We start from the raw sequence: 67,665 nt of genomic DNA on the forward strand, positions 1-67,665 counted from the left end.
CAAACATTCTCTTGGTTCCTCCAATATACAGATGAATACATCTCTTGCAAAAGATCAAATAGTCCACTCCTGTAGTAATGCATGAGGAGGAAGAGGTGATAAAAATGGATCCTTTTGTTCTAGTTATTTTATTGTCTTTGTTAATAAGGTTTTATGAAGCACATCTAGAGCAGGCTACAGTACCAGTTATTATTATTATTATTATTATTCAACGGGTCATTTACCTCAGTCTTTAAGGGCATGCCTTTGATATTTATATCCGATTACTGTTTGTTAGTTTACTAATTGTAATGTGTGTGTGTGTATATATATATATATACACAGAAATTTCAGACAGCGACCCTTCAAAAGCTGTGCAAGCAAAGTGCTTAAGAAGTTGTATATTTTTCTATAGATATCCACTCGACATCTTTAATTACACTACCTTGCAGCTGCTTCCCAGGAATCGTCAGGTTACAAGTGCTTCAAGTTTCCAGAATAAATGTATATTAGAAGTATCTAAATAACACTTCACCTTTGGTCAAACACATGTCACTTATAAAAAGCAAGACAATGTAATTTGGTACAGCACCTTTCATACACAATGGCAATTCAAAGTGCTTTGCACAAATATATAGTAGCAAGAAAGAAAAAAACATTAAAATAATATGAAAGATGCTAATAAAAAGGACACAGTGTACACAAGGTACAGGACGGCAACACTGTCAGTGAAACGATAGATAGATAGATAGATAGATAGATAGATAGATAGATAGATAGATAGATAGATAGATAGATAGATAGATAGACAGACAGACAGACTTTGGCAATAGTATTTGGAAAGAGCTGATTACATGTGAGTGTGATGCATCACTTTAAGTAGTGTGTTAAGCCGTCCAAAATGAGCTAAACTTTAAAAATACATGATGCAATCTGGTTTATGAGAATACATTAGAATTATTTGGTGCAGTTAACCAACTGCTGTCACGGAACGCTCGCCTTCCCCGAGTCACATGATTGGGCCTGCAACTTACAGTGGGAGGGCTGTTCTATTTGTAACCACACATGCACACACTTGCACCTCGTCTGTCTAAATGTATATAAACCTGTGGCAAAGAATGCAAGGTGTTGGTTATTGCTGACGTAGCGTGTGGATGTAACGTGTTGATGTTTCGTGGTAATGTCACATGTTTTCGTTATTGTTAACTGTGTTCCTGTTTGTTTACTGTCAACTGTTTCATGTTCGTATTGACATTTGTAATGCTTGTGAGTGCTGTTATCGTTCCGTGTGTATCTGTAAATAAATGTACGTCCCAGTCGCTGGTGTGGAAATGATCTCCAGTCAGAGTGAACAGTACAGAAACAGAGTTCAGCTGGGTACTGTTCATGCTCCAGGAAATCTCTCTCTCCTCATATCACACCTGACTGAAGGGGATGGGGGAGTGTAAAGGTGTTATCTTAAATGGAGAGAATATAAAGACACCGTACTCACCATTAAATCTCTATCAAGCACAGTGATACTGTCATCATTAGACTGAACCCACAACTTTTGACTGTTCCAGACCTTCTGTGTTAAACTGTGTTTAGAGCAGTACTTTAAGCAGATATTACTCAAATGCACCATTTGTTGTAATGAATGCCATTAGGGTTGCAAGCAGTCAGCACTGAGGTAGTAGATGACAAGGGGCAGATGTGGTGGACTGAACCAATAGCACTTAGGGAGTCATTTTGGGTCCATCCCATTGGGCCGCCACATCTCTGTGACAACGGACCGAGCCAATTTAAGTAAGAATGAGGACATTCTCACTTATAATGTGAGACTGTTAAGGAAGAAAGAGGACACACCAAATGACTTTTAAAAACTTATAAAACGCTACTGCCTCCCTATGTTTGTTGTGTGTGTTGGGGATAGAAGTTTGTCAAGACTTCATTTGAATACACTTCATCTCCACTGTAACTGTAGTTGTCAGAACATTCAGTATACTGTATTTTTGAGTGTGTGTACAGTGTGTATCATCAGTCCTGCTGTAGCTGTGTGTAGTGTGTGTGTAACTCAGTAAGAATGCAGGTGTGTGTTTATCTGCTCCTTGTGCTCCACACTGCTGATGGTGAGTGTTACCTTCTCTCTACTTCTGTAGAACATCAAATATCTACTCAGTAGCTACTTTATAAGAAACACTGGAAACATCTAATAGGAGTCCAGTTAGAGACGACATGTCATATATTTCTGATAATGTATAAGAGGCACTCCATGTTATCTGAACATATAAGGTAGAATTTGAACAATTACGATTTGCTTTTTAGACTGCCATCGGTCGTAAATCTTGAAATCAATGTATTATTGTGGTGCAGTTAAATCTCATGCATATCAGCTGCAGCACTCAGGCTAGAGTATAATAGAGCAAAGTAAGCAATCGTTATACTGTGATGGAGTAAATCTTACTCTCAACAATCCCTCTACTAGTTAAAGGAAGTAGCAGTATAGTGTAACTTACAAGTATGTAAAAGATAATTAGGCTTTCTGCATATAATAATGTGCTTAAAGCAATTCACTGTGTGCTTGAGATAGTTAAGCCATGTCAAAAAGAAAATCAATGCTGAATTTTTAATTTGAAACACACATGTGCTGAAGACATTGATAGTGAAGGACTTCAACTGGTGTAGCTGAAGGCTGTACACTGGAACATCACATAATCACAGAGATCACTGTATACGCAGGAGACTCGGTACTGCTGCCCTGTTCCTGCACTGATATACACACCAGACCTGAGAGCTTCACCTGGTATAAATACAATACAGATAGAAAAACATGGGAAGTGATCTCCAGTGAGAGTGAACAGTACAGAAACAGAGTTCATACTTATAACTGACCACACTTTTCTATTCTTGCAGAGGCTCCATATAAACCTGTAAATCTTACTCCAGTGGACACTGACACATCAAGTCCAACAGCTTCAACTAAACCTACTACAACAATGACATCTCCAAATGGTTATTAATTTCATCAACTACTACTGATGGTAAGATTAATTTGTTTAATAGTATTCTCCAATCAACACCATAAAATGATTCCCCACTAAATACTACTACTACTACTACCAATAATAATAGTAAGTGACATCAACAATTAATTTCTTAATGCAGGTCACTTCATATAGGATACTGTAAGGGTTGGCACCAGGCCAAGACCCCCTCCGGCCACCAGAAGGAGGCCTCAAGTCAACCACGCAACTAATCAGGTTTAACACCCCACAGCTGGGTTAGACCTTATAAAAGCCCCGTGACCCCGTCATTCAGTGCTGGGTCTTTGCTAAAGTTTTGAGCCAAGCTCCTATTCTGTAACTTCAGATATAGACGTCTGTGAACCCTCGTGCTACACCTCACTTCTTGTCTGTGAGGCTGTTTGTGTTTTTATGTGTCCCCTCCCCTCTTCAGTTTTCCATCTGGAGTCTATCTCTTTCCCAAGGCTTCCCTGTTTTCTGGTTTTGTTTAGGAAGTTTTAGTTTGGTTTTCCTCAGTGCATCGGGGTTTCCATTTTTTCCTGTCATGTCCTTTGTTCTCCCTTTTTCCATGCTCGGCATGGTGTTTAGTTATTTACCTTTTGTTTTACCTGATCCAAGATCTAACTGTTCTGCACAGGGGCCCACCATTGTTAAAAGCATGGTTGCTCACCCAGTAGGCTAGTGGGATCATTACTTAGGTGATCTGGATTCAAGCCTGCCTCACATATATGTTCTTGAACTGCTTTACAGATGATCTTTCCTACAGAGGGCCATATTGATAGATACTTTAGGAATGTTTCCCAGCATTCATACCTGACTCTTCACTGCCTCCTACTTTTCAAAGCCCTATTAATATGATCATTTCATGTTCATTCATGTTGTGTTTATGGCCTGATTATATATAATCTTGCTTTCAGAATGTAAGATTGTTTGTGTTTATTTTTGATGGGGTGTGATGTTTGGTTTTTAGATTGTAGATTGTGTTGTGGTGGTTTTTCATGGTGCTTTTATTACCCAGTTTGATTTTTTTAAACTACCCTTCAGGAATTTCTGCTCAAGCTTACCGTGGCCTGCACAGTGTTGTATTCCCAAAGCTTGAGGAGCTGAAGACAGACCTGGTAGCTGTGAAAGAAACACACCACCTAATGGTGGCAGGTTATGGTGGGACTCATGAAGACATTGAAGACCCATATGAGGATGTCGCCACAGATGCCTCAACAGATGATGAATTCTAGACTCCATCCTGTCCATTGAACTTACCACATTTATTTGAAATCTGTATGCCTATATAATACATGTAATGTTTTTTTATCCTTGTCTCTTTGTAGCTAGGTTGTTTGGTTGGGTGTTCTTTATAGGCTATAAGAATTTTTAAAATGTATGCTAACCTTTTTTCTTTTCGGCAGTAATTAACCTTTGTGAAGATGCAATCGAAACATTGTGTTATAAAACACATATTGGAATAGCCCCTGTAAAACCACGTGCAGGTTATTTTGGGGCTACAATCCTGCACTTTTAAAAAAATATATTTAAAAAAATAATAATAAACCATTTGAAGCAATAATGAATGGAGCCTTGTTTTATAGAAAATTGTTGTAATCAAAGCCTAATTTTCAGTTCAAATTCAATTACTTCTTAGGAATAAATCTTTAATTTTTAATTTTTTTTTTTTAGTTGTCCAAAATCACATACAAACTGTTGACTTTTTAAAAGAAATAAAACGGCTTTATTATCGTTCAATACAATAGAGCTTTCTTCTGCCCTTTCTAGATGCCAAGGGACAACTTCATTACTAATATCATTACCAGAAGACACAAGACTCACAGAGACCCTGCTACCATTGCTGGGTTTAAGCAGCATTACTCGGCCAATCTGGGAGAAAGTGTAAGTGTCTACATCATTTTATACTATAATATTAATGATTTATATAGACTGTATCCACAGTTTTATTTATTTAGCCTTCACACTTTCCTGACTTGTACAGATGGTAGTCCAAAATATGCTGTCCATTAGTGGAGTTTCCACTGCCCAGGCGTGGTCAATGGATGATTCATTTCCTTTACAATTCATCACTGATTATTTCTCATTTCTCACCCAAGAAACAGGAGGACTGTAAGGAGGTTCTTACCATCCAGAGCAGAACTGCTGAACACTTTATGATCACAGAGTCAACGGAAGAGATTTGCTCTTTGGACCACAGCGCCCATGTAGAAGGTGCAGATGTGCTTTCTTGCATAAATCTATCTTTCCATTAAGAACACACAGTAGGACATGATGTTTGTTCACTTTAAATATGTGCCTGTACTTTATTATGTAATTGCACTTGTATTGATTTTTGGGAAAAATAAACATCTGTAGATGTAAGAGAGGATCTGGGTGGAGTAGGGGAATCTATTACAGACGCAGTCAAAGTGGAGAACACCAGCTGGTGAGTAGCATCAAAGCACCACATCAATAATCAGAGTTTACATACATCCACTCCATGGACACCAGTTTAAAAATTATACTTTTGTTTCAGATATAAAGGCTCAGAATGCAAGAAGTTGAAGAGAGTACGCATCTTCTTCAGACGAGCATGGCAGGCTATAAAAAGCATCTTGTCCTGTGCCAAGCGCTCCAACAAAATTAGCCCTACTCTTTAACTTTTCCCAGCTCTTTTTACCAATTTATTTTGTATTTCTTTTTTCCCTTCATTTTCCCCAACCTGTATTTTCATTTTCTGAAATAACATCTTTTGACTTTTTGATTTATTTTTGATCAATAAACTTTACTTCATGCAAAGATTTTATCTGTTTGCATTCTGGACCTTTTAATCATATAATGGAACAATAAAACAAATTGTTTTTGCAAATGTACAGAATAAAAATGATACTTGCTTGTAGGAGTCACAATTTTAATTGTAGATTTAGCAGTTAGCTTCCTTTCCCAAGTGGAAGATGAACCCAAAAGGAATAAAACACAAGTACTCTGGTTCTTGGAGAGGCTACACTGTAATGTTATCAGTCTTAGTCCTGCCCCTGTCACTGTTAGTCCTCCACCTACAATTCCTAACTTATGCCAGTCTGAAACCACACCTGGAGTAACTAATTAGCAGTTAATTAGTAATTACCAATAGATACAGCAAATTATACAAAGACAGCACTGAAACCAAGACAGAAGAACATAACTACACTTCGCTGGCTAGATACCATACAATAAAAGTCTGTCTGTGTGTGTGTGTGTGTGTGTGTGTGTGTGTGTGTGTGTGTGTGTGTGTGTGTGTGTGCGCATGCGTGCGTGTCCGCGTGCGTGTGTGTCTGTGTGTGTGTGTGTACCTCTGTATCCAGCAGATGACTCCTCCTAATCCCATCAACAGCAGTAAACCCCCCACACCAGCTAAGATGACATGACGTGTGTACAGTGAAGAATTGTCTGCATTTCCTGCATGTGGGAATGTAGGAAGCAGAATTAAAATTTGATGTATTATTTGTCACTTTTAATATTATATTGTATGAATTTCATAACAAGCATACAATACAAATGTTTTTTTGGCACAAAAACAAAGAGGATGGAGCATGAATGAGTCTCTGTATTGCTACAATCTGAAATTACATATTTTGGCATTATACTTGACTGAGAGTTGACAATATTGATATTGATTAATATTGGACCGGACTTTTATATATCTCTCTCTCTCTCTCTCTCTCTCTCTCTCTCTCTCTCTCTCTCTCTCTCTCTCTCTCTCGGCATAGCCGCCCACTTCACCTCCTGTAACATCTCTGTTGTACTGGAACTGACAACCTTTCATTGTTATCCTACCTATCCCACTGTCTGCCTTTGTCTGTCCCCATTCCTGTCTTTGTAACTGTCCCAATCCCAGCTGTGGTTCCGTTTATGTTGTGTGAGTGCCGTAGTCGTAAGCGTTATGTGTTAATAAATGTCTGTCAAAGTCGAGGGAGTCTGTGCGTCCTGCTCCGCGCCCTGCGGCACTCCAGCTGTTACAGCTATCAAGTGGCACATACAACAAATGCTACAGATTCTTGAAGTGCTGATGTTTGTTCAGTTTTCCACCTGATATCACTGAGTTTGTCTGTGTGTCTAGTGAGATGTCTGGTGTTGTCTGTACAGGCAAAGGTCTGAGTAACAGAAATGATCCAGTTAGATTCCCATCATGTATGAAGATTTAAGATTTTATTTTTTCACATGAGTTGAGCAAAATCAGGTGATTATGGCTGCTCTTGATGTTGTGTAATTTTGGGGAAGGTAATCATTCAGAAAACAGCTAACACTACTTGTGACATTGTTTAAAAGAGTATTTGACCATCACTGAACAAAGCATTACTGGTAATGTGCACAGATGACAGCAAAACAACAAATATGACAGCAGAAAGGCTACAAGTAACTCAGACAACCAAGACTTTGCTAGTGTGGATACATAAAAAAACCTTAAAGCTGGATTTATCATTTGCAGTTGGATTTGGATCAAATACAGCGTTTTACCTTTAATGGTGAGTCTGATGTATTTATATTTCTGGTTTGTAAGATAACACCTGTAGACTCCCTTATCCTCTTCAGTCAGGTGTGATATGAGTAGAGAGAGATTTCCTGGAGAGTGAGCAGTACCCAGCTGAACTCTGTTTCTGTACTGTTCACTCTCACTGATGATCACATCCCATGTGTTTCTGTTTGTGTTGTGTTTCCTCCAGGTGAAATGCTCAGGTTTGGCGTGTGGGTCAGTACAGGAGCAGGGCAGCAGTACTGAGTCTCCTGTGTATGCAGTGATGTCTGTCTTCTGATTTTCTGCCAAACTGCAGCCTGCAGAAACACACGAGATAAAGGCCTTCACTATTAAACATGGCTGCACATTTACATGTAAAATGGTTATTATTACATATGACATACTCCATTATTATTATTATATATGACATACTTAATTATTATTATATATCACATACTCCATTATTATTATATATGACATACTCCATTATTATTATTTATGACATACTCCATTATTATTATTATATATGACATACTCCATTATTATTATTATATATGACATACTCCGTTATTATTATTATATATGACATACTTAACTATTATATATGACATACTTAATTGCTGCAGGTCCAGTCACCTGATGGTACTGATGGTACCAGCCAACTGATGATGGTACTGGAAATCACTAAGAGATTTCCCAATAGATGTTGGTATGATGGATGTATGACCATCAAGTTATAAGATGTAAATGTCTGATTATATTGATTATAGATTGTCTCTCTCCCTCCCTCTCTCTCCCTCGCTCCGGCTCCCTCCATCCCTCTCTCTCTCCCTTCCCCCTCCCTTCATCTCTCTCTCTCCCTCCCTCCCTCCTTCCTTCTCTCCCTCTCCCCTCCCACTAAAGTTCCTATTACCACTAACATTACCACTAAAGTTACTAATAACATGTGACTAATCTTGTTTGAAGCTTCAAACATCACAGATACACAGGATGAGGTTGAGACTGCTTCATAAGTTTGGCACTCTCCTATAACTTAGAAGCTTTATCTTTTTACTAAAAAATTTGAAATGTGCAAATTATAGAAGCCAAAGGGGAGAGTAAATGTTTCATAACGTCACCCTGTTGTCTCCCAGTATTTTTGTACTATGTTTTCACATAAAAAGGGAAACAATGATTTTAAACAAATTATTGCAGAATTGAATTACTGATCAATTACATTACTGATCTTTTTTTTTTTTAATGAAATATGAAGGCGGTGCAGTGTTGTATTGCGCAGTTTTGAATCTATGGCTGCTATAATTTCTGAAAACCGCCAGGTTGGTGTTTTGTCACCAGCTTTCAATGCTCCAAAGCTTCGAATCCTTTAGCAGTACAATAATGAAGCACCTCAAATGCTTCACAGGACTTCGTCTGCACATCATTTCCAAAAAGGAAGTAAAAACACATCTGCAGATAAAAACACACCTGCATTCCACAACACACTACACACAGCTACAGCAGTAACGCTGCTACACATCTTATACACTCTACAAAACTACAGTGTACTGAACACTGAAAACTGTAGCCCAGACTACAGTCTGTCTAGTGGAACCACCATACAACTATAACCTGGAACTCTACAACTCTCTCAGTAGAACTCCACTGAAATTCTCCACACACTAATATCCACAGTAGAGGGGAAGTGTGTTCAAGTGCAAAATAAATTATTCCTCCACTTCTTTCTCTCTCACATGCACACTAAATATAACAGTGAAACAGTGTCTTTCTAGTGTGATCACTTCCTCCTGAGCTGCCAGTGTTCAGTCCCCATCCTCAGTAAAGTGATCCTGCATTAAGAAGTAGTGCTACACAGTGATCCCCCTCAGCACTGTTTGGTCACATCATTTCACTCCTGCACTTAGTGATCAGAGGACCAAACTGAATGTGTAGCTTAGCAAATATTAGACAGATCAGACAGGAAGAGCTCTAGACTACATGCTGATCAAAATAAACAAAATAAACATTTGATCAGAGTGCATCAGTGATGGAATAATATGTTCTAATCTAATGGCTAATGCTTTGCTAATTTTTTTTTCCATTTTTTATTTTAATGTTTCCAAGAGATGATATAGTTTTACTTAGAGATGGGGTTTGTACTTAGAGATGTGGATTTCATTAAAAGGACCAAATAAGAACGGACTTTAGTAAAATGTTTTCAGAGTTGTAGACCAGTACCACAGACCAAACAACTTTCATCTCCAAGGCAGCCTGACTGCTGTCCAAGGTGCTGAAACTGCACCCTTCAGCCAAGTTCAGAACCTGTGCTGTACACAGCTGCCCTGTATATGGCTGCCCAGTGGGACCCAGACAGGAGCCCCTGGTGCTTCTTCAGCTGTAGCTGTAGCCACTCACCTTCCCACCTCACCAAATACACCAAAAGGTCTTTAGAGGGGGCGCATATCCTACATTTATCCTTTATTCTATACTTTGCTTTGGTGTCCTCTTACAATGTTTTTGTGGCGTTATCTTCCAAAAAGAGTCATTATTCACTTTGACACAACAATTTTCCATCCTCTCTTTATCCCTTGGAATTAAACAGGCAGTTTCTGTTGCTGTGCCTTTAAGATGTAAGATAAATGAGCTCTGTTCTGATTGGCTGCCCTGTATTGTGCTTCATTTAAAAAGCACTAAGAGCTGAAATATGTCTGAAAACTGCAATGTAGGTGAACCTGTGCTGTACACAGCTGCCCTGCATATGGCTGCCCAGTGGGACCCAGACAGGAGCCCCTGGTGCTTCCTCAGCTGTAGCTGTAGCCACTCACCTTCCCATCTCACCAAATACACCAAAAGGTCTTTAGAGGGGGCGCATATCCTACATTTTTCCTTTATTTTATAGTTTTCTTAGGTGTCTTCTTACAATGTTTTTGTGGTGTTATCTTCCAAAAAGAGTCATAATTCAATTTTACACAACTATTTTCCATCCTTTCTTTATCCCTTGGAATTAAACAGGCAGTTTCTGTTGCTGTGCCTTTGAGATGCAAGATAAATGAGCTCTGTTCTGATTGGCTGCCCTGTATTGTACTTCATTTAAAAAGCACTAAGAGCTGAAATATGCCTGAGAACTGCAATGTAGGTGTTAGGGGTTAAACTGCTGTAGGCCAAAGAGGCAGAGATAAGTAAATGAGCTGGTTCTCATAACATCAGAGAAACAGTGATTTCAAAACAGGTTATTTTTACAAATTATATTCTATATATGGACTGTAAGGAATGGGAGAGTAAACAATGTGTTTTGAAAATGTAACAATATTTACATATTACTTAAAAATTATTTATCTCAATAAAGTGAGTGACATTCAGTTTTTCATGGTATGGGCCGAGATATGACTTTGGCAAAACCAATAAGCAGAGTCAGTCTGCACTGTTTGTATTTGGTATCTTTTGTGGTTCTGTGGTTGTTAAGGTGCAGTTCCATCTCTGAATCAGCGTCTCACCTACTTCACCTTCACTCTTGTTGCTACACTTGTATTCCACATTATGTTTGAGTTACTGTTTCTTTTCAAGAACACAGAAGGTAAACACATGTGCTACAGTTTACAAACTTGATGCAAATTCCTGAACGCTATACAAATTCAGAAAACACTTTATTCAAAATGACATGTGTGCTATATTTTGGAAATGCGAGGCAACTTCCGAAAACAGTTCCGTTGTGTTGTGACTGAGTTTGCAGCATTTCTGAAGTTGCTCTGCATTTTGGAACTGTAGCACACGCATTTCCATTCTAATGAATTTGCTTTTTTTAATTTTTGCATTTTCTGCACAGTGGGTCTTCACACCCACCGTAGAGCTGGACCTGGATACCTCACTTGTCTTGCCAAATGTATTTATTCAACACTAGTCCAACTCTTTATCCTGTAGGTAGTGAGTTCTGCCCCTTCTCAGGTCTCCATGGTAAGACAGAGTAGTATCGTCTTGGATATGATGAGTATGTCAGAATTCATGAGATCAGAACTCACTGTAGCCTCTGCCTGGAACCCACCCCCACGCCCCACTTAGTGAAACACACAAAGGCACCAAAGAAATACATCATACACCACATGTAAAGGACTGTACCACATATACAATCAACCACAATGAGGTGGTCTGTGTGCGCACGCAGCAGCATGGGCTGTCCAAGCCTCCTGACCAATTGATGAACAAATGAGGAATAAATAACACAACCAGAAATAAACAAGTGAGTACATTTCACACGTAGCACCCAGTGCACCCAGATTAGCAATACATATGTGAGGGGGAAGCGGTGCATGCTGGGAATTCTCACATCTGTAAACTGGTAGCTATGACTATGGTGACATCAGAATAACTTGGGACTAAATAAGAAAACAGTCTTTAAACTGGAGTCACTGGAATTTATGCTGGCAGAGACAGTTAATGATTGACTGATTAAACCATGAAGTTCAGAACTGAATCTCTGTCACTGATGAGGATTTGGATACTGTTTGACAATCTTCATGGGTGAGTGAAAGAAGTAAACATGTCGTTCACACACCACTCAGAGGAACAGCACAGCAGAATTTTAAGATCACGGACCCAAAAAGGAAGCATGCGCATATGCATGTCTGTGTGTGTGTGTGTGTGTGTTATGTATTGCTAAAGTGCACCAGGTTTAGCAATACATATGTGAGAAGGAAGAGGTGCATGCTGTACTGTACTTTATGGTTTTATTTTTTTCTTATTTGTTCATTTTTCTAAACCTCTAAGATAAGAGGAACAACATAGGAGAACTTGAAGCCCAAACACCCAACAAGAAGAGAGAGATAGAGAGTTTGTGTGTGTGTGTGTGTGTGTGTGTGTGTGTGTGTGTGTGTGTGTGAGAGAGAGAGAGAGAGAGAGAGCAGGGCAGGAAGGTGTTTTTGCATCTACAAGTATCACTTTGAATGTACATTTACTGTGTGTGTAAAATTGTATTTCTCCAAGTCCTTCAGATGTGGGTCTGGCCATCCTGCAGCAGCTGTGCTTGATTTTTTGTGTGTGTATACTTGTCTGTGAGTGTGAGTGTGAGTGTGAGAGAGGAGAGAGAGAGACAGAGAGAGAGAGAGAGAGAGAGAGAGAGAGAGACAGAGAGAGACAGAGAGAGAGACAGAGAGAGAGACAGAGAGAGAGACAGAGAGAGAGAGAGTGAGAGTTATGTATTGTTAAATTGTTAAACAGTGCTCCAAGTTTGCTAGGAGGAAGATGTGCTTGCTGGGAAACTGTACTGTTTTTGCGATATTACAGTTTTTTGCAAGACACAAAAACTGGGACATGTGACACAATAATTGAAACCACTAACTCATGTAGCCTATCTCCTGACCTGTTATACTAAACCAAAAGCACCTTCCCTGATTTACACTCATTTTGTATTTCTAAAACACATTTTTTTTTCAATACGTTAAACACAATTCTCTATATTGGACACATCATTCAACAGAAATACGTGTTTCTTAAGGAAAACCCTCAAATGCAATTGATGCATCCATTTATCAATTAACTAAACCCAGTACTCATAGGTGAAGACGAATTTTACTAATGACACTTAGAAATCAGAACCTGAGCACTATAAAGAGGCCACAGGCTCGATATCTTGGTTGGATATCAATGCAGGTCAGTATTGGAGAGCGAGGATGAGGAAGAGGATGAGGGGGAGGAAGAGCAACCATCACGGATGAGATCTGGGCCACTTTAGTTGACCATGTGGTTAAGCGTGGGTTGTGTTTCAGGAAAGCTGAGCAGGGGTCCAGCCTAATCTGAGTCACTACACTGTAGGAAGTGTCAGCAAGTACTATAGTCAGTGTCCCTGAGCAGCACGGGGGTAAACCATAATAAGCAAGTAAAAAACTGTCTTCACAGTGGCAGACAGCTGTCTGGCTGAAACCCTCTGGGAAGTCCTGATAGCTGAGACCTCTTGATTGAAATGGATTTATTCAGTACCAGTCCAGCTCTTTAACCTGCAGGTAGTGAGCTCTGCCCCTCCTCTGGTCTCCATGGTAATATAGAGTAGTACTGTCTTGGTTGACTGCTAGCTCAATAAGAGATACGATGGGCATGTCAAAATTCATGAGATCACATTAATCTTGTACTCTTCCTGTTTCTCAATTCCATCAGTCTTACTAATGTCCGTACAATTCCTAGCTTATGCTGGTCTGAAGTAACTAATCAGTAATTAGCAAGTAATTAGCACCGGTTCCTCTCTACCAGACTGAACCACAGCGCAGATTTCAGTGCCACTTAACAGAACAAGTCGGCGAAGAAGCAAATTTACTTTATTTTCCTTTAACCCGGGTGGACAAGACATGTTTGGAGTCCATATTTTGCTCCTTTAGAACAAAAAGCTGCTAACATTGCAAACAAACACTGGAAGCCAACAGCAACGATAGCTAATAGGATTTGTAAATAAGTCAGATATCGAGCTACATGTCCTCAAATCTCATCCAGGTCGCTTCCCAGTGACGTGTTTCTTCACTTGTCTAGTTCACAGTGAGTTATACGACACACCGACTAGTCTGGGAGACATTTATTAACACTTGGATGCGGTTTGACCGGCTTGAGAGAAGTTTGTGGGCATGTATTTACGAAGGCTATATTTGAGTTGCTGTTGACCTCCAGTGTTTGTTAGCAACGTTAGCATTTAACAGCTTTTGTTCTAAACTAAAGAGGCAAAATTTCTTGGTCGATAGACAGAATCTGGGGTAAGTGGTGAGCTGCTACTCTCTGCTGCTCCCAGATATAAATACCTTTGTGCAAATGAATGTATGAGGATGACAACACCTGTAGAGAGAAGGTAACACTCACCATCAGCAGCGTGGAGCACAAGGAGCAGATAAACACACACCTGCATTCTTACTGAGTTACACACACACTAGACACAGCTACAGCAGGACTGCTGATACACACCGTACACACTCTTCAATAAAGTCTACTGAATGACTTCACAAGTACACTTATAGTGGAGAGGAAGTGTATTCAGATGAAACTCTGACAAACTAAGCTCAACACAACACACACCAAATATAGAGATGCGGTAGGTTTTGTAAGTTGTCATGTGGTACGTCCTCTTTCTTCCTTATCATTCAGTGATCCATCAGATATTCTCACATTGTCAGTGAGTACGGTCTCATTCTTAGTTAAGTGGCTCCGTCTTTTGTCACAGAGACACGATGTAGAAGCTCAGGGGGTGAGACCCAACATAACCTCCCTCACTGCTGTTTGGTCAGTTCATTTCATTACGACACCCAAAGTATAACTTCTATCCGCCACACACACACACACACACACAAACACACACACACACAAACACACAAACACACAAACACACAAACACACAAACACACAAACACACACTGCTGTGTGTGATGGCCAGAACCACATTTGAAGGACTTGGAGAAAGACATCATTTCACAAACATAGTAAATGTACAAAGTGATAAACCTGCAAAAGTGATACACCCCTGCCCACCCCAAAACACACACACATGCACCCACACTCACAAATACATGCTCTCATACACGCACACACACACACACACACTGTCACTGATGTCACTGTGGCAACAGCTACCAGTTTACAGATGTGAGAGTTCCCAGCATACATCTCTTCCTCCTCACATATGTATTGCTAATCTGGGTACACTGCGTGCAATGTGTGAAATGTGCTTTACTTACTTACTTGCAATCCCACATTGACTATGATGCTGCATCTGTGAAACCATATAGGAGACACACATGCTCATTATAAAGCAAAGGGGGTGGAGTCTGATGTAGAGGAGAGAAACAAACAGTATTATCCTGTCACTCTATTCTCAAACTCCTATTTCTAAGTTTATAGTTTTAAAATGTAGTTTACAGACCTGCTTTTTGTTTGGTGATTTTTCAGTTTCTGCTTCACAATAATTTGTTGTGGACCATTGCTTATGTAGAAAAGTTCTTTAAGATTTTTTGTGAGTAATATGAAGTTCTGGATTTACTGAATGAGTCAAAAACAAACAACAAAAACCTGCATTACTCACAATAAGAACTCACAGTTTGAACTTTGATCAGTTCTATTAATCACCCTTTGAACATAGACATGGTTTGGGTAATACATGATCAGTCCCTTTTCTCAGTGAAGTATTGACATCTCACCTCACAGTACACAATATTCCCCAAATTATCAGTAACCATACCAGTCCTACTCATATTAAACCTGTTTTGTACTAAATTACAGTCAAACTAGACCTGCCATAGGTTTAGTCTGTGTTTCATCATCCTTTATCCAAATTTTACACTAGTATAGACCCAGCAGTCAGAGTTGTGCTGTTTTGATTATTAAACTACACATTACAGAATAAATGTAGTATTTTGTATTATTTCTAGCTAGAAACCACCTGTCATGGCATAAGGCAAGAAATACACTAGAACAAAATTGAGCTTGTGAGTGTGTGACCACAGCTTAGCTGCAGAGGTGCAGAAGCAGCACGGTTGTCACTTCTGGTCTAAAATGGGCTTTAGATTCTGCTCTGGTACCCACTGCCCACTGCTTGGAACTGTGAGAAATGAAACCACAGCAGACGTCAGACATCCTGAGCTCTCAGACCAGAACAGTCTCCTCCTTCTTCTGGGGCGTTCATAAGGTGTATGGAGAGCAAAATGTTTACTGATTTTAAAAACTGCACATATTCACATTAAGATGCCATACACTTATCAAATACATTTCTACCACGATTTAGTCCACAAAACATATTTTTCTCACACCACTAAAATTAAGAACACTGCTTGTATGTTATATTTGATGTATTCACTGAGCTGAGTTATTTCATGACACAAGTATTTACATGAAAGTAGGGTCATACACTGACCATGACTGCAGACTGCATTAGGATATTTATACAGCAGGAGACAAACAGGGAATATCTGGGAACAATTACTGGGAGGGGTAAGAGACAAAACTCACATGAGACACATGTCAAGGGGCAGAGCAGGGGAGGAGCTACAAACTAAAACATACAAAAGCACATGGAGACAAAGACATACTAAAGCAATAACATGTAATTGTCTTCTACTCTTTACTACAGTGTAGCCTATAGAAACGTATACCAGGAAATATAGGACAATTATATTTTAACTATATTAAAAAGTACACAGACTTCATAAGATGGAATCATAAGATATGCAGAAATATTTAATAATTATTTGTTAAGTAAAATATTTTTCCAGTTCCCTGAAAAGTCAGCTCGCTTAAATAACATTTTTATATTAACAAATAAATGTACAATTTCATGCAATTCAGCATTAAAAGAGAATTTTACACTCACTTTCAGTGAAGAGAATACACAAACTCAGCAGCATTGTCACTATGCTGAGCCCACAGGGCCCCTGGTTCCGCTGTGAACCAGACATGCATGTTGTGGTTTCAGTGTGGGGGTGTCTGTGGGGGAAGAAAGAGGAGGCTTGAGAAGCCACCTGAAGGCTGAAAAAGCCTCCTTGTTGACAACTTGCCGTTAAAGCAGCCATGTAACACAGCCAGTCTACTGGTGGACAAAAACTGAATACACCACTTATAGTGTATCCATAACACTTTATAAACATAAAATACATAAATACAGCAAACATCATACAGCATAAATACATAAAATCAGCAATAGAGTGGGTTGTTTTTTTTGTAATGAATGGTGTTTTAAACTATGCCTGTCCCCTCCAGCACAAATCCTTTTTTCTTGTAATAAAGTGTAAATATTTGTATTATTCTATTTATTATATATTTGAAAGACATTTGACAAGCCAGTTAAACAGAGCCTGGGTGATCAGTTATAATTAGACTCTGCCTTTGCTAGGAGCCGTTACACTTAATACTAAAAAGCGCTGGTTAAAACCACAAGGACCAAAACCACGACTAACAGTTCGCTCAGGCCACGTGTGTTTCTTTTTAAAAACAGCTCAGCTAGCACAGATGTTCTAAACCATCACTTGGGCCCAATCACATTTCACCCCTTGACCCTACCACTTAACCCTGGCCCTCCATATGCGGTGTTCATAAGTAAGGGTTGGGTGTCCGATAGAGGGCTAGGGTGCACTGTTAGTGCTAAATGGCCCTCCAAACTGAAGGTTTTCAGAGTCACACTCCAAATTGAGTGTGAAATGTCTCAATCCCTTGTGAATCATTGATAAATGGATGCAGAAGCAAGGGGGAAGATTTCAACCACTACCCTTTGTAACTCAGTCCCAAGGGGCAAGATGACACTTGAAAACAAGGGGTAGGAGGAAAAATGAGAGGGGATTGGGCCTTGGCAAAAATCTAAGCACTAAATCTAAGAATAAAATGGTTTAAAACATATTACATTTAATACGCATGGTTTTACCTAATCCTAGAGATATATAATAAAGTTATCTGTTACAGGACAAGGGGGTTTTCAGATCCAGTACAGACATTAAATCCTATAAGATCAAATACATTTGAAAAAAAGAACTAAAATTCTTACTCTCTAATTCACCATCTTAAAAAAATGAGATCCCCTCTAAAATCCTCAATGTCAGACCTAGCTACCATACATCGTACATTCTTTAAATTGAGAACAGCATTTTGAAGTCTGATTTCTGACTCAGTTACTGCTCAAATGGTCAAACCAGAACTGTATACATATTTTTACAATTATGGCCCCTCCACTTACTGGCTTAGTAGCAGTGTTACTGTGATTCTTATTACTTTATCTGACACCAAACCAGAGGTGATAAATCTGATTTTGAACGCTGACAGACTCAGAGGGGCCTGGATGTTGCACCAATTGCTGTGATCAGATCATCATAGTGAATCAACATACAAGACAACACACCGGGAATGCACACCTTGGGACAAGAACAGGACCTCTAGAAAGTTGGACTAGACATTAATTGCTTATTTTTTAATTTGTTACATTTATTTTTCTTTTTAAATTGTTATTATTGTGGTGACCATTGTTGAGCAGAGGAGGATGGGCCCCCCTTTTGAGTCTTGCTTCCTCTCAAAGTTTCTTCCCCTTATTTCTTCTTCTAGAGAGATTTGTCTAGAACTGTTGCCCTTGGCTTGCTCCCTGAGAGCTTGGACTTGATCATTTGTAAAGCTGTTTTGTGACAACATCTGTTGTAAAAAGCGTTATATAAATACACTTTGATTTGAAATAACTAATTTATAAATGAGTCACAGGTAAGTCAGAGAGTTTCGAGGTTAATGTATATTTGTCACATTGCCACATTTGTTTTAGAATTACATAGTTTCCATAATTTAAGTAATATGTGCATGAAACAATGACAAATATCACCAACATGCCTAATGTTATAACTGCCCCTGATTTGTGTGTTAGAGACTGCTATGATTGGTCTGTCAAAACAAATGAAGACCGATTCAGGTCTCACTCAAATCCTTTATTACCATTCAGATGCCTGAGTTTGTGGACAGTAAACACAGCACCACCCAGGGCCCAGGGCATGGTAAACATTGTGCCACCAGGGCAGAGGGGACGGTAAACACAGTGCCATGTAGGCCCAGGGCACAGTAAGTCCTCACGATGACATTGTTTCTTAATGGTGAGGCCAAGGTTTCTGTCAGATAGTGTAGTGGACAACATACATTCTACATAGTGCAGCTTTCACTTTATTTGGAGAATTAAGTCCATGATTGTAGACATTTATTTAATAGTCTATAGACTGTCAAATTGGTTATTTTAGCTTTCATTTTAATTGGCCAGTCCAGTCTGAAAGCAACAGTACATTTGTGGTGTGAGTAGAGTTCACATCTCTAGTGGTGGAGTGACAGTCTTACAGAAGGAGGACCAGTTTTTTGGCCAACAAACGCGTTACTCCTGCAAACAAATTCCATATCAAATTTGAAACTGAACAACACTAATCAAACTGAACATGTGCAATTAAAAATATACCCTGACTTATGTTTCATGCACTGCATTATGTATAAATAAATAAAAAAATGCTCTGAAATTAAATGCTCCTTTAAATATCTGTTCAAACTTTTTGAAAGTCTCAGGTAGCCAGCACTGTGGCTGCTGTAATTCCACATGCTCTTGTAACAGACACTGTTGTACTGCGCCTTTAAGAGGGAGCTTTATGGTAATGTGAATTGAGTAACAGAGAGAGTGAGTGTGTGTGTGTTTGTGTGAAGGGAGAACCGTCACCTTTCTGCTCGCCTTCTCTGTTTCCTTTACGTGTAAATACAATGAAGGTAGCCGTGTGACCTGGCTTGAAGTGGTCCAGGAGAGAATAAAAGTCTCTCAGATTGTCCACACCACTGTGTGTGTCACTCCATGTTAACTCCACGCATCGCGGTTACCCCGTAGCACCTGTTCCTCACTCCAGGTACGAAGCGTTACACTTTTTTTCATTAATAAGCCTTTGAAGTACTTTGGGTGTCGTAGTGAAATGAAATGACCAAACAGCAGTGAGGGAAGTTATGTTGGGTCTCACCCCCTGAGCTTCTACATCGTGTCTCTGTGACAAAGGACGGAGCCACTTAATTAAGAATGAGACCGTCCTCACTGACAATGTGAGAATATCTGATAGATCACTGACTGATAAGGAAGAAAGAGGACGTACCATATGACATCTTACAAAACCTACCGCATCTCTATATTTGGTGTGTGTTGTGTTGAGCTTAGTTTGTCAGAGTTTCATCTGAATACACTTCCTCTCCACTATAAGTGTAGCTGTGAAGTCATTCAGTAGACTGTATTGAAGAGTGTGTACGGTGTGTATCAGCAGTCCTGCTGTAGCTGTGTGTAGTGTGTGTGTAACTCAGTAAGAATGCAGGTGTGTGTTTATCTGCTCCTTGTGCTCCACGCTGCTGATGGTGAGTGTTACCTTCTCTCTACAGGTGTTGTCATCCTTATACATTCATTTGCACAAAGGTATTTATATCTGGGAGCAGCAGAGAGCAGCAGCTCACCACTTACCCCAGATTCTGTCTATCGACCAAGAAATTTTGCCTCTTTAGTTTAGAACAAAAGCTGTTAAATGCTAACGTTGCTAACAAACACTGGAGGTCAACAGAAACTCAAATATAGCCTTCATAAATACATGCCCACAAACTTCTCTCAAGCCGGTCAAACCGCACCCAAGTGTTAATAAATGTCTCCCAGACTAGTCGGTGTGTCGTATAACTCACTGTGAACTAGACAAGTGAAGAAACACGTCACCGGGAAGCGACCTGGATGAGGTTTGAGGACATGTAGCTCGATATCTGACTTATTTACAAATCCTATTAGCTATCGTTGCTGTTGGCTTCCAGTGTTTGTTAGCAGCTTTTTGTTCTAAAGGAGCGAAATATGGACTCCAAACATGTCTTGTCCACCCGGGTTAAGGGAAAATAAAGTAAATTCTGTTGACTTTATTTGTTAAGTGGCACTGAAATCTGCGCTGTGGTTCGGTCCGGTAGAGAGTAACCGCTGCTAATTACTTGCTAATTGCTAATTAGTTACTTCAGACCAGCATAAGGTAGGAATTGTAAGGACATTACTAAGACTGATGAAATTAAGAAAAAGAGTATTGTGACTCTTACAAGCATCATTTTTCCCTATAAGTCTATACATTTACAAAAACAATTTATGTTGTTTTTTTTATTATGGTGTGGTATGTGAAATGTGCTCACTTGCTTATTTCTGTTTGTGTTATTTATTCCTCACTTGCTCATTCTGTGTATGATGCAGTTCTTGTCCACTACCCTCTTCTGTATCCAGCTGCCTGTGACAGAGGTCACACCTCATTGTGGTTGATTGAATATGTGGTACAGTCCTGTACATGTGGTGTGTGATGTATGTGTTTGGTGCTGCTGTGTGTTTGCCCAAGTGGGGAGTGTGGGTGGGTTTGGGGGAGAGACTAAAGAGAATTCTGATCTCATGAATTTTGACGTACCAATAATATCCCTTATTGAGCTAGCAGTCAAACAAGTTGGTATTACTCTATTTTACTGTGGAGACCAGAGGAGGGGCAGAGCTCACTACCTGCAGGTTAAAGAGTTGGACTGGTACTGAATAAATCTATTTCCATTAGGAGGTCTCAGCTATCAGGACTTCCCAGAGGGTTTCAGCCAGACAGCTGTCTCCCACTGTGAAGACAGTTTTTTACCTGTTTATGGTTTACCCCCGTGCTGCTCAGGGACACTGACTATAGTACTTGCTGACACTTCCTACAGTATAGTGACTCCAATTAGGCTAGAGCCCTACTCAGCTTTCCTGAAACACAACCCATGCTTAACTACATGGTCAACCAAAGTGGCCCAGATCTCATCCGTGATGGTTGCTCTTCCTCCCCCTCATCCTCGCTCTCCAATACTGACCTCCATTGATATCCAACCAAGATATCGAGCCTGTGGCCTCTTTATAGTGCTCAGGTTCTGATTTCTAAGTGTCATTAGTAAAATTTGTCAAGTGTCTTCACCTGTGAGTACTGGGTTTGGTTAATTGATAAATGGATGCATCAATTGCATTTGAGGGTTTTCCATAAGAAACACACGTATTTCTGTTGAATGATGTGTCCAATATAGAGAATTGTGTTTAACGTATTGAAAAAATGTGTTTTAGAAATACAAAATGAGTGTAAATCAGAGAAGGTGCTTTTGGTTTAGTATAACAGGTCAGGAGATGGGCTACATGAGTTAGTGGTTTCAATTATTGTGTCACATGTCCCTGTTTTTATGTCTTGCAAAAAACTGTAATATCACAAAAACAGTCCAGTTTCCCAGCAAACACCTCTTCCTCCTAGCAAACTTGGAGCACTGTTTAACAATTTAACATTACATAACTAAATCTCACACACACACACACACACACACACACACACACACACACACACACACACAAAAACATGCACAGCTACTGCAGGATGGCCAGATCCACATCGGAAGGACTTGGAGAAAGACAATTCTACACACACAGTAAATGTACATTCAAAGTGATACTTGTAGATGCAAAAACATCCCCACCCTGCTCTCTCTCTCTCTCTCACTCACTCTCTTTCTTTCTCTCTCTCTCTCACACACTCACTCACTCTCTCTCTCTTCTTGTTGGGTGTTTGGGCTTCAAGTTCTCCTATGTTGTTCCTCTTATCTTAGGTGCTTAGAAAAATTTACAAATAAAAAATGAACAAATGAGAAAAAATAAAACCATAAAGACAGTACAGTTTCCCAGCATGCATTTCTTCCTCCTCACATATGTATTACTAAACTTGGTGCACTTTAGCAATACATAAATAACACACACACACACACACAGACATGCATATGTGCATGCTTCCTTTTTGGGTTCGTGAGCTTAAAATGCTGCTGCACTGTTCTCTGAGTGGTGTGTGAATGACATGTTTACTTCTTTCACTCACCCATGAAGACTGTCAAACAGTCTCCAAATCCTCATCAGTGTCAGTTATCCAGTTCTAAACTTCATGGTTTAATCAGTCAAACACTAACTGACTCTGGCAGCAGAAATTCACTCCAGTGACTCCAGTTTAAAGACTTTTCTTATTTAGTCCTAAATTCTTCTGTCACCATAGTCATAGCTACCAGTTTACAGATGTGAGAATTCCCAGCATGCACTGCTTTGTCCTCACATATGTATTGCTAATCTGGGTGCTACGTGTGACATGTGCTCACTTGTTTATTTTTGTTTGTGTTATTTATTCCTCATTTGTTCATCAATTGGTCATGAGGCTTGGTTAGCCCATGCTGCTGCGCGCGCACACACACAGTTAGTGGTATTTTTTCCTCAGTTGTTCATTCTGTGTATGATGCAGCTCTTGTCCACTACCCACTTCTGTATCCAGCTGCCTGTGACAGAGGTCACACCTCATTGTGGTTGATTGTATATGTGGTACAGTCCTTTACGTGTGGTGTATGATGTATGTGTTTGGTGCTTCTGTGTGTTTTAAAGTGGGGCGTGGGGGTGGGTTTCAGGGAGAGGCTACAGTGAGTTCTGATCTCATGAATTTTGACATACTTATCAAATGCAAGACAATACTACTCTGTTACCATGGAGACCTGAGGAGCGGCAGAGCTCACTACCTACAGGATAAAGAGTTGGACTAGTGATGAATAAATACATTTGGCAAGACAAGTGAGGTATCCAGGTCCAGCTCTACGGTGGGTGTGAAGACCCATTGTGCAGAAAATGTAAAAATAAAAAAAGCAAATTCATTAGAATGGAAATATGTGCGCTACAGTTCCGAAATACAGAGCAACTTCAGAAATGCTGCAAACTCAGTCACATCACAACGGAACTGTTTTCGGAAGTTGCCTCGCATTTCCAAAATATAGCACACATGTCATTTTGAATAAAGTGTTTTCTGAATTTGTATAAAGTTCAGGAATTTGCATCAAGTTTGTAAACTGTAGCACACGTTTCCCTTCTGTGTTCTTGAAAAGAAACAGTAAATCAAACATAATGTGGAATACAAGTGTAGCAACAAGAGTGAAGGGGAAGTAGGTGAGACACTGATTCAGAGATGGAACTGCACCTTAACAACCACAGCACCACAAAAGGTACCAAATACAAACAGTGCAGACTGACTCTGCTTATTGGTTTTGACAGTCATATCTGGGCCCATGTCCTTAAAGGGCCCCTACCATGGAAAACTGAATGTCACTCACTTTATTGAAATAAATAATTTTTAAGTAATATGTAAATATTGTTACATTTCAAAACACATTGTTTACTCTCCCATTTCTTACAGTCCATATATGGAATATAATCTGTAAAAATAGCCTGTTTTGAAATCACTGTTTCTCTGATGTCATTAGAACCAGCTCATTTACTTATCTCTGCCTCTTTGGCCTACAGCAGTTTAACCCCTAACACCTACATTGCAGTTCTCAGACATATTTCAGCTCTTAGTGCTTTTTAAGTGAAGCACAATACAGGGCAGCCAATCAGAACAGAGCTCATTTATCTTGCATCTCAAAGGCACAGCAACAGAAACTGCCTGTTTAATTCCAAGGGATAAAGAAAGGATGGAAAATAGTTGTGTAAAATTGAATTATGACTCTTTTTGGAAGATAACACCACAAAAACATTGTAAGAAGACACCTAAGAAAACTATAAAATAAAGGAAAAATGTAGGATATGCACCCTCTAAAGACCTTTTGGTGTATTTGGTGAGATGGGAAGGTGAGTGGCTACAGCTACAGCTGAGGAAGCACCAGGGGCTCCTGTCTGGGTCCCACTGGGCAGCCATATGCAGGGCAGCTGTGTACAGCACAGGTTCTGAACTTGGCTGAAGGGTGCAGTTTCAGCACCTTGACAGCAGTCAGGCTGCCTTGGAGGTGAAAGATGTTTGGTCTGTGGTACTGGTCTACAACTCTGAACACATTTTACTAAAGTCCATCCTTATTTGGTCCTTTTAATGAAATCTACAAACCCCATCTCTAAGTAAAACTCTATATCATCTCTTGGAAACATTGAAATAAAAAATGGAAAAAAATAAATAAATAGCAAAGCATTAGCCATTAGATTAGAACATATTATTCCATCACTGATACACCCTGATCAAACTGGTTTCATCAAAGGAGACACTCAGCCATTAACAGGGTAGACTACTTAACCTAATACTGTGACGGTGGCAGTTCAGAGGGAGCGAGAGGCAAGGTTGCGCCAAAGTGCTCTTTATTTTCCATTGTCAATATGTGACGATACCACTACTAACGACAAACACTACTCTGTTCCAGTAGTGCTTGTAGCACTGTACACGTTGGGATTGAGCAGTCCGTCGGGTCACTAATGTGCTGCACTCTCTCTTGACCTGTGAGTTTAAATAGAGAGAACGAACAAGGAACAGGTGAAGGTGATTAGTAGGCAGGAGACTGGGAATGAGGCAGGTGTTTAGTGTGATCCCTAGCAGGAGTGGGTGTGTCCCTCCCTCTGGCTGCCCGGCCAACCGTGACAAATACGTTACACCTCATATTAGAAACTGCTATGCAGAGAAGGCCTTCAATAAAGTAAATGGAAGTTTTTCTCCTCACATTTTATCTTTAACACCACACCTAAGGCCACAGTCAGTATTAATGTAATAACATCACAAAATGTGCATAGAGGTACTAGGCAAGGAAACCCACTCTCTCTATTGCTGTTCTCAGTTCTTATATTTATACATTTTTTAATTACTATTTTTGCCTTTTTTGGGGGGGGTTGTCTTTTTAGTTTTGATTTGTTGTTGTTGTTGTGACAGCACAGTGCACACTAGCCTACAGCCTCAATTAGTTACTTTACAGATATTCACCATTTAGCAAACAGTTGTTAAACAGCTTTTGACAGCTTTAACAACAAAAAGAACAAAGTAACAAAGAGAAAAGGAGAGAAAATGTTTCTACTTCCTGTGATAACTGTTGGGTTGTGATGACGTTGTACTGTCTACAGCCAAAGTGATCTTTACTTTGGTGACTCCTTTAGTGGTTCTGTGTCAGTGGGTGGATTTCACAGCTTCTCTTAAGTAGTTTTTTCTTAATAGTATGAAAACAACAACATGATCATAGGCTGCTGCATTCCACCTGTACTTTATGAATAATATGAATGTTATCAGACCATCCTCATGTTTACCTGATTAAATGATCAATGTTTTTATTTTGATCAGCATGTAGTCTAGAGCTCTTCCTGTCTGATCTGTCTAATATTTGCTAAGCTACACATTCAGTTTGGCCCTCTGATCACTAAGTGCAGGAGTGAAATGATGTGTCCAAACAGTGCTGAGGGGGATCACTGTGTAGCACTACTTCTTACTGCAGGATCACTTTACTGAGGATGGGGACTGAACACTGGGAAGCTCAGGAGGAAGTGATGACACTAGAAAGACACTGTTTCACTGTTACATTTAGTCTGTATGTGAGAGAGAAAGAAGTGGAGGAATAATTTATTTTGCACTTGAACACACTTCCCCTCTACTGTGGATATTAGTGTGTGGAGAATTTCAGTGGAGTTCTACTGAGAGAGTTGTAGAGTTCCAGGTCATAGTCGTATGGTGGTTCCACTAGACAGACTGTAGTCTGGGGTGGTTTTCAGTGTTCAGTACACTGTAGTTTTGTAGAGTGTATAAGATGTGTAGCAGCGTTACTGCTGTAGCTGTGTGTAGTGTGTTGTGGAATGCAACTTTTTATCTGCAGATGTGTTTTTACTTTCTTTTTGGAAATGATGTGCAGACGAAGTCCTGTGAAGCGTTTGAGGTTCTTCCTTATTGTACTGCTGAATGATTCGAAGCATTGGAGCATTGAAAGCTGGTGACAAAACAGCGACACCTGGTGGTTTCCAGAAATTATAGCAGCTATAGATTCAAAACAGCACTATAAACAATACAACAGTCCACCGCCTTCATATTTCATTAAAAAAAAAAAAAAAGATGATCAGTAATGATGTTTAGTAATTAAATTCTACAATAATTAGTTTAAAATCATTGTTTCCCTTTTTATGTGAAAACATAATACAAAACTGTACTGGGAGACAGCAGGCTGATGTAATGAAACATTTACCCTCACTTTTGACTTCTATAATTAGCACATTTACAATTTTAGTAAAAAGATAAAGCTTCCAAGTTATAGGACAGTGGCAAACTTATGAAACAGTCTCACCCTCATCCTGTGCTTCAGTGATGTCTGAAGCTTCGACCATCATTAGTCACGTGTTGTTAGTAACTTTAGTGGTAATATTAATGGTAATATTAACTTTAGTGGTAATAGTAACTGATGCAAGCTTTGGTACACTGTGTGATACGAGCTTCGATGCCTTAGTATCAAATGTTACATCACAATTTAATTGTTTCTGCACAGTTCCTGTATCATTTTTCTCCCTTTTTGGTGTTCCATTTAGTCAGTGTTTATTTTTCATCATTTTGTTAATTTTGCCGTTGTGTCCACCTGTTTTGCAAATGAAGAACTTTCGTTTACACATGTGCATCAAGTCCTGTCTGCCTCTGCGTTACATTATCGTTCTGAAAACTGTACAGTGTGCAGATCATTAATGTAGGTGGACCAGCTGGATCAAAATCACTAATGTGTTCTTATTTTAGATTTTTGATTTAAAACATCTAAAATAAGAAGCAAGGCTTTGCTATGACAAGTTGCAAATGGGCATAAACAAACAGTCATAAAAGTTGATTTAGTCAATGTTGATGTCAGCTTGACATTACAAGTGACATATTTGGAGCTTCTGTTACTGTAATTATTTACCCCTGTCCCACTTACCTACAACCAAAGGCAGAGGTGCAGGCAAAGGTTTAATGCACATAAAACTACAAAATGTATCTGTTTCCAAATTATACCTGTAATTACAATTTATATTCTGAAGAGAATGCTCTACTGCATTGTCTAGCATGTGTTATGAGAATATGCATAACCACCTTTCTAAAATTCCTGTCTTAATGCATCCTGCTTTTTCAGCGGTTCTGTCAGCCTAACATAGGATTTGACCTACTAAACTTATAGTGCAGAGATTGGATACTTTACAGGAAACTGGTGTCAGCACTCTAAATATATAGAAAAATATAGCTGGCTCTTCACTCGGCCTCAATCTACCAGTGTAGAGAATTTTGACTACACTTTTGGATTTCCCCTCTCTTCATAAATTATCAGTGATTAACATCATCTGCGAGTGTCTGGACTCCATAAGTCCCATTACAAATACTACACGGAGAGCCGAGCTTCATAAGTTCAATGTAGCAGAGGGTTAAAGAAGGTGAAGTGGGTGACCAGGCCGGGAACAGTAGAGCATGTCTGCTGGGGCATCCAGGCAGAGAGAGAGAGAAAGAGAGAACAAGCCCAAGGGAGAGATTTCTCCAAATGTACGTCTTCAGTCCACCAACTCTGCTCCAGCTCCACTCTCAGCTCTGCTCCAGCATTAACTCCACACGGTTCAGAATTTCTTTATTCTTATCTTGATTGATCAACAGCAGAGTTTGTCCAACACTGACTAATCAAAGAGTGACCACATACGAGCAGCATCCCTGTCATACCACATCCAAGAGGAACCCACAGCTGGTAGAGTGATTTACTGTCCTGAATAACAATTGATGAATAACAATATCTCTGCAAGAGACCACAGATGACCACAGCAGTTGGGGTTAACAAGAACAAGACTTCATAGTTGAGAGTTTGGCCTACACATATAAATATGTTACAATTTTCTTGGTTGAAATGACATAGTATGCCATGACAAATCTCTCATATAGCTCACATATCTCAGCTACCTGTATGAGGGCATTATGGAATTTGTAGTTCATGAAGCATTTATGTACAAAGTCTTGTAATTTTGCTCTTTTTTTATCTTAATTTTGTAGCTGCTTGGGTTGAGGCTTTAGATTAGAATTTTCTGGAATGTCTATGGAAATAATGACCAATATGCTTCCAGATCCAAGACTGTTGAATAAATGTGTGATCACAGTTCTCCCTCTGACATATGCTGCCTGCTAAGGCATCTTATTTAGGTTCAATTTAAAGGCAGCATCAGACACTAAATCTGCAGTATAAATAATCTTTCACACCGAACACGAGAAAAATCTGCCTGGTGAAAAACCTCATTCACTTGAAGGGGCAAGAGCTTTACTTGCTTCTTTCTGAAAGAAAAGCAGCTGCTATTATTATACTAATTATTAAAACAATGTCACAAGTAGTGTTAGCTGTTTTCTGAAGGACTACGTTCCCCAAAATTACACGATACCAAGACCGCCCATAATCCCCTCATTTTGCTCCACCCATGTGAAAACATGAGCGAGGTGGCAGTTAGATGTGACCGACGCTTAAGTCTTCATACATGATGGGATTGGAAATCTAATTAGAATGGGAATCTAACTGGATCATTTCTGTTACTCAGACCTTTGCCTGTACAGACAACACCAGACCCCTCACTAGACACACAGACAAACTCAGTGAGATCAGGTGGAAAACTGAACAAACATCAGCACTTCAAGAATCTGTAGCATTTGTTGTATGTGCCACTTGATTGCTGTAACAGCTGGAGTGCCGCAGGGCACAGAGCAGGACGCACAGACTCCCTTGACTTTGACAGACATTTATTGATACTTAACGCTTACGACGACGGCACTCACACAACATAAACGGATAATACGAATACACGTAACACTGCAGGAACACTAACGACGGCAACACGAACATATACGTTTAACATGAATACACGTAGGACTAGCAACACAAACAATGACCAACACTAATGCACACACCAACAGGGGTTTAACTACACACACACACACAACATTAAACCAGGGGCAGGTGTGTGCCATCATGGGGGCGTGGTTACAAAACAAAAAGTGACTTCAACTGCAGGCGGTGGGCCGTACTGCATATAGCGACTGGTCTGTACCAATAACTACTGTACTACATAAAACAAAAAATCTATCCAGCGGCAGAATCTGCAGTTCTACTTCTGTCTGTTTCTAGTTACATCTTCTGTTTGTATTTGTATTTCATACCTGTAGTTAATGACTCTTGTCTTCTGTCCTGTTTAGGTTCTAGTCAGTTATATACCCATATTACACACGACTTGTTAAGTTTCTTTATTTAGTTACTACTGTTCTCATTTGCTCTAGAGAGAGGGGGAGAAAGAGGGAGAGAGAGAGGGGGAGAAAGAGAAAGGGAGTAAGAGAGAGAAGGAGGGAGGGAAAGCGAGGGCAAGAAGGAGAGAGAAAAGGAGGGAGGGGAGGAAGGCAGAGAGGGAGGGAGGGAGAGAGAGAGAGAAAGGAAGAAATAGAGAGGGAGGGAGGGGGAGAGGAGGAGAGAAGGGGAGGGGGGGAGGGGGGGGGGGCGGAGGGGGAGGGAGAGGGGGGGGGAGGGGGGAGGGACACAGAGAGAAGGAGGGAGGGAGAGAGACAATCTATAATCAATATAATCAGACATTTAAATCATATAACTTGATGGTCATGCATCCATCATACCAGCATATATTGGGAAATCTCTTAATGATTTCCAGTACCATCATCAGTTGGCTGGTACCATCAGTACCATCAGGTGACTGGACCTGGAGCAATTAAGTATGTCATATATAATAATTAAGTATGTCATATATAATAATAATAACGGAGTATGTCATATTAAATAATAATTAGGCCTTTATCCTGTGTGTTTCTGCAGGCTGCAGTTTGTCAGAGAATCAGAAGACAGACGACATCACTGCATACACAGGAGACTCAGTACTGCTGCCCTGCTCCTGTATTGACCCACACGCCAAACCTGAGAATATTACCTGGAGGAAACACAACACAAACAAATACATGGGACGTGATCACCAGTGAGAGTGAACAGTACAGAAACAGAGTTCAGCTGGGTACTGTTCACTCTCCAGGAAATCTCTCTCTACTCATATCACACCTGACTGAGGAGGATAAGGGAGACTACAGGTGTTCTCTTACAAACCAGAAATATAAAGACATCAGACTCACCGTTAAAGGTAAAACACTGTTTTTGATCCAAATCCAACGGCAAATGATAAATCCAGCTTTAAGGTTTTCTTATGTATCCACACTAGCAAAGTCTTGGTTGTCTGAGTTACTTGTAGACTTTCTGCTGTCATATTTGTTGTTGTGCTGTCATCTGTGCGCATTACCAGTAACGTTTAGTTCAGTGATGGTCAAATACTCCTTTAATTGTAACAAATGTCTTGGGCAGTTCAAGTAAGAATGTCTCAGGTTTTTAACACACATGCTTCTTTGTTTTGGTTTTTCTGTTTCGACCCCTCGTTTGGTTTTCCTGTCACTGTTTTCATCTTTGTCTAGTTTGCATTCGTTACTCTTTGTATAAATATCCCTTGTTTTATCGTCTTGCTTGTAGGTCTTTGAATGTGTGCTCTCTCGTCCTCCCATGAGTTTATTGCCTAATCGTTATTCAAGTGTTTACTGTTTAACTTCCTTTTTGGTAATGATGTGCAGACGAAGTCCTGTGAAGTGTTTGAGGTTCTTCCTTATTGTACTGCTGAAGGATTCGAAGCTTGGGAGCGTTGAAAGCTGGTGACAAAACAGCGACACCTGGTGGTTCTCAGAAATTATAGCAGCCATATATTCAAAACTGCGCAGCATTAGAAACTATTACAACACTCCGCCGCCTTCATATGTCATTAAAAAAAATGGATGATCAGTAATGATGTTTAGTAATTCAATTCTGAAATTATTTGTCTAAAATCATTGTTTCCCTTTTATGTAAAAGACAACAGGTTGGCGTTATGAAACGTTTACTCTCACTTTTGACTTCTATAATTAGCATTTCCATTTATTTTTTTTAGTAAAAAGAAAAAGCTTCCAAGTTATAGGACACTGCCAAACTTATGAAACAGTCTCACCCTCATCCTGTGCTTCAGTGACATCTGAAGCACCGACCATCATTAGTCACGTGTTGTTAGTAACTTTAGTGGTAATATTAATGGTAATATTAACTTTAGTGGTAATAGTAACTGATGCAAGCTTTGGTACACTGTGTGATACGAGCTTCGATGCCTTAGTATCAAATGTTACATCACAATTTAATTGTTTCTGCACAGTTCCTGTATCATTTTTCTCCCTTTTTGGTGTTCCATTTAGTCAGTGTTTAGTTTGCATCATTTTGTTAATTTTGCCATTGTGTCTACCTGTTTTGCAAATGAAGAACTTTCATTTACATGCATCAAGTCCTGTCTGCCTCTGCCTCTGCGTTACATTATCGTGTTGAAAACTGCACAGTGTGCAAATCAGTAATGTTGGTGGACCAGCTGGATCAAAATCACTAATGTGTTCTTATTTTAGATTTTTGATTTAAAACATCTAAAATAAGAAGCAAGGCTTTGCTATGACAAGTTGCAAATGGGCGTAAACAAACAGTCATAAAAGTTGATTTAGTCAATGTTGATGTTAGCTTGACATTACAAGTGACATATTTGGAGCTTCTGTTACTGTAATTATTTACCCCTGTCCCACTTACCTACAACCAAAGGCAGAGGTGCAGGCAAAGGTTTAATGCACATAAAACTACAAAATGTATCTGATTCCAAATTATTCCTGTAATTACAATTTATATTCTGAAGAGAATGCTCTACTGCATTGTCTAATGTGTTATGAGAATATGCATAACCACCTTTCTAAAATTCCTGTCTTAATACATCCTGCTTTGTCAGCGGTTCTGTCAACCTAACATAGGATTTGACCTACTAAACTTATAGTGCAGAGATTGGATACTTTACAGCAAACTGGTGTCAGCAGTCTAAATATATAGAAAAATATAGCTGGCTCTTCACTCAGCCTCAATCCACCAGTGCAGAGAATTTTGACTACAGCTTTGGACTTCCTCTCTCTTAATAAATTATCAAGTGATTAACATCATCTGCGAGTGTCTGGACTCCATCAGTCTCATTACAAATACTACACGGAGAGCCGAGCTTCATGAGTTCAATGTAGCAAGGGGTTAATTACCATAATAGAAGAGAAGTAGATACACAATAGAATAGAATAGATATTATAATAAAACCAATTAGAATAAAATAGATATTATAATGAAACCAATTAGAATAAAATAGATATTATAATGAAACTCTGTAAATAAGTTACAGAAATGTGGCACAGAAAATACTTTCTAAATGTTACCTAAGTGCCAGATTGAGAGAAAGACAACATGGACATTAAAGAAGGTGAAGTGGGTGGCCAGGAACAGTAGAGCATGTCTGCTGGGGCATCCAGGCAGAAAAAAGAGAGAGAAGGAGAGACAGAAATAGAATGTGACTGAGAGAGAGCATGACAGAGAGAGAGAGGGAGAGAGAGAGAGAGATCACAAGCCCAAGGGAGAGATTTCTCCAAATGTACGTCTTCAGTCCACCAACTCTGCTCCAGCTCCACTCTCAGCTCTGCTCCAGCATTAACTCCACATGGTTCAGAGTTTCTTTAGTCTGATCTTGATTGTTCAACAGCAGAGTTTGTCCACCACTGACCAATCAAAGAGTGACCACATACGAGCAGCATCCCTGTCATACCACATCCAAGAGGAACCCACAGCTCATAGAAGAGTGATTTACAGTCCTGAATAACAATTGATGAATAACAATATCTCTGCAAGAGACCACAGATGACCACAGCAGTTGGGGCAAACAAGAACAAGACTTCATAGATGAGAGTTTGGCCTACACATATGAATATGTTATACTATGTCATTTCAACCAAGAAAATCATGTCATGATAAATGAAGTTGTAGCTCAGTCTCTCTCAGTGTGTACATTTCTCAGCTACCTTTATGAGTGCGTTATGGAATTTGTAGTTCATGAAGCATTTATGTACAAAGTCTTGTATGTTTGCTTTTTTTTTTTTTGTAGCTCAGGTTTGTAGCTGGTTGGGTTGAGTCTTTAAATTAGAATTTTCTGTAATGTCTATGGAAGTACTGACCAATATGCGTCCAGATCCAAGACCACTGAATAAATGTGTGGTCCCTGTTCATCCCCTATTTAGGTTAAATTTAAAGGCAGCATCAGACACTGAATTTTCAGTATAAAGTGTCAGTCACACTGCACATGAGTAAAATCTGCCTGGCAAAAAAGTTAATTCACTTGAACAGACAAGAATGCAAAAAATGTGGAAATGTGCTTCCCGTAGTGAGTAATCAGGAGGCAGACAGAGACTATTAGACACAATTTACCTGCCATTGACTAATTAGATTAGATTAAGAGTGACCTCATGCAAGATGTTTCTTTTCACATTTTAAGAGTAAAACTAACAGGAACAGGCCTTTGGTAATATGTAGATGCTGAAAGCAACAGTACATCTGTGGTGTGAGTAGAGTTCACATTCCTAGAGGTGGAATGATATTCTTACAATGCCGGCTCCAGTTTTGGCTACTAAGCACAAGACATCAATCATGCAGGCAAATTGCCCACCAAATATGGAAAGATCAAGTACTCAATTTGAACATGAATGGAACAAATCCTCACTAAGTTCTCATGGACTGCATTGTGGGTAATAAAATGCTCTGAAAGTAAAATGCTCCTTTAATCATCTGTTAAAGTCTTCTTGTTCTGAAGCCTCATGCAGCCTGTTTTAGGCCCCTCTCCACTGCAGTCTAGCTCTTCAGTCTCCATCAGCAGGGCTTTAGTGAACTCTGCTCATAATATAGCAGGTTTAGCTTCACCTGCTATTTTCATTAGTAATAGAAAAGATCCCTTTGACCCGTTGAAGTAGTTTGGGTGTTATAGAGAAATGAACTGACCAAACAGCACTGAGGGAGGTCATTTTAGGTCACTCCCACTGGCAACCACATTTTGTCTCTATGACAACGGACTGAAACATTCAAGTTACAATGATGACGTTCTCACTGATGATGTGAAACTATCTGCTAGATTACTGACTGATAAAGAAGAAAGAGGACATACCAAATGACAATGTATTAAACCCTACAGGATCACTATATATGTGAGTGAGAATGTTGTCATTCTTACTTATGTGTGTGTGTGTTGGGGATAGATGTTGAACTTCATCTGAATGCACTTCCTCTCCACTATAACTGTAGTTGTCAAATCATTCAGTAGAGTGTAGTTCTGAAGTGTGTGTGTATGGTGTGTATCAGCAGTCCTGCTGTAGCTGTGTGTAGTGTGTGTGTAACTCAGTAAGAATGCAGGTGTGTGTTTATCTGCTCCTTGTGTTCCATGCTGCTGATGGTGTGTTACCTTCTCTCTACTTCTGTAGATCATCAAATATCTACTCAGTAGCTACTTTATAAGAAACACTGAAAGCATCTAGTAGGAGTTCAGTTAGAGACGACATCTCTGACCACCTATAAAAGGCACTTTAAAGGCACATGTGGACACTAGTGCCAATGGGTGATGTTACTGTTTCTAATAAAGTAGGTGCTGAGAATAAAATTGTGCATGTGTATGTGTGTGTGTGTGTGTGTGTTTGTGTGTGTGTGTGCGTGTGTGTGTTGTATATTACCTGAACATGTAAGGTAGAATTTAAGATTTGGTTAGTAGGCTGCTTTCAGTTGTAAACCAAACCTTGAACACAATGTGTCATTGTGGTGCAGTTATATCTAATTACATTTAACCCATGCATATCGGATTCAGTGTTCAGACTAGAGCATAATAATCAGAGTAAAGTAAGTAGTCAGTACATGGTTGTATAGTAAATGTTACTCTGAACAATCACAAATCTCTGTGTTCTTGAGATAGTTAAGCCATGTTAAAGAGAAAAGAGATGAAAAGAGTAAAGAGATGAAACTCAAATGTTGGGACATGCACATGAGGGGATTGATGGTGAAGGTCTTCTACTGGTGTGTTTCTGCAGGCTGTACACTGGAACATCAGAAGATCACAGAGGTCACTGCATTCGCAGGAGACTCAGTACTACTGCCCTGTTCCTGCACTGACCCACAAACCAGACCTGAGAGTTTCACCTGGCAGAAACACCAAAACTCCAGTTATACAGAGATCTCCAGTGAGAGTGAACAGTACAGAAACAGAGTTCAGCTGGGTACTGCTCACTCTCCAGGAAATTTCTCTCTACTCATATCACACCTGACTGAGGAGGATGAGGGAGACTACAGGTGTCAAACTAAAGGGAATACACACAAAGACATCAAACTTTGTTTCAGGTAAAATATTATTCAGAAATACAGACAAATTAAAATCTCCTAAGTAGATTTCACCTGGTGGATCTCCATCATGAACTTCGCTTTTCAAACATACATATAAATGTAATATAAATACATTCACCACACACTTTATTAGACACATATACATCACATATTACTAAAATTAAAAAACAGGACATTTAAAAATAGAGAAACACCATTACATATTTATGTATATAACATGTGGACCACATTATCCTCAGATATTAGTCACCAGACACCCTCTGTCACCAGTCTAGAAGAGTTAAACACAACTAACATACATTTCACCTTGCCCTCACTGAACACTTTCAGTACCTCTAATAAGTGAATGTGTAGGTATAATTACAGACTGTGTCCACCTGGTGTCTTACACAGTTTGTGTGTCACCCTGCACCCAGGATATCACTGGTCAGTTTCTGACCACAGATGTACCAGTATATGTGGATACTGAACCATTCTCCACACGTCAGTCCCACTACAGTGCTGGAGGCTTGGTAGTGGGTGTTGTACTGGTATGAGTGGTTCAGGTACAGCAGTGTTACTGGATTCAGTGCTACTGGTAGGCTGAGAGTGTTCTGACAGTGAAAGATATCCAGCCAGCAGTGGTTCAGTGGTCAGACACTGACCATGACTGGAGTTGGAGGATGGTTAACACTAACTGTGTGTTACACCAGATGGGCTAGAACCACTGACTCTACAAATACAAGATTTATCTCATCCATTCATATTTATCAAATGTGACAGAGCATAAACTGTTGCATAAACTTTGTAAGTTACAGAACATCAGAACATCTTTTTGATGTTAAAAATTTGACAAATGGATTTGTTTTGTCTTCATATGATGGTTCACAGAAGAATGTCACTGGTTGTACTGGTTACTTCATAACAGTAGTGTAACATGTCAGTGTTTCTGCTCTCTCTAGTCTGTAAGGATATTGTGAATCCTCCCACAGTGCTGAGTGGATATGTGGGAGGGTCTGTCCTGCTGCCCTGTTCCTGCACTAAACTGCTGGCCAAGCCAAAGACTATCAGATGGAGTTTTATAGAAGATTCAAATGTCATCTACTCAACTGACCAGACAAAGCATTACACTGGTAGAATTAAGATGGTTGCTGCTCCAGGAAATTTCTCTTTATTCATATCTGGTTTGACTAAAGAGGATGAGGGAAAGTACATGTGTAGTATCAGTATTCACCATACAACTGTCAATCTCAATGTAAAAGGTAAACAAACCACTTTTATATTTAGTGTATGTCTAAAATGTTTTTGACTACATTTAGTGACTGGTCTGTACCAATAACTACTGCACTATGTAAAAACAAATGTATTGCCTAGACATCCTAGTAGCAAATATGGAATAATATGCTCATCTAAAATATGAATCTGAACTCAATGATGCAACACTAATAGATCACAGACCTAAAACACTCAGAAATAAAATGACGTTCTATTTGTGCTTCACTTTCATCTCTCCATCTTTAATCCAAGGAGCCTTGGTCATGTGGTCAGAAACTGACCAGTGATCTCTAAAATATTCATAGAAACAGACAGGCTCCAGTGTCTAACTGTGTGCATACTAGGTGTTTCTACTGGAGTATAAACACACCAGAATTGTGGCTGACTGTACTGTGTAATGAGGTTTAAAAAACACAATTTCATAAACAGCTCTGGCTTTTTGGGCACCAAACATTAAGAATCAATAAGAAAATATGACAGAGTATTACGTCCCACCTCCTTGCCTCTCTGTAATTGTTTGATTTGCTCACAGAAAATTACTGATTTTATTTTTTTTTTTAAAGCAATTCTTCCTGCTTCATAAAGGATGTACAGAGCCCTGTAACCTCAGACTTTGCTGTCGTTTTACCACCACTGACATACAGCAAACCAAACAGCAAACTGAACAATTTTGTTTGTACAAATTGTAAATACAATTCTGTAGTATAAAATCTAAAGTTAAACATACAGAATACATAACAGCCCTGAACCCTCATTACTTATAACTGATCACACTTTTCTATTCTGGCAGAGGCTCCATATAAACCTGTAAATCCTCCTCCAGTGGACACTGACACAACAAGTCCAACAGCTTCAACTAAACCTGCTACTACAATGACGTCTCCAAATGGTTATAAGACATTCAGTCCATCAACTACCAATGGAGGTAACACACATTGGTTTAACGAGTGTGGGGCAGTATGCAAGCATGAGTTAGCCTGGTCTGATGCATTTTTTAATGAAAATGAAAGCACACATGAACATACTGTGCTAATGTTGCATACACAATGTCATACAAGCGATTAAGGCAAAATAACTGACATTGGGGGTTGTACTGGATTGGGCTTTATAGGGTAAATAATGAGGGTGAGACTAGACCCAGGTGACCCCTGTGTGAGGGCATGAACAACACAAAGCATGTGGAGGAACAAAAACAAACAAAGGAGCACATGGGGAGGAGGATGATGGTGAGAGGTGTTACAGTAGCACCCACACCCCCCTTAACACGGGGCTCCTGTGTGATGGTGGTGAGAGGTGTTACAGTAGCACCCACACCCCCCTTAACACGGGGCTCCTGTGTGATGGTGGTGAGGGGTGTTACAGTAGCACCCACACCCTCCTTAACACGGGGCTCCTGTGTGATGGTGGTGAGGGGTGTTACAGTAGCACCCACACCCTCCTTAACACGGGGCTCCTGTGTGATGGTGGTGAGGGGTGTTACAGTAGCACCCACACCCTCCTTAACACGGGGCTCCTGTGTGATGGTGGTGAGAGGTGTTACAGTAGCACCCACACCCCCCTTAACACGGGGCTCCTGTGTGATGGTGGTGAGGGGTGTTACAGTAGCACCCACACCCTCCTTAACACGGGGCTCCTGTGTGATGTGGTGAGGGGTGTTACAGTAGCACCCACACCCTCCTTAACACGGGGCTCCTGACGTGCATAACAGTTGACAAGGGAGCCCGAGCCCGGCATCACACAGCAGGGTCTGGAGAACCTGGACAAGGACAGGTGGGAAAGGAGGAAAAAAAGGGGCAAGTCCATCGGGTGAGGGGTGGAAACAGGACTTTGTACCACAACCAGAGACCTGACAGCAGGCTGGACAGGAGACGACTGGGTTCCAGCTTGGGCAGTGGGATGGACGGGAGCCCGGCTGAGAGTAGGAGCACGGGATATGGGATAACAGGAACCGAACCACAGCTGGGATTGGGACAGTTACAAAGATATGAATGGGAACAGACAAAGGCAGACACTGGGACTGGTAGGGTCGTGTCAGTCCAAGCACAACAGAGATGTGACAGGAGGTAGCCAGGCCAGGAATGAGGGAGAATGTCTGCAGAGAGCGAGAGCGAGAGAGAGCGAGAGAGCGAGAGAGAGAGAGAGAGAGAGACCCCCCCCGGGACAGCTATTCTGCTCAGGTGAAGACTAATCCACTCCATGAGGACTTGACCCAGCAGTCCCTGTTTCATTAACTCACAGAAAATGACTGAAGTACACACTGCACCTACAGAACCTGTAACCTCACACTTAGCCATCCTATTAACCACCAGTAACACAGTGAACCGAAGACTTTTGCTTTTACAAACTGTACATACATCAGTTTTGTAGTACAAAATATAAATGTAAACATGTAAAACGCATGAAAGCACAGAACCTTCAGTACTTTCAACTCATCATATTTTCTATTCTTGCAGAGGCCCCACATTCATTCTGTTCATCAACTACCACTGAATTTAAGATGCATTTGTTTAATAATATTCTCCCATCAACTCCATAAAATGATTCCCCACTATATACTACTACTACGAATACTAATAATAATAATAGTAGTAAACGACATTTAGTTTAACATTTAGTTTAAGAGGGAGTGTTTGGAAGAGTAAACAGTTCACAGCTGTGCTAAATAAATATATTCTGCTGCTGTGTAAGACTGGGGTCAGTGTTTGTTGTGTTGTTACAGTCTCTCCTCAGACTCTGCCCTACATCCCCTTTGCTTTGGTCACTGTGATCTTCCTCCACATTATCGTGGCTGTGGTTTATTACACCAAAAGAAACAAAGGTAAAAATCTCATTAGCAAGCTGTTATAATCAGATTGTTTTCTCATTGTGTCCATTAACATCCATTTTACCATGTGCAGAGTCAGATCCTGAATGAATTGAGTTGTTCTTGTTCATGTGACCTGCTTCAGTGTCAGAAATGAGCAGAGTTCACTATAACACTGCTGGTGGAGATGGAACAGCTAGTCGGCAGTAGAGAAGAAAACCAAGAGAAATCAACAGACCAGCTACAGACCTACACACCTGTTTAACAGACCTGCCACACACATCTGATCAGCGTTAAGTGGCACTGAAATCTGCGTTGTGGTTCGGTCCGGTAGAGAGGAACCGGTGCTAATTACTTGCTAATTGCTAATTAGATACTAGCATAAAGTAGGACTTGTAGGGGCAGGACAATCTAGAACTAAATTCTGACTCCAACAAGCATCATTTTGCTTGTCTGTAAAAAATGTATTGCGTCTGTAAAAAATGTATTGCGTTTTATTATTACATTATCGTATTTTTCCCCAAAAATATTTTTTTTCTGCATTTTATGTGTGTATTTCTATTGAAGGATTTTTTGAAATTTGAATTTTAAATAGCATCATATTTTTTTTCTGTTCTTAATCATGTCTTTTAAAGTCAAATGCCAAACTGTTGGCTGTACGCATCACTTCCACTGTGTATCTATTGTTGTTTCATAAATAAAGAGCCAAAGCAGGACAGAGAGTTGTGGTTTCTGTTTACACCCACTGATAACCACACACATCATGAAGGTGTGTGTGGTGCAGTTTGACAGCAGAATGTGTGTAGAGTGCAGTTCACTGACAGCAGTTGGATATGCCACTATCTGTTGGACATCACTATCTGTGATGTGTCTAGCTGGGGGGGAATTGGCACACACACATACATACACACACATAAAAACACATGCACACATTCATACAAACAAAAACATACACACACATACACACACACACATACAGCTGCTTCAGGATGGCCAGACCCACATTTGAAGGACCTGGAGAAAAAAACATAATTTTACACACACACTAAATGTACAAAGTGATACACACCTACCCCCCCCCCCCCCCCCACACACACACACACACACACACTCACAAATATATGCCTGCTCCCATAGATGCGTATGTAGCTACCAGTTTACAGTTGTGAGAATTGTACTCACTTCTTTATTTCTGTTTGTGTTATTTATTCCTCACTTTATTCCTCACACATAAAAACACATGCACACATTCATACAAACAAAAACACACACACACACACACACACAAACACACACAGACACAGACCCAGACACACATGTCCATGCTTCTTTTTTGGTTTTGTGGGCTTTAGGTTCTGCTGTGATCCAAATATCAACTTCATGTTTTAATCAGTCAATCACTAACTGACTGGCAGCATGGATTCTGTCACATTCACTCCAGTGACTCCAGTTTAAAGACTGGTTTTCTTAATTAGTCTTTTTTTGTTGTTTTTGTCTTTGTGCTCAAGGCAATTAGTTTACAAATGTGAAAATTCCCAAACTTCATGATTAAACCCCCATGTCATCTCTTGGAAAGATTGAAACAAAAACACTGAATGACTGATGGAAATTAAAAAAAAAAAAATGTTATTCTCTATACATATGTCCCAGTCAAAAAGTCATCTGCACAGAATATAACACTACTACACAGTGTAGTAGAGTTTGTGGACAAGCATCATCCATCTCGGTTCTCCAAGTCAGTTTCTCCCACAGGATGGCAGTGCCGTCCTGGAGTGATAAAGGCAACATGAGTCAGAGGGAAACACCTGATAGCCAGAGTCCAGTCAGTGGGAGGAAGTGGACTGCAGTGTTTACACAGGTATGGTGGACACTCCCCCATCCTCCTCAGTGGGGGGTGATATGAGTAGAGAGATATTTCCTGGAGTATCTTTAAGATGCTGAACTCTGCCTGTGTAACCCTGAGTCTGGTCAGTGGGTACGATTTCTTTTTCTCTGAAGATTCGTTTAAGAGTGTGTGGTATGTGATGTTCAGTCTAGGAGCAGGTCAGTAGAACAGACCCTCCCACATGAACCTTTTGGTTCCCCAAATTAATGTGCAGTCTGTGAAAAACACCTGATGGAAACAGTTCAAATTTCCCAGGATGAGGACCTCTGCCATCCTTTTTGAGTATCAAACAGGCCTTGACCTCCATAGTAACCCACAGTAACATAAACACTCTTTAGAAACATAGTCTACTGAATGTTCTACACTTACAGTGGAGAGGAAATATATTCAAATGAACTTTTGACAAACATCTAACCCCAACACACACACCAAATATTTTTACCACCATGTGTGGTCAGTTCATTTTACTATCGGTTCAAAGGGATCTTTTCTTCTTATTAAAGAAAATAGCACATGCAATTAGAGCAGCTAAAGAATTGGCTACCTGAGACTTTTAAAAAGTGTTGAACGGATGTTAAGGAGCATTTTAAATTCAGAACATTCTTATTACCCGCAATGCAGTGTGTTAAGCATTTGGATGGTCAACCTTCAGTGAGGAGACCGGTTTCATCTTTGTGAACCTCAGGTGCCTGGAGAGAAGTCCTGAGTTGCACACAGGACACTGAGTCAGCAAGCACTCAGAAGTGCTCCAGCTTATTCTCACACAGGGCTTAGAATATATAGACAGCATGAGTGACAAAAAAGAGGAAGAATGTAGTTTTGGCAGACTGCTATCACAACAAACGTAGAAAACCTGCTTGGCAACAATATAAAGTGACTAAAACAACTATAGAATCTCTGCTTGGCAACAGAGCAAAGATAAATGATTTAAAAATAGCTATTATACTGTTTTTAAATGGAACCGTTTGTCAGAGGATATTTGAAGAGTGCTGACAACGGTGTGCAGCTTAGCATTGAAAAGTCATGGAAATACCAACCTGTTCATTGAACAGTTGTGGCATCCTCCAGTGTTGATAATTGAGGTGATGTTGGTTAAGTAACGTGTGGCTTACAACGCAAGTTCACGGCTACCAGAGGGAGGCCACAAGCCGGGAGCTAGTCAGGGTTGGTTAGCCTGATCTCCTTCAGGTGGCATCACCCTACATAACAGCTTCATAAAGGCCCCTCTTAGAAAATCTTGTTGTGACACACGTGTTACGTCTGTCAGGGTGCCTCACCCCTGATCAACCTGACAGTCACAGGTTACATATTGAAATTGTGATTGGTGGGTTGTGGGAGTTGTGCATGCAGACAAAACCAGACCGGGGCATGTGGTGCATTGCATTGCTCCTCCATGTTTTCCTCAGTGTCAGTTGGCAGTTGGTTTATGGGGCAGAGTTGGTGGCTCTTAATGAGGGTACAACCTAATCAGAGTGTGCCAAACAGCTAGCAGGAGGCCTGGTTGGCTCAAATGGTCTTCCCATCAAAACTTCGAAAGGGGACACTTTTGTGGTTGCACTAGGAGTCATATGCATTTCACATAGAACTGCAGCTAGCAGTTTTTTGATCATGTAGTCTGTTCATTCCACTATGCCTGACGACCGAGGGTAATAGTGGATGTGAAACTTTGATGCTCAGATATTTACAGAGCTGATGAGTCATGCAAAACATCAAAGCACTCAAACAGGCAATGTTCAGGATGGTAGAGAAAAACAGAAGATGTCTTTATTGACACCAGTATGGTTTACAACAAAGGAGTTGCCTCAAGAACAACTGCAGACCTTACATTTGGGATCTTCTTTTATCCTTCTTGCTACACCACCCCACCAAAGTAGAGTGTCACCCTCCAAGAATGCCATTTCTTATTGTCTTATGTCTCAGTGAAATGTCGTCTCTCCAGTCTTAGCGCTCCATTAACTTTTCACACTTATCTGTACCATCTTTGCATTAGAAAAATCATCATTGTGTGTTAATATCTGCTTTGGTCATTATTTACATTCCAACATTGAGTCCATATGTGTCATATCACCCAATTCCTCATCACAGTACAGCACCCAGCAGGCTGTTTGTCACCCAACCCAGGACTCCACCAATCATGAACTTCACGTCAGATCGTCATTACCGGAATATTGAACTCCCCTGTGTACTTGATTATTTAAGCCTGTCTCGAACATTAGGACACTGTGAAGTATTGCCTCTAGAGTCCTATGCATACCGAACGTGCTTTGGATTGTTTTCCTGTGTACCGAACCTTGACTTAATGTTTCCCGTTTCGGATTTTTGCCTGCTCCTTTTGGATTCTGATGCCTGGATTATTGGTTGGTCTTTATGATTTTTTGACACGGACTGTTTTCCCTACTTTCGAGTTACTAATTTATTTCTGTGACCGTTTCCACTACCTGTTACTACAATAAATCCCTATTTTTTTTATCTGCATGTGATTTTTGCCTGGCCCATACTTCACCTCCATGCAGATGGTGGACTCAGATGCTTTGAAGGAAGCTTTGAACAACCAGGGTCAACTAATCCACCAACAGCACCAGTTGTTTGAGGGTTTCACACAGTCAATGGATTATAGGCAAGCAACAAGCAGACCAACAAACTCAAATGTTGGAACTAGGACAAAGTCTCAGAGAACTTACATCCCAGCTACAAATGATGACTACTCCTTCTCAGTTCAGTCCCACACCTGCACCTACTACCGCCACAAGCAGTATCCAACCAACCCTCCCTCTGAGAAACCTGAAAAATATTATGGCTACCCAAGTGTCAACGTTTTTTGTTGCAATATTCATTGTATTTCAATAGTCTTCCAACCTGTTCCAATCAAGATAAAATTACCTTCATTACCTCTCGTCTAACTGACAAAGCTCTTAACTGGGCGACAGCCATTTGGGCTAACGTACAACTGGCGTCTTATGACGACTTTATTGAGCAATTCAAGGCTGTGTTCGATCACCCACATGAGGGAAGAGCCTGTGTGGAGATACTTACCAAATTACACCAATGCAATCATTCTGTGGCCGACTACCCATGAGAATTCCGTACAGTCACTGCTGGCAGTGGATGAAATTAGGTGGCGTTGATCGTCACTTTCTGGAATGGTTTCAATGCAGAGATTTTACATGAACTGGCTTGCCGAGATGATAAGTTATATTTGAATCGGCTTATAGCTCTTTCTATACATCTGGATCACTTCATCCAGGAACGAAAACCACGTAGAACTAGTAGTTCTCACCATAGCTATCCCTCTCCCAGTTATAGACCAGTGGAACCAGTGCAATATGATTCTTCATGCTTCACTGAAGAGGAGAGGCAGCACCGATTCCAATATGGTCTCTGTTTTTACTATGGATCCTCAGAACATTTTATCAGGGGTTGTTGTCTTCGACCTAATCGAGCATCACTGAGCCATAGACAGATCAGGCCACCCATGTCAGAAAACAAGGTAGAGATCTTGCCAGAGAAAGAAAGATGATCACTAAGACATTTTAAAGTGTTTTTATTGGGTCTCTTACACCATCTTCTACATTTACAGCCTTAGTTGATTCAGGAGCTGAGGGACACTTCATACATGAATCTTTTATGGGAAATGGACATCCCAGCTATTAACCAAGTCTCTTCACCTGGCGGGTCTGGGAGGATCACCAGTAGGAGCCGGTTATATTACACTCCGCACTACACTCATAAAACTTACCACAAGCACACTCCACTCAGAGATCATCTAATTTCTCACCATAGAAGATGCCTCATTACCAGTCATTTTAAGTCTACCTTGGCTAGAACAACATGACCCAATTATAACATGGTCACGTAAGGAAATCACTCAGTGGTCATCTCAATGCCTAAGAAATTGTTTGACATTACCAGTTGTCCAGTTATGTTCCACCACTGTTGAGAGCCCTGCTGATACACAAGCCTTTTCCCTCCCTCCGGAATATCAGGATCTCACTTTGGTCTTTAGTCAGAAAAAAGCAACCCTGTTACCTCCCCATCATCCCTACAACTGTGCTATTGAGCTCCTGGAAGTATCCGTGTTTCCCAAGGATCGTATTTATCCTCTCTCCCAAGAAGAAGAGAGGAATATATAGATGAAGTATTAAATCAAGGTTTTATTCAGCCATCCACTTCCCCCATGGGGAATACAGGAGGCACAGAAGTTGCTTTGCCTGTTTCTGGGGTGGGCACTGGTGACACCTCCCCCTTGCCTCTACGAAACTTAGGTACCAGCGCATGAATTCCGGGGCTGTATGCCCTAGTGGAGGGAGTTTCCTCCTCGAACGAGGTCGCCCCTCTTTGTGCCGCACCGGATGGTTTGCTCGATCCCGAGTGGCACCTCCTAGGTGGAGCATTGGGCGGTATCTTAAGTGCTGGAGGCTCATCGCTCTCAGAGTCTGCAGACTCTACGTCACTGATGTTGGGACGATCCCCACCTCCATAGACAGGTCCTCCCCATAGTCGAATCCCAAGTCTGACTGTAGACTAACGTCGCTGCACTCCCCGTTGTTTCCATAATCCGCCTAACCCTCGTAGAAGTCCATCTAGGGGTTGTAGGACCCAGAGAAGTCCACTTCCGTATGCCAATCCTCAGAGTCCGGATGCGGTCTGTAGGACTCTGCAGAGTCCGATCCTGGACCACACTCAGGACCCCCCCAAAATTGTCCAATGTCATATATCAGACTCTATATATATCAGACAATGTCATATATCAGACTCTGACTTTCTATACTCTCTCATACGAGATAATTATACTCCGCACGTGTGTTTGCCCTCAAGCTCACAAACATTACACACATATGCACATGCATCCCCTGTAGCTACAGCAACACAATGAATTAGTCAATTGCAATTGTTGAAGCATGGATGAAACTTAAAAGGGGTAATTTATGAAAAACATTTTTTTTTAGACATATTTAATGACTTTAGCTTCATATATACTGCAGCCGAGTATGTGTAGGGCTAGGACACCATTCCTAATCACCTTTTTACTTTCATTATCTAACTGTTCCTTTGTTTTTACCCTAATGGCCAAAATGTGTATTCTGTTCTTCAGTCTCCTCCACTTCAACTTAGGAACATGGAACACAAACTTATGTAGGCCTATTCTTGGTTTAAACATTATTTATTTCCCATCACTCAGTTCTTCCGTAATCTTTTATTACTTTTCCATAATCAAGTCTGACTTCTTGATTTTATTCAAAAGTATTTTTTCTTTAATTAATTAAGTACTGTACTTTGTCTTTAATTACTTATTTTAGTTAAGAGTAATTTTAACCTAGGTTAGATAGTTCATAAGGCAAGACAAACAATAGTTAACTTATGATGTCACGCAACCAACCCCAGATGTCACATATGGCCTTTCTGGATTTCCATACAGTACTTTGGAATGATGTCACGGAACGCTCTCCTTCCTGCTGATCACGTGCTACGGCCCACTGTGTTCAGTGGGCGTTTCTCGTTTACTGTGACTTAACTTGTTTGTAACCACACCCATGTTGTTTAGCACACACCTGCACCTGATTTAGTGTCGTTATGTCAGTATGTATTTAAACCCCTGTTGGTGTGTGCTAAATGAATTCTACAAGACCAGCTGTTTGGCAAATGCTTTGACTCAGTCATCTTGCCATCTCAGTTTGGCCCATGTCACTCAGAGAACTGACTGTTCACTTGCTGCTTAAGTGACAGTCATATGTATTTTCATACTTAGCATTCATACCGAACATTCACACATAACATCCCCCCACCCTATTTTTTAAATATATTTTTTTATAGAACCAGTACTAACTGCAGGCTGGGAGCGCCACGCTCATATTAGACCACTCATGAGAACACTTGATGATTTGCAAATGTTTTATTATTTCAATATGCATAATCTTTTCTTCAGTTTTCCTGATTGAAGAAAATTAAAATCTCTGCCCAAATCCATATGGGGAACATTGTTTCTGAAAGCATCTTTGAACACAAGTATCTGAATAATAAGAATAATAATTAATTAATTACTAATTGAGATTGTGGCTTGGAAATTAAGCTATATCATGTGCTGGTAGGCATCCAGCCATGCCAGCTCCCACACATCCTCCAATCATGTGAAGTTAGTGTGACCATGAACAGCTGTGACTTATCATGGGTTTAGTAACAAATATCTTTCTTTCAGTAGCCAGTAACTTTAGTGTTTTCATGCTTGCTGGTACGTTTCTGGTTCAGATATAAATATTGGCTTGATATGAGCCAATTCATATGCCAATGAATGGCTATAGTATCTCCTATATATCAACATGCATCTTTATTCTTCAGACATCCTTTGCAGAAATGTTTTGCAAGACACATTAGGATACACAGAAAATGCTTTGCTTAGTTCTACAGAAATATGTGACTATTAGTAGCCTATAGTTAATAAAACAGTTTATTATGTTTCTTTCCTAATAGAGAGCCTTACCATTGGGGGCAGTAACGCCTGCTGTGGTAGAGTGGAGATCTACCGTAATGGTCAGTGGGGAACAGTGTGTGATGATCACTGGGACATGAAGAGGTGGTGTGCAGACATCTGCGATGTGGCCCAGCTCTCACTGGCCACTGTGGTCAGGGACAAGAACCAGCATGGCTGGAAGATGTTCAGTGTTTAGGAACTGAGAAATATATAAATCAGTGTTCACACAGAGGATTTGGGAAGGAGGACTGTGGGCATATTGTTATTAAATAAATCATAAATAGTATTGTTATTATATAAAATGTTTTACAAACATCTTAACTTATCTCTTTAACAGATGACATGCAGAGTGTTACATTGATCGAAATCTCATCATGCTCTGCTATCTCACCTGCAGTGGCAACTGCAGGCAGACATTTATTAAATAAGATGAAACATGGATTAACAATAAACACTAAAGGCACTCACGCATAACAAACAGGGCAGCACGATATTAACACATAGACATAAACACAATTAATGACAGGATCAAATACTATGAACTCTGAAAATACGCATGAATATTAACACTAACAATGACCGACAACTAACTCTCAAACACAGGGGTTTAAATACATATATACATAAACGATGTGTGTAACAAGGATCAGGTGTGATGACTTATGATGAAATCAAGGTGGGTGTGGTTACAAACAAAGGCATTACTTTTGGCTGCTTCTTCTTTTGTGTAGCTCTGCAGACTGGACACCAGTGCTTTTTACCTACAGTTCACATATCGTCCCAACCATTCAATAGATGATGCAATTGCCCCCACTCTTCATCTGACCCTTATCCAGCTGAACAAAGACACATACGATAGAATTCTGTTCATAGACTGCAGCTCAGAATTCAACACCATCATTCCTCAGTGTCTGGTTGAAAAGAGACTGCTGGGTCTGAACTCCTCTCTCTGCAGCTGGATCCAGGACTTTCTTGGTGGGAAAGCCCCATCAGTCTAGATCAGGATCACTGTCTCCAGCACCACCACACTGAGCACTGAGCTTCCCCAGTGTTGTGTGCTCAGTCCACTGTTGTTCACATTGCTGACCCTAAATTGTGCAGCAATGCACAGCTTGAACCACATCAAATTCACTAATGGCAAGACTGTGGGGTCTCATCAGCAGTGATGATGAGTCAGCGTTCAGAGAGGATGTCTCAGAACCTGTCAGTCACTAAATGTGGAAAAAACCAAAAAAGATGGTGGTTGACTTCAGGAAAGTATGTAGTTTTCACTCTCCGATCAATATCGACAGCTCCTCTGTGAAAAATCATTACAAGCACCAAGTTCTTTGGTGTCCACCTAGCAGAGAACCTCACCTGGACCCTCAATACCAGCTCCATAGCCAAGAAAGCCCAGCAGTAACTTCTACTTCTAGCTCATCCCCTGCCAATATCCTCACCATGTTCCACAATAGACAGCATCCTGAGCAGCTGCTTCACTGCCTGGTTTAGGAACTGACTCAGACCGCAAAACCCTGAGGAGAATAGTAAGAACAGCAGTTAGGTACTGTTACCTCAGTAACTGCTGTATGCTATAAGCGTATTTGTTTATATGTCACAGTATGGTGCACTGGTTGAAGTTGCCTATATGTTAATATTTGTGCTGTATTTCATATTTATTGTTTACACATGTTCTCCTTTTGTGTTGCATCATGGTACTGTAGGAGCATTATTTAATTACCTGTTTATAGCTAGAAAGTGTCACAGTTGGTCAGCCAGTTAGCAGGGGAGACACACGCACCCCTTCTAAGGACTACTCATTGCACCTGCCCCGTTCACAATCCCCTGATTACTAATTACTTTCACCCATTCCACATTCACTCCCTGCTCTATTTTAACCCCCAGATCCAAGGAGATGGAGCTGCACATTAGTGGTCCTACTACGTTGAGTCGAACCATGCATGATCAATTGTATAGAGTAAGACTAGCTCCTCTGTATTTATATTTGAGGTTCCATGCGTCCATCACGGACAACCTATGGAGAATAAAGATTACCTCGCTGCTGACCTGCCTCTCGCTTCCATTCACCTGCCACCGTCACAGAAAGACAATAAAAAGCCTCTTGACCACTCTTTTGACCTCTGTTTACCAGACTCTAGATCCTAAGTTATGGGCCACCCATTGTATTTCTTCTGTAACCAGGCCACATATTTGGTCTTTATCTCCTTCTGAAGATCTGTCAATTAGCTGACTTCAAGTTGGCTTTATATTGGTTTCAAGCCTCTGTTTCCAGGGGGCATAGTGGAAATGGCCTGTTGCTTGCATTCTGTATGCTAGGATCTTGAGCTTAACTACTACAGTGGTATATACCAGTTTGTTGGTTTCAGTTATACAGGTTGTTGGTATTGTGCTTATTGCTGCATTTACATTTGTGAGCATACTGTCTGATGGTAGCTTACCACGAAGTTAGGTGAGCCTGAAGCAGTGGATGACAGTAGTTACCTTAGTCATGACCATCATCTGCATGGCCACAGCTGGACCACACAATGTCCACATTACAGTTTGGCTCTGGTGGATTCCTGATGTAGTCTGACCTTTCTTTCTCAGATGCAATATGTGTTCTGTCTGGGCAGTGATACTGACCCTTCATTTAATCCATCCTTATAGCATTATTATACTTTACATATATAACATATATAACATAGAATCATAGAAACATATTTATCTTTTATATACAGTGAATGTAAAGATTGTGGGGTGGGGCCTGGTGGGTGGGGCCTGATGGTTGGGGTCTGCCATAAATGCTATTGAGCTCTTTCATTCTAAATAGTTTTGAAGGGCACCGATCTGCAAACTCCATCACAGTTTGGGTGTATGAAAATTACATGGAACGTAAAAAAAAAATTATATTGTAAATCTGTCTAGTTTTATCTCTCTTACCAAATTTATTTCACTGTTTATATTATACAGTTTATATTGAACAGATTTTATGTTCTATGATTTTATTATCCAGGTTTTTATCATTGTTTTTTTTTAATCTTGATTGTGTGTACTCTTATCTTGTACTACAATTTTAAAAAGTTGTATACAACTAAAGTTTACTATTATTATTATTATATTAGTACCACCAAATGGTTTAGTTTAATAGCTTTATTGAAGCTTCATGTTTTAAACCATGCCACATGATCATAATAATGATCTGAGTGTAGTCCTCTTCCTCCTCTTCATCACAGTGTCTCAGTGTCTCTTCCGTGATGCAGTGATGGGCACAGTGACGTGTTCACCGTTGCCACACTCACAGCAAGCATGAGATGGAGCTTTCAGCTGGGGGGGGACGGTGAGTCTTGCAGCTGGCTGGAACAACCGCCTGTCCATCCTCATCTAAAATGGATGAAAGCAGAGAATGTTTGCACAGCGTTCATTTTAATTTAGTCAAAGAAATAACCTGCTAAACCTGCCTGTGTGGCGTTCACATTACTCTAACACAGCATATTTACCATATGCCTTGTTTGTATGTTATATTGAACAGCAAAAACACAGGGCCTGCTATTCTCTTCAATTAATTCTCAAGTCTGCATCTTTATTTTTCTATTTAAAATGTACTTAATAATACATCTGGATTTTGGGAAATAAATAACCACATGAGTGTAATGGTTGGGAGGCTGAGGGTGAACACATACAAAGTAACAATGCCTCGGATGTGAGAGTGAACTGTAACAATGACTAGGCAAACCCTAATGAGAATGAGTAAACGAACAGACAGGATTAACAAATAAATAACAAGTTTAATATAAAAAAATGAACAAGAAAAACAACACAGAATAGAATGAGGGAAAGAATCAGAAGACTAAGCAGGCTAACAGGGCGAGGCTGATAACAAGGCAACTAAGGAAACTTAACACTAAGGAACGGCTAACAGGAGAACAACGATGAAGCACAGAACCAGGTTACTTATGCTAGACGAGACTGTAAACCATGGACAGGCACAGGAATTGGGACAGACTGAGGGAAAAGGAGTGGGACTGGCAACATGGCTAGAACAGGAGGCGAGCACAGAGACAGGAGAGGAGAAATACTGGGATAGCTGCGGGAACAGGGACAGGCACAGAAGCAAAGGCAGACGTAATTATGTTAAACAAAACTGAGACAGGCACAGCAACAAAATAAACAACAGGCATGAGTGCAGCTACTGGAACAGGTAAAGGAACACCGATGCCACAAGGCAGGGTAACAGGTTTTTACCAAGTTCACACAAACAGGTATAGATACATTATGTAGACGCAGTTACAGAAGTGTCGTAGGGCGTGGGCACCAGTGGAGCATGAGCTGAGCGTTCACGAGCACGTCTGACGTGTCCTGAGCGTCCACCTGCATGTCCGATGTGGGTGCCGAGTCATGGTTGCGTTCAGCGATGGCAGGCTCAGGAGGTCTGGAGGTGCGGCTGCACTCAGCGATGGAAGGCGTGGGAGGTTTGCAGGCGCGGCACTGGGAGGAGCGTAGGCAGGCAGGCCAGAGAGAAAAAGGCTGGGGAGGCAGGCAGGCACGGAGGGAGGGAGCCTGGGGAGAGAAGGAGGCAGGGAGGCTGACAGGGAGGGAGGGAGTGAGGGAGGCTCAGGAGGCAGTGAGGCAGGTAGGCAGCCAGGGTGGGAGGGAGGGAGGCTGGGGATACATGAGGCCAGACAAGCAGCATGTGACCCATACTCCAGGGGAGGCTGGGAATACATGTGGTCACATGATTAGAATCGAGACCCAGACACCGAGGGGAGGCTGGGGCTACCCATGGCCGGTAGATCTGAATAGAGACCCAGACTCCTGGGGGAGGTTTGGAATACATTCTGTTCATCTGGCCACATGTAACCCCAGTCTCCCTCCCTTCCTGCCTCCCTCCTTTCCTCCCCAGTGTACCCAGTGTTCTTGCTCTCTCCCTGCCTGCTTGCCTCCCCACCCTCCCTGCCTCCCTCCATCCAAGCCTGCTTGCCTGACTCCCCAGCCTCACTCCAGCCTCTCTGCCCACCCAGCTTGCCTGCCTGCCTACCTGCTTACCTCCAAAGCCTCCCTCCCTTCCTGCCTTCCCCACCTGCCTCCCCAGTGCCTCTCTCTCCCTCCCTGCCTGCCTGCCTCCCCAGCCTCTCTGCTTACCCTCCTGCCCACCCACTTGCCTGCCTGCCCAGCTTATGTGCCAGTCTGCCTCCCTCCCTGTTTGCCTGTCTCCCTCACTCCTCAGCCCCCTCCCTCCTTCCATCTCTCCCTGTTTGTCTGCCAGCCTGCTTGTCTTCCCAGACCCCCTCCCTCCCTCCCCCCCTGCCTCCCCAGCCCACCACCCTCCCTGCCTGCCTGCCTGTCCACCCTCCCTCCCTGCCTCCCTGCCTCCCCAGCCTCTCTGCTTACCCTGCCACCTGCCCACCTGCCTGCCCAGTTTACTTGCCTGTCTGCCTCCCTGCCTGCCTATCTGGCACAGTGATGCATTCACCCCTGCTATGCTCACTCTCCATCACTGTGCAGCAAGCATGAGATGGAGCTTTCAGCTGGGGGCTGATGTTGAGTCTTCCAGCTGGCTGGAGCAACAGTGTGTCCATCCTCATCTAATATGCATGAAAGTAGAGGAGGTTTGTACAGTGTTCATTTTCATTTAATCAAAGAAATAACTTGCTAAGCCTGGCAGCATAGTGTTAACTTTATTCTAATGCAGCATATTTATCTGGGGGATGGGACATCCTGCTCGACTGGGAAGCAGCAGCACATGGTATTTCTGGAATGTTGGACCAAGTTGCATCGAAAGATGTTTCGACATACGTCTTGTGATTCCACTCTTACTTGAAATGGTCATATTCCAGACAATCCATGCACCTCTGTTATCTTTTTTTCATGAAAAGAAGCCACGCCTCTCCTCCATGACACCTTCTTGCATGTTTGTAAGAGATTGAAATCATGACACTCAATGTTAGTTTTGCACAATGCCTAATTCAGAAAAATGCACAAGCAATGCTAAAAAGAAGTCTTCATCTCGGAGTCGTATAATTCTGATGGATCGGGCAATTTGGAACTGGTTCCTGATTCCCATCACTTTGCTTCATGAATGAAAAAGCTGATTGTGTGTTGAGGAAAACAGATGTTTTTATAAGTGGCTGTGAATGGATTTGCTTTTGCTATTAAAGTGTGTTATTCCTACTACCATATCTTCTCAGATTCACTATTCATTCGAGTTCTCTTAAGTTTATAGTCTGCTATAGACTGCTACCTGCATATCTAACACAAAAATTAGTGCTTCCCATTGCAGAGCCAAGATTATTCTGACATGTTAAGTCATTAAAATGACTTCATTCTGGTTACCATGATATTAAGAATGGAATGCTTTGAGAATACCAACTCCAGACAGATAAACAGAAAACCTATAGATGATGCATAAAATGAATGCTGGATGAAAATAGATACATTCACTCACATCTGCAGGAGAACCTGCCATGTCTCTCTCCTCCTTCAGTGTCTGCTGCTCCTCCCTCATCTTCCTCAGCCACTCTCCCATCATCTCCTCATCTGCCGCCTTGTGGTGTCCATGTGGAAAGGGGTGACACTGTGATGTGGGGGAATGGTGCCGATGTCTATGTCGTTGGTTATAAGGATGGATTCTGTTTCAGCCAAAATCCATGTTAGTTTAAAACCTGCGTAACATGGTACACCACAAAGTTAGTTTTCAGCTCATGAGGCACAGCATTGGAAATACCCGAGACAACTGCCAGATGCAATTTACCCTGTCCCCATCCATTTCTGAACTTTTATTGTCCCCACTACTTCTTGAAAGTGTATTAAGAAAATATTAGTATTTTCTTCACAAGCTTCATTTTGCTCCATTTGATAAATATAATTTGATTAATTGTTGTTTTGATCTATAAATCGAATCATATTATGTTCTTAATGACAATCAGAACACATTCTTGCTGATATGTTGTTGAGACGATGGTGAAATAAACGCAGTACAACTGACGTTTCTTGAAATGCTGATTAATCAAAATCAATAGAAAACAACTGTACTTCAAATATATATTAAACCATAATGTTAGTTTTGAGAAGCAGGCAAGATGGGAGTCGCATGCCGCTAGAAATGTATGGCTTTACTGAGCAGAGTAAACACTGCAGGCAACAGCCTACAGTGATCACGTAAAGCTCATCATATTATTCCTAGAGAGTAACATTCTGTCCCTCAAAGGCAATGAAACAAGAAAACGTTGGTTTGTGGGATTGAATTTTGCATCCTAATGGGGAGAAGACAATTCAAGCCAGTTTTTAAACTATGCCTTTCAGGCACCAAAAAGGAGGAAATGCTGGATGGATCCAGAAGTCCCCTTGCTGTATGGTTTCTGTAGTGTAGAGGTTATCATGTTTGTTTTACAGGCAGAAAGTACCTGGTTCAATACCAGGCTGAAACACTTTTCTTGGTAAATGTGTAACTGCTGTCCTTACAGTTGAATGGAGGGCTGTTCTTCACAGAGCAAAGTCAGGCTCCTTAACTAATCGCCAAACTGATTAATTAAAACTCGTAGCATAATGTCTATGCTAATTCAAGACTTTCAAACATTAGTACAGGAAGTATAAACTTTAGTGAGTGTGTCCTTATTTTGTTTCCTAAAAAGGTTTATGCTAATTAGCTCAATTTTAAAAGTTACTTTCATCAAGTCTATGGCAAAAAAAAAATCCTTGCAAGGCAATGTCAAGCATACAGAATTTGTGCAATAGGTTATGCTCTAAATGCCAATGAGAGAACTACAGAGATAAAGTAAAACTCTTCATATTATGCCCAGTTAGCAACAGTCTGTTTCTCGAAGGGTAAGAAACAAGAGAACTTTGGTGGGGTTGTCTGAATTTTGCATCCTAATGCTTGAGAAGTCATACTGCTTAGCCAGATTTAAAACTATGATTTTCAAGCCCAAAAAATGAGCAAATGCTGGAAAGCAGCATTTTTTTCTGCAACTTTGAATCAGATATTTCTGAAAAATTAGAATTGTAAACCATTTAAATTTTAAGTACATCTGCTCGTAAAACCCATTTTAGGCTATCCAACATACCCACGAAATTTGCATAAAATGGCAGCTATTTGTGAACAGAGAGAGTAATGGTATTTACTAACCGTCAAAATGATTTATTGCTTGATTTGATTGGTTGATTTGACAGCTGTCAATCATCCTCGTCGTCCGAGTCATCTTAGAAAAGAAAGTTGATCCAATTATTCTAGTATAAATGCGATTAATAAACATGCTTTTAAAAATATACTTACGTGGAGATGGTGGCCTACAGGTTAGTGTGGTTGAACAGCGTGAATAGGCCTAGAATTATTTAGATGTATGTTATAAGCCACAGTGACCTCTGTATACGTTTCTGTAAACGTTGCCGGTTGTAAGAGGTGAAATATTTGTGAGCTCCGCCAGAAGGCTCGATGAATAGTGGATGACAGTAGAGGGATTCACCCCCTCTGCCTGTGCGACAAATTAACGCACTGCATAAACTTTTAGACATAAAGCGATCTTTTAACATATGGTAGACGCACTCTAGAAAAGATTACCTTGTAACAACTCATTCAATATATGAACTGTTTCATCAGCTTGTTTCCTTATATCTGCAAATAAAAGTAACAAAAATGTAAACAAAACAAATACATACAATTAAAATTTATAAAAGTTCACAAATAAGAAATTACCTTGGTCGGCAATTCTCTCCACAGAGTCAAGGAAGTCGTGAACGTCGGAAACTATGGAAATACATAGAACAGACTTATAGACCATGAGTAGAAAAGATCACCATAATGATATCCTTTATACCAAAACCGCATTTATGTCAGGTCATGTACTGGTTAATTTAAGTAAATAGATTCACCCACTTCGAAGCTAAAGTTTTTCTATTTAGCTAGCCCTGAGAATAAGAATAGCCGTCGATCAAAAGAGTTTTAGTCGATCAAAATGTTTCACGTACTCTATGGCATAGCGGTCATATTACATATTGACCATTAATCATCAGAATAAAAACATTGACAATATCCTTTCCTAGATAGCTCGCAAAAGAATACTTACGATAGCTTGTAGATAATACGCATTGATTGTTAAAATGTATGTTTTGTCTAGATCTGAAATTAATTACGACGCTAAGCCCCACTGAGTTAAATCATACAACGCACGATAAAGTATTTCATCCATTAGCTAAATAAATAGCTAAATACACGTCAGCCTTTTTAGTAACTTATACTAATATAAGGTATAGCATGAATTAGTTAAGCATTACTGAATTGCTTACCTGTTGTGAACTAAAGGATTGAAATACCGAAAACACGGCTTTAAGAAAAAGTCGGTGGGGATAGAAATGGTTTTCGGATAGAAGTTGTAAATTACGTCCCTCCCCCAACACCGCTCTCAGTTGTGGAATGCACTGAAAGTGGTAGGAGTACAACGTGTGATAACGGACAAAAACCTTGTGTGATAAAACGTATAGAGTAACCACAATGGTTAGAGATCAGACAAAAAATAAATTAATTAAAACTTTGTGATGTTTTCTGAAAAGTTTGCTTATTGCCTTGTTTGAGTACATCTGGCAAATAAGATGTGAAGAGGTGTCGTGGGAGATGTGTGTGTGTGTGTGTGAGAGAGAGAGAGAGAGAGAGAGAGAGAGAGAGAGAGAGAGTGAGTGTGTCAATGACCTCTGACTGCAAAGTGTGTGTCAGAGAGGACACTGAACAGATAGAGAAAGTGGAGACAAACTGGTGTAGTATGAGACTAAAAAATGTTATTTTCTTTAATCACATTATTTCACTATTAAATAATTATTTCAATGATTCCTACTCAAACATCTGGGGTACAACTAAATTTAAATGAGCGGGTACGAGGGTCTGGTTTTGTGGGAGGAGTTGCACGCTGCACGGGATTGGTCAGACCGGGTGGTTGGGTAGAAAGAAAAGGCGGCAAAATTGAGGAGTCAAATGAGGAGTGTATTTCTGACCCTGGGAGGAGGTTTTTTTCACCTTATATCATATTTTGTCAGAAAGTTTTTCCTGCATGTTGGGGGGCGCGCGGGGGGGGGTGGGGGTGGTGAGGAGGTGTAACCTCTAGAGAATCAACCAATGGGAGGGAGTGGGAGGGGTGAATGAGTGGGTGAGTGAGAGAGAGAGAGAGAGAGACACACACACACACTCACACACACACACACACACACACACGCAAACACACACACACACACACACACCCACCCACCCGAGACCCATACGCAAGTTTGAGTATGACTACATGACTGGCAGCAGAGCGGAGCGGACATTAAAGACTGGGTGGTACGTATTCGTTTAAGACTCGGAAGTTTTATTTACTTTAATCACTTGAATATTTCACAATTACATTTTTTTTAAGTCAATAAAACTATTTTGAGGATCCCTCATTGTGTTTTATTTTATTTTCATATAATATTGTCACATCATAAATCATATAATAATAATAATAATTATATATATATATATATATATATATATATATATATATATATATATATATATATATATATATATATGGAGGGTCAAAACAAATCAAGCAATAAATCATTTTTTTGACAGTTTGTAAATTCCATTACTCTCTCTTAGGCTTTCTAGGTTTATATGGAGGCTGTGCAAGAATTGTAAAGTGTGATCAGTTATAAGTAATGAGGGTTCAGGGCTGTTATGTATTTTGTACATTTAGCTTTAGATTTTATACTACAGAACTGATGGATTTACAATTTGTACAAGCAGAAATGTTCAGTTTCCTGTGTGTCAGTTTGCTGTGTGTCAGTGGTGGTAATACAACAGCTTAGTCTGAGGCTACAGGGCTCTGTAGGTGCAGTGTTTCCTTTCTGAAGCAAGCAAATTGCCTTTTCTTTTAAATACAAATCAATCATTTTCTGTGAGAGAATCAAATAATTGCAGATATCAAAGAGGTGGGACTTAGTACTGTGAATCATACACTACATGTCCAAAAAAAAAAGGTCACCACCTGGATTTAACTAAGCAAATAGGTAAGAGCCTCCCATTGGATAATTACTGCATAGGTGATTATGTTTCAGCTGGAAACAAGTTATTTAGCCCTAATTGATGCAGTGAGTACCTTCTCAGTTGTTAAACAACCATGTCGAAAGACACATCCTGTGGTCGTGGAAAAGATGTTAATCTGTTTCAGAAGTGTCAAATTATTGGCATACATCAAGCAGAGAAAACATCTAAGGAGATGCTGAAACTACTAGAATCAGGTTAAGAACTGGCCAATGCCTTATTAAAAAGTGGAAGGACAGCGGGGAAACATCATCTTCGAAGAAGGAATGTGGTCGGAAAGAAATCTTGAATGATCGTGCTCGGCGATCACTTAAACGTGTGGTGAAATCAAATCAAAGAAAAACAACAGTAGAACTCAGAGATATGTTTAATAGTGAAAGTAGGAGCATTTACACATGCACAATGCGAAGTGAACTCAAGGGATTGGGACTAAACAGCTGTGTAGCCTTAAGAAAACCACTTGTCAGTGATGCTAACCAGCAAAATGGCTTCAATTTGCTAGGGAGCATAAATATTGGACTCTGGAGCAATGGAAGAAGGTCATTTGGTCTGATGAGTCCAGATTTACCCTGTTCCAGAGTGATGGGTGCATCAGGATAAGAAGAGAGGCGGCTGAAATGATGCATTCATCATGCCTAGTGCCTACCGTATAAGCCTATGGGGGCAGTGCTATGATCTGGGGTTGCTGCAGTTGGTCAGGTCTAGGTTCAACAACGTTATGTGCCCAAAGAATGAGGTCAGCTGACTATCTGAATATACTGAATGACCAGGTTATTCCATCAATGGATTTTTTTTCTTCCCTGATGGCATGGGCATATTCTAAGATGACAATGCCAGGATTCATCAGGCTCAAATTGTGAAAGAGTGGTTCAACAGCATGAGACATCAGTTTCACACATGGATTGGCCACCACAGAGTCCAGACCTGAACCCCATTGAGAATTTTTGGGATGTGCTGGAGAAGACTCTGTACAGTGGTCCAAATCTCCCATCATCAATATAAGATCTTGGGAAAAAATTGATGCAACTCTGGACACAAATAAATGTTGTGACTTGCTTGTGGAAATGATGTCACAGCGAACGCATGCCGTAATCAAAGCTAAAGGCGGCCCAATGAAATATTAGAGTGTGTGACCTTTTTTTGGTCAGGCAGTGTATTTTCTCAATGATTCTTGAAACTTGGTGCTCAAACAACCAGAGCTGAAATCTAAATGTCTTTATATGCCTCATGTCAGCCACAATTCCAGGGTGTTTATACTTTAATAGAAACACCTAGTACAGTTAGAAAGTACAGCCTATCTGTTGCCATGAATATTTTGTGTTAGAGATCCACTATTTTATCACTGGTCAGTTTCTGACCACATGACCCAGGCACCTTGGACTAAATATGGGGAGATTAAAATAAAGCACAAACAGAACGTCATATTTTATTTCTGAGTGTTTCAGGTCTGTGATCTATTAGTGTTGCATCAGTGGGTTCAGATTCATATTTTAGATGAAAATAGCATTCCATATTTGTCTAGTTGACTGTATTTTTATTCATAGTACAATAGTTATTGGTACAGACCAGTCACTAAGGGTAGTCAACATTTCATGCATACTATAAATACACAAGAGGTTGGTTTACCTGTTACTTGGAGTTTGACGTCTATAAGATGATGACTGCTGATGCAACACCTGTACTGTCCCCCATCCTCTTTAGTCAGACCAGATATGAATAGAGAGAAATTTCCTGGAGCAGTAACCAGCTGAATTCTATCAGTGTAACGGTTTGTCTGGTCAGTTGACTAGATGACTTTAGATTCTTTATAAAAAAAATAAATAAAAAAACTCCATTTGACAGTCTTTGGCTCGGCCAGCAGTTCAGTTTAAGATCTTCATCAGTTTTATTAAAATATGACTGGATTATAAAAATCTTGTATTTGTATTTGCACATACTCATTCAAGGTTACCCAGCACTAAATCCTCCACTAGGTGGTGCTACTGAGAAAGAAATACAGTAGGGATACTGTGACGGAGGCATTTTGCATCAGTGACAATGTGTATCCTTGTTAAACCTTCGCTGATTTATTACTTTTGTTTTTTAATGCCTTATCTTATTTTCAAAAAACATTAAATGTATTACTGCACAAAATCACACTACCAATGAGCATTCATCTTTGACTTTTTGATATGAAGCATTATCTAGTGCTCGAGTCACCTGTTCTTGCACTGCTCTCTCACTTTGTTTTAATATTACAGACGAGTGCAGCACATCAGAGCGATCCTGGAGAAACGCTGGCATGTGAACTCATGCAGGATTTATCCTTAAAGAGCAGCTCTGACCCAGACATTGTGAGACACTGAAGCTTCAAATCAGAACCTTTAACCCTTTAATCCTTTAAATCATGTACTCAAAGTAGACTACAAAACCTTTTTAAAATAATGCTATAAGGTATTACAAGTGCCCATAAAGACTTGATGGATGCAAAATGTTCTGAACATTCATAATGCGTTAAGTGCTTTGTGTGTAAGGTCTTCCCTTTTCTTATTTATAATGTGCTATGTCTACTTATAATCACTTAATCATGTAAATTGCCTTTTACTTTAAATTATTAATTCCTTTAATGTTTCTTTTAATTTTGCATTGTATTATTTAAATTGTTCAACGTTCATTTATTTTTCTTTTTAATTTTTGCAAATAAGATGAGAGATCTCAGGATGTAATAAGCTTTATTATTCATTCTATACCCTGTAAAGCTCTTTATAAACTGGGTTTAAGAAAGTGCTGTACAAGTTTACAGTTTACAGTTTTTGTGCACAGTTTACATTTTCTGACTACCATATTTGTGTAAGTGGGTTCATTGTAAATCTGCAAGTGATTTGAACTACACTAATGTTATAACTCTAATTCTTGGTTTGCCCAGATAAACACTTCCTGCGTCCTGCCTCTTTCCTGGGGTTGGTGAACCTTTGTTAGGAAAGCTGTCATGGTACGTCCCCTCCCCCCAAACATGTGTGTGTGTGTGTGTGTGTGTGTGTGTGTGTGTGTGTGTGTGTGTGTGTGTGTGTGTGTGTGTGTGTGTGTGTGTTTATCCGTATGGCTATGCCCTCCCTGTGTTTCACACCTGCTCCTTATTGTGTGTCATTAGTTTGCATGTATATAAGTCTTGTGTCTGAGTATAAGTGTTGTCGATGTTTAAACCCGGTTAGCCTGCTAACCACTTAGATGTCTTTTGTGTATCACAATAAATGTTTGTTGTGTGTAACATGACTCTTCCTCACATCCTGCTTTACCTCCTCGCATCACAAAAGCAGGCCTTAAAAAATGGAGCTCTGCAGCCATCACTTGTTGAAGCAGTGGGAACTGAAACTGTGACTAACAGCTCAAAGAAAACTAATCATTCACCATTCTATGAATTTCACAAAACAAACGTACATAAATTAGCTATAAACTTATGGAGTTTCTAACTGAGACTCCAGCACCTGCCATACCTACATAATCTCCATGTTAAACAGACATAAGCAGTGTGCAGATAATACATTAGCATTTATCAAACTCCGCCCACCAATGACATCACCTCTCCACACTGCATCCACTACCTTCATCAGCCCATGCTGTGTCCTACACCATCATCATAGACACGTGCGAAGCCTCTTCTTGTGCTAAACTACACCGTGTGCTTGGATTGGTCGTTAAACACTTTGAAGCCGTGTGTAAGAAAATTGCCAGGAAACTATCAGTAATCAAAAAACACACTGAGTTAATTCAGAACTTTTGTTTATTTGTTTATTTTAAATTTAAATGAATAACAAAGGAAAACTATGTAGAATTAATGACCGTGTGTGTGTGTATTAGTTAAGTTTGATGGTGGTATATTCTCTTTTATCTGCAGTGTCTTCGACCTTTGCTGTTCTGGTTGTGTTACTGTGTGCTAGAGTGGAGTACATTACATCATCCTGCAGAGAAAATATAAACATTAATACACACACACACACACACACACACACACACACACACACACACACACACACACACACACACACATATATTTCTATACAAGTTCACAATTATAACAGGTCTCAGTGTGAAGTTCTCTGTACAATATCCAGTAATCCATCTCCTGCTTATCTGCTCACCTGGTAGACAGGTAGTGCACGGTGCTGGTAACACGAGAGTCACGGGTTTGATTGAGAACACACATACTGTCATACTGATAAACATGTGAGATGATATTGATAAGAACATCTGCCTTATACTGTACATGTAAACATGGACTGTGGGTGTGATAAATTGAAAGTCTGACAGAATAGACCATTTGTGCCTTCAGAATGAAGGAAGAAAGCTGAAAAGACCCTTTAAAATGGGGCAGTGTTCAGTGATGTAACAGCTGAGAAAAGCATGCTACCCTGCCTGTGTCCTGCATTTTGAGGTGGCTTTTGTGTGCAAGCATGTTAATGAACCATATGGGTTCAGCTAGAATAGAGCGAACGCAGCGTGCTGTCAGTCTTAAGGGGGAGTGTGTACTCACCTGTGTCCTCACGTCTCTGCTCTCCCTCTGCCCACATCTCTGAACTACAGAATGAAAGCAGACAGAATGAGGCACAGTAAGCACAACATGTGTGTGTGTGTGTGTGTGTGTGTGTGTGTGTGTGTGTGTGTGTGTACCTCTGTATCTCCAGTAGATAACTCCAATTCCTAACAGCAGCAGAACAGGAATGAGGATGAATTAATACATTCTGGCAGAATCTGAATCTGTAAATGGGAAAATATAAATAAGGAGGGAACGTGTGTGTGTGTGTGTGTGTGTGTGAGAGAGAGAGAGAGAGAGAGAGAGAGAGAGAGAGAGAGAGAGAGAGAGAGAGAGAGAGAGAAAGAGAGAGAGAGAATGTGTGCATGTGTAACAAATAAAATGTGAATAAATGTTACTATTTCACTAAAGACACAGCCGAGCTTTCACATTGTATCTTCACATCTTATCAAAACACATCAGAACTATGACCTCTTACCTTTATCTGGGGTCTCTGTGTTGTGTGTTCCAGTAGGTGCTTGATATGATGTGGTTGAAGGTATTGGTCTAGTCTGGACTTTGGTCACTGGAGTAGAGTTTGTAGTGAAAGTGGGGAGAGAGAGAGAGAGAGAGAGAAAGAGAGAGAGAGAAAGAGAGAGAACATTAAATCTCTGTTCATCTCAAAACTGCATATGGACTAAATGAAAACAGCAGCAGGTTCATTTACCTGTAATATCAAGTAACACTCTCCTGACAACCTTACTGTTCAGGGAACACACATACACTCCTTTATCCTCCTCAGTCAGTTGTGATAGGAGTAGAGACACATTTCCTGGAGAATAACTGAGCCGCTGAACTCTGCCTGTGTAACGCTGAGTCTGGTCAGTGGGGTAGATTTCTTTGTCTCTGGAAGGTCCCTTTAAGAGTGTGTGGTTTGGTGTGTAGTCCAGTCCAGGAGCAGGGCAGTAGAACAGACCCTCCCACATGACCCTGTAGATTCGTCTGTCCAGCTGTGGATGTGCAGTCAGTGGAACACACAGGAACCAAAGCAAATCATTATAGACACACAGTTCAAATAAACTGTCATGTAATCATAATAATCATGTGTTTAAGAAGTACAACTCCATGGTGATCTTTAGAATGTTAATAGTGTTGACCTACAATGAGATGGCAAAGACATTTGCAGTGTATGTTTAAAAAAGCAACATACAGTTTAGTATAAAATGAGTTTTGTTAAGTCAGTAGAAATAGAGATGTGATGCCTTTTACCTGTAACAGTGAGTTGCATGTCTGTGTATTCACTCCCATTAATAAAACACCTGTAGTCTCCCTCATCCTCTTCAGTCAGGTGTGATATGAGTAGAGAGAGATTTCCTGGAGAGTGAGCAGTAGCCAGCTGAACTCTGTTTCTGTACTGTTCAGTCTCACTGGAGATCTCAGTATAACTGGAGTTTTGGTGTTTATATCAGGTAAAACTCTCAGGTCTGCTGTGTGGTTCAGTGCAGGAAAAGGGCAGCTGTACTGAGTCTCCTACATGTGCTCGGATATGTAATGTTCTTCTACTCTTTACCAGAGTGCAGCCTGCAGAAACATATAACAGTAAATTAAGATAATCAGGATAATCCTTTTGAAGCTGTATTGTGTATTTAAAATTAAGTCACAAAATGCAGGAGTGACCAATGATTATTTGTGAAGCAAACATTGAATCAAATTCTAATGAGAAAGACTCACCGACTCACACATAAATGTACAGTTTCATATAAAATGTAGTTTCATATCACTCAGCATTAAGAGAGAATTTCACACTCACCTTCAGTGAGATGAAGCACAGTGAAGAGAAAACACAAACTGAAAACACCACTGACCTCCCAGCACACACTGACAACTCTACACCCAGAACTCCACCACCACTGTGGACACACACTGACTCCAGAACTCTCTCAGCAGTACTTCAGTCCAACAGACCCTAATGTCCACCCAGCAGAGAGGAACTGGGAACAAATGAGCTTGGCCAGACCTCTTCTGTTCTTTAATGTTCTCATCAGCAGTTTCACAAAACCAAACACATTATTGTTTATTTAATGTTTATTTAATGACATTTTGCACTATATTGGGCTGTTTGCACTTGTGTAGCATGTGGTCTGTTGCACTGTTGTTTTTATGTTGCACTTTGGTCCTGGAGGAACATTGTCTCGTTTTTGTTGTGTACTTGTATATAGCTGAAATGACAATAAAACCTCTTGAACTTGCCACGTGGGTCCTGAGAAGACTTGCTGTTACTCTGTTATAACTTCACTTCACAGCGCACACACCCACCCTAACCCAGCTGCTGTCCCTGTGAAATGCACATGCATGGTGTGGCCACAGGGTGGAGCTGTTTCCTGCACAAACCTGTTTCCTACTCACACTGTGTTTTCTCTGTTTAGACTGACAGACTAGAAAGCACACACAGGCTTTCGCTGGTAGTTCATAAACATGATTTGCTAGGGGTTCACACATTTTTCCCAAATTTCCAAATACAAATATTGTCATTTGCAGAACATAACATCTGGTCAAAATAACAAAAATGATGCAATGTTTACAGACCTCAAAAATGCAAAGAAAACAAATTTACATTAATTTTTAAACAACACTAATAAAAATAATAATTCCAAAATCAATATTTAGTGGAATAACCCTGATTTTTCAACCACAGCTTTTGTGTGTTGGTTTGCTCTCCACCAGTCTCTCATTGCTCATTAAATTAGAATAAACAAGAGGTGATGACCCAGTCAGAACCTCATTAATTATATATGAACGTGTGTGTGGGTGTGTGTGTGTGTGTGGGTGTGTGTGTGTGTGTGTGTGTGTGTGTGTGTGTGTGTGTGTGTGTGTGTGTGTGTGAATGTGTGTGTGTGTGTGTTTCTAAGTGTGTGACCAAAAACATTTTTTGCAAAGTCACCTTTTGTGAATAAAACAAAGTGGAGAGAAAATTAAATCTCACAAGCATTCTCGTTAAGAAACACTGCATTCTCACTAAGAAACAGTCCCTAATTTACACACTCTCGTACCTGGACATGCCTAATAATTTAGTCTCTATTTTTGCCGAGGTTCACCTACCCCTGATGTCATGATGTTATTGAGCCTACACCCGTCTCAGCTGCCATGGCTACTCCCTCCACCCACTGATGTCCCTTGCTGTAGCCCACCACACCTCCACCCCAGCCAACTACTTGATGGATGTTGATGGACATTCTCTTGCGGGAGAACATTATTATTAGTTTTTTACTTTTCTCTTAAAATTGTTATTATTGTGGTGACTGTTGTCGGCCAGAGGAGGATGGGCCCCACCTTTGAGTCTTGGTTCCTCTCAAGGTTTCTTCTTCATGCTCTAGGGAGTTTTTCCTTGCCACTGGGGGCTTGGACTCAGACATTTGTAACACTGCTTTTTAAACAGCGCTACATAAATAAATTTGATTTGATTTATTATGATACACCATTCAAAAATGTCATATTCATGTGACACTCTGTTTAGGAAGTTGCAGTTATATGGACTTAATCCCCCTGTGCTGCTGAACGGATGGCTTTAATGCAGCTAGTGAGTCATTAATATGTCAACAAAAGAATAAATAAATTAATTGAACATTTGATATCAGTCTGTTCAGAGTATGACGCACCTGAGTGTGTGCTGCGTTCCCAATGCCTTTACAGATTACAGCAGAGTATCTCATTTCTTGATAATCCTGCGGAAACCCAA

At 40.4% G+C, this 67,665-nt stretch overlaps 1 long non-coding RNA gene across 1 annotated transcript; it reads right to left on the reverse strand.

The window, feature by feature from the left end:
- Nucleotides 1-53,844: 53,844 nt before the first annotated feature.
- On the reverse strand, nucleotides 53,845-56,782 carry LOC145660273 (uncharacterized). Its single transcript, XR_014126522.1, has 4 exons — nucleotides 56,660-56,782; nucleotides 56,513-56,585; nucleotides 54,833-55,016; nucleotides 53,845-53,972 (listed from the first exon to the last, which is right to left on the reverse strand). It is a non-coding gene; the product is annotated as an uncharacterized LOC145660273 (long non-coding RNA).
- Between the last annotated feature and the right edge of the window lie 10,883 nt (nucleotides 56,783-67,665).

Source organism: Electrophorus electricus, chromosome 2, assembly GCF_041902795.1.
Source record: "Electrophorus electricus isolate QZ-2024a chromosome 2, ASM4190279v1, whole genome shotgun sequence".
Lineage (NCBI taxonomy): Eukaryota > Metazoa > Chordata > Actinopteri > Gymnotiformes > Gymnotidae > Electrophorus > Electrophorus electricus.